Source organism: Lactuca virosa, chromosome 1 (genome assembly GCF_052849685.1).
Source record: "Lactuca virosa cultivar CGN04683 chromosome 1, Lactuca_virosa_CGN04683_v6, whole genome shotgun sequence".
In the NCBI taxonomy this organism is placed as follows: domain Eukaryota; kingdom Viridiplantae; phylum Streptophyta; class Magnoliopsida; order Asterales; family Asteraceae; genus Lactuca; species Lactuca virosa.
In genome coordinates this window covers 159429063-159501151 of record NC_136426.1, presented here as the reverse complement: position 1 = coordinate 159501151, position 72089 = coordinate 159429063, and positions in this window count along the sequence as shown.

The window sequence follows — 72089 nt, the reverse complement described above, 5'->3', positions numbered from 1 at the left end:
CACAAACTCATATACAACCCCTAAAGCCCCGGTATCAAGTCTCGAACCCTAAGCAAGCCTCGAAGCCCCGGGATTCCCGAGAAGTTCAACTCTCTCCTGTCGAAACTCTGCCCGATTTGAGCCGGTTTCTCGACAAATAAACTCCTTTTCGTGAAACGAAACTCTGTCCGATTCACCACCTATCAAGTGAGTACATACCCCCGTATTTTCATAATTTCTACTGTTTTAAGGGGGGAATACAAACATAACACAAGAACTTTGTGTTATAAAATCATGATTTCAAATCATGATAAAACGACATTAAATCATTAAAAATACTCAAAACATTAAACTCTTTTATCATCTTATATTTTTCCCCAAAATTCATGTATATATATATATATATATATATATATATATATATATATATATATATATGTATATAACTAAGATTTAAAAGGCTTAGGACTGATAACTCATTCCAGGTCCTATTCCTTGTTTGGATGTGGGCTTATAGTAACGGTTATTTGTCCGAGTGTCGTTTAAATTTTACTTACATATAAAATTGTATATGTATATAAATATAATAGTTATTTCATCAGTTTAACTACCTTTGTAACATGCTGAGCAAGGGATTACATGCAAACATGGTTAAATACACATTCAGAAAGTACATATAAATTATAATAGGTATAATTTATACATAGAACAATAATTCATGATTCAAGTATACTAGAATACACAGTCTTACAAGAAACAAGGGTTTTGATACATAACAAATCAAGGGTTTACACTTATCAAATACATGTTAGAAATTCTAATTCAAGAACATACTGTCAATCATTTATTTCAGAATGATTGGGTTTTGATTCAAGAACATACTGTCAATCATTTATTTCAGAATGATTGGGTTTTCATAACTAATATACATGTAACGTTTATATGCTTTTTATGAGACACTCTATTCAGGTTGTTTAATTCACTTTAGACAACATAGGAAAAGTCCTGACATTATAACCAGAATCTCCAGCCGGGGATCGAAACAAGTGTGTGTAGATCTATATCGGGATTGACAACCCCGCACTCAGGCTGCTAGCTACAGTCAGGGTTACAGGCCGATGAGTGGCAATTGTTATCACCAGTTTTAACGCCCACAAAGCGTTTGTTTCAGGCCATCAGTCATAGTATGGTTATAATAACTCATTAAAAAGATATTAACAATACGTTAGTGTATAAACAACTAAACGAAAGAACACCTTCAAAGTACCAGTTTACAGAATACAAAATACAATGGTTCAATACTGTTTTCAATAACAGCTGGTGGAGCCAGGCACACTTTCAGTTACAAGTTTTCATAAAGGAATACAAATACAAAACATTGATACAAAGAGAACGGTTTTATGGGAATAAAACTACTTTTCATATACAACAGAAAATATAGGATTTTTTGGAACAAATTACATATAAAAGATACAGAGACATCCTTTAAACATAAACACTTATGCACTCACTCAACTTTATGTTGATACTCTCTTTTCAAATTACTTGTATTCTCAGGGAAATAATACACATGTACTCCCCGAGCTTTTTGAGAAGATGGAGCTATGTTGAGTCATATCTTCTTGTGTATAACTATATTTTGGTTCAATATACAATGATTGAACACGTGTAAATACTTATACCTTTTAAATACAATGGTTGTTTGTACTTTGATTACTATGATGCATGTGTTGTGATACTACAATTAAAGTCCTCCACCCCCAGACATTTCCGCCGTCTGGTTTGGGGGTGTGACATGTCTTGACTCAAATCGAGGGCTTGAAGGATTTTTACAAGAAAATAGTTTTTTAAAATCTAAGTCAAAGAATTTTAAGAAAGAACGAGGTGTGTGATGCGTGCGACCGACCGAGCTCAAGTAAGTTTTCCCCAAGATACCCATACTTGTTACGTTATGTTATATGATATGATCATGAGGACTGCATGCTAGATTAGGGCTAAGGATCTAGGAAGATGCCTTGTATGCCTGTTATATGATTCTGATAACTGCATGCTAGAATAGAACTGAGGACCTAGGAAGGATGCCTTATATGCCGGTTGTATGAGCTTGTTGAGCTGTATGCTAGGGCTGTTAGTTAACAGTATGAAAGCCTAATTAGGTTATGTTTGATTTGGTCACTCGATGCCCGAATGCTGCTTGCTGTGTGCTATAACGGTTCTGGCTAGCTTTAACTAACTAGTAGGCGAATATGTAACAGTAGTCACAAGCTAGTTAGGGAAAGGTGGTAGGGACTCCTAGTGCAACTGATGGCAGAGAGTAGGTCGGAGGGTGTCATAGGAAAGCCTAGGATGAGATTAGTTGGGAAGTTGTATTAGTAGATAGGGACTTGGTGAAGTCAAGGCAGTTCTTGAGGAATGTACGGATAGATGTGGAAGGTAGTATGGGCCCATACTACTGGAAGCAGAGGAACCGTACTCGAATCAAGGAAGGCTGAGATAGAACCAGGAAACTTGGAGAGTGTGTGAGATCTCTCGAGAGTATGTATGACCCTGACATCATTGTGCTTGTTTTTAGTATGGAGATTACGCGACATGGAGCAGGATCTGGGTCAGGATCAGGGTCAGGCTCGGGTGCAGGATCCGAGCAGGTTGATGAAGGGCTATGCGAGTTCATCGCGTCTGAGATCACGAGAGGTATCCTTGAGGCGACCCCCGTCATTTTCGGGTAGATCAAGGAGGGGATTATTGAGCTGATGAAGGATCGCCTCCGGATAGTCAGGAGTGATTTGGCGTCTAGCCAGTCGAGTACGCGTACACTGTCCTTCAAGGACTTCCAAGGGAGGAGTGCACTGGACGTGCACGGGGTGAAGGACCCCATTGCTGGCAGGATATGGATCGCAAACATTGAGTCTGTGATGAACCAAAGAATCGAGTAATGAATTAATCAGAGTATGAATTCAAGTATGAATGTGAGATTTGAACACAGAATGTAAATATGATCTGTTATGCTCTATTACGCTTTCGAATTCTTTACAGAGTAAAAGAGACAAGTCTGTAAAAGTTCTTATCTACCTCTAGTAAATAACCCTATATATAGGGAACTGAAAGCGTACAAAAAATATACTAAGGCTTTGACACTAACGCTTCGAACCTAAGCGCCTTAGTAAAATACATTACAAAATATTCGAAGAGAACAAAACATACTTCGACTAATGACAACTATTCGACCCTTACAATCTCCCCCTTTGTAATAATAGTCGAAGACTTCAATTTGTAAGAAGTGTGATAGAATACAGCTACACCCTTCGAATCTCTGTATACCAAGAGATAATCTTTTTCAACTCTTTCTTATCTCCTTCATTATTCTTCTTGCAATGATTCATACGAACAATCAAGTTTGTATATTGAGATGTAGAATATCTCTCGACTTCACTTGCTTGAAATAAAAACCGTTTAGACTTTCCAGCTTTGTCTTTTCCTGCGAAGACCAAACCAAAAGGCTTCAGGCAAATTTCACCATCAACATACTTCTTCAAATCCGCCTGAGTCTTCGTAGGAGCCATCAGTGCTTTTATTTCCATTCCCTTGGCAGTAGCTAACTCCACATCTGTTAGTGCCAAGCACTCATAATATTTTTCTATAAAAATCTTGATGTGAGCAACTCTAAGCTTGAATTCATCTGGTTCTGTGTTTTGAAGGAATGAAAAGGATTTATCTTTCAAAAGTAATGCAACTTGTATAAGATCATACAAGTTCATTAATGGAAAATCTGCAACAATGAATTCGCAAATTTTTCCATCTGCCCTGGCAACCACGTATTTAAAATTTTGGACTGTGTTTCCGAAAACTACGTCCCTTTTCATACTTATCACCTTCTTGATTTTGATTAAAGACCACACTTCTTCAGGGGCTTTACCAAGAACAGCATGAAAACGAATTTTCATGTGTGTATCTTCATCTTTCTCTTTAAAATTCCCTTCAGTCTTGAACTGAGGCATGATAAACATCATTTCGTTTATCGGGAAATCCAACTGGCTTGCATCAGTATTTGTAACCAAATAGCTTTGTTTTGGTTTCTTTTCAAACGAATACATGTGATTGAATGCAACCTTGGCCTCGATTGTATCGTAGTTATAGTGTTTCGTTGGATCTCCTTTATTCATTCCCTTCGGATCATTAGCACGCTGAGCCATTATGCTTTGAACTATTCTGAGCTTTTCTATTTCGGCTTCAGCTTCAGCCTTCTTTTCTTCTTTTGACTTTTCCACAAGAATTGATTTTCCTTTATCTTTCATGGCTCGATTATCAATTGTTTCTTTTGGAATCGAACCACTTCCACCAGTCTCCGAAGATTTACCAATTACAATCCCTTTCGAAAAAGTTTTTGTAATGGGTAATGTTGTTACAACTGTTGAAGTCACCATTACTGGCTTTGTTGTTGGGATTTTTGAAGAAAAGACTTTTCCCACAACTTTCACATCCTCACCACTAGCCTTCGACTCTGTAGTTTTTCTTTCTCCCACTTGCACCCCTGTGAAAACAGGCGGGGCATTTGTTGTTGGAAGAAGGCTAGATATGCGAAAGAGAGGGGCAAGTTGCTTGTTGAGAATGGCTTCGAATTTTACAAACTTCTGAGATAAGAATTCAGGAGTAATCAATGAAGAAGACATTGGCCTATTAGAAATCTCCTTTAACTCCTTGAGCAACTTAAGCACCTCCTCAAAGCTTGCATTTTCGAATGTTGAAAGTTGAGTAATTTGAGGACTCAAATTTTCATACAACTTAACAAATCGAGTGACGGCGTCACAAATGATGTCAACCTTTTGATGCAATGACGCATAGTCATGTTGAACAGTTGCTATTGATGGGTTTTCAGAGCATTCTAACACTCCTATGGTGTACATGCAACCCTAGAAACCTTGGATCTATGTTTGACTAAGATACATGCAAATAATTATTTTTCCAAGGTTCTTATCCTAACTAGCATGGCATGGGGTACTTGAATCAAATAAAGCTAGTAGAATTACTTACCTTGTAGTTGTAGTTGATTGCTTGGAGTTTGAGAGCCTAGCACCAATAGTGTGGATGCCTCAAATGGAAGTCACAAAACACCACAAACTTGGATACTTGAGAGAATAGTCACAACCTTTCTTGAAATCGGCCCTCTTAGTTTTCTCACATCAACTAGTGCAATTTCAAGAACCAAGGCCTCCTTTATATAGTGTGGTGGATTATGGTTACATCCATGTAAACCCTAATACCCATGTCTTTTCATTTCCATGAGATCCATGGGTTAAAGCTCCATGGAGTATCCACGGACTTTCCATGCAAGCCTAGCCCATTCCAAATAAGCATTAGCCCACACTATATAAATATAAGAGCACATATTTAATTAGTCATACTTTTGATCTCTAAATTAATTCTAAATTAATTATAGATCAACACTAATTAAATAATATGATTTTATATTAATATATTAGAACTTATAATATATTAATAAATCATAACTTATACTATTCTCAAAAGATTATCCGTAAATTGTTCGGGTGAAGTGCAACTTAAATGGACCATGCCGGGTCGGGTCAAGTACATACCAAATATAGTTATGGACTTAGACACTATATCCAACAGTCTCCCACTTGGATAAGTCTAATAACTATAGTTGCAAGTATGACTTCAGGAACCGATCAACAATCATAGCTCTTTAAACTCTGTTGAACTATGAAGCGCCATTTTAGATAAGTGATAATATAATCCTCTGTTCTAGATATCAGCCGGACAAATACATGGAACATGGTCTTGCTTATTGTCCAGCATTTGTTTCCCGATTTCCGATTTGTTTGACATAGAACTTAACTGAACACATCATCGAGGGGCCTAGATATCGCTTCTAATACTAGAAGAAACAGATAAACTTCGACTCATATGTTTGCTCTACTACTTGTTGAACTACACACAAAATCACGGTTTATAACATCGAGTTACCAATGCATTTTCGTGCAATCAATGCATAACCAACTCATCGGCAACAAATCATATCTCTAGGTTTGAAGACTTATATGATATTACCGTCTCACGATCACTCGAGATAAATTCCATGAAGTGATACAAGTGAGCGTGGGTTGAATCCAATACTCAGAACTTATGAGCACTCATGAGTGATGTAGCCCCGCTTTGTCTAACATCTTAGACCTCTACAAGCCAACCCATGACAGTCATGATTCATATCTACTTCCAACATATGACCGACTGTGGAGAGTTTGAATAATATGATATAAACCATAACATAATTATTTTGGAAGTCAAAACATGCAAAAAGAAATAATAGTAAACGATTGACAAGAGATAGCAACACTTTACTCATAAATAACAGCTTTTATTTATCATCAAATGTCAATTACATTTTACAAATTTCAAGATTATCTAACTTCTAAAACTAATATCATCCTTCAGCCCTATGCTCCGAGCATGCTGGAGATGCTTAGCCCGAGTCAGTCCCTTCATGAGGGGATCTGCTGGGTTCTCATCCGATGATACCCTCTTTGCCACGAGTATTCCTTCTTCTATTCGATGTCTGATGAAGTGATATTTTATGTCAATGTGCTGGATCTCCCATGATCTCTTGGTTCCTTGGCTAAGGCAACCGCACTACTGCTGTCACAGAAAATCTCCATTGGCTCCTTTATAGCTGGTACAACTCCAAGGTCTCCGATGAAGTTCTTTAGCCATATAGCCTCCTTTGCTGCTTCGCTTGCTGCTATATACTCTGATTCACAAGTGGAATAAGCCACTGTCTCCTGCTTGGAACTTTTCCTAGTAATTGCCCCTCCGTTTAGAGTAAAGACCCAGCCCGACTGAGAGCGGAAAATATCCCTGTCAGTCTGAAAGTTAGCATCACTGTACCCTACAACTCTCAAGTCCTCACTGCCACCGAGGGTAAGGACCCAGTCCTTAGTCCTCCGTAGGTACTTGAGGATATTCTTTACCGCAGTCCAATGTGCCTTGCCAGGGTTCCCCTGATACCTGCTAACCATGCTCAAAGCAAAGGATACATCAGGTTGAGTGCACGTCATAGCATACATGATCGATCCTACAGCTGAAGCATAAGGTATTCGACTCATTTCTGCTATCTCAGCCTCAGTACTAGGGCTTTGTGTCTTACTCAATCTGGCGTTACTCTGGATGGGTAACACTCCTTTCTTGGAGTTATGCATGTTGAACCTTTTCAACACTTTGTCCACATAGGTGCTTTGACTAAGTCCAATTAGTCTTTTACTCCTGTTTCTCAAAATCCTTATCCCTAGGATATAGGCAGCTTCTCCAAGGTCCTTCATAGCGAAACACTTCCCAAGCCAGGACTTTACTTCCTGCAGGGTTGGGATGTCATTTCCTATGAGTAGTATGTCATCCACATACAGTACCAAAAAGCTGACTATACTCCCACTAGCCTTGATATAGACACAAGATTCATCTTCACTCCTTGAAAAGCCAAATTCTTTGACTTTCTCATCAAAGCAAAGATTCCATCTGCGAGGTGCTCGAGCTTACACACTCTACTGGGGTACTCTGTACTGACAAAACCCTCTGGCTGAACCATGTAAACATCTTCAGCCAACTTTCCATTAAGGAAAGCGGTTTTGACATCCATTTGCCATATTTCATAATCATGAAATGCAGCAATGGCTAACAGAACCCTAATAGACTTAATCTTGGCCACTGGTGAAAAGGTCTCATCATAATCAACTCCCGGAGTTTGAGAATAACCCTTTGCAACCAGTCGTACCTTATAAGTGTGTACATTACGATCCATGTCGGTCTTCTTCTTGAAGATCCATTTGCACCCAACTATCTTACGATCAGGTACATTGTCAACCAAGTTCCAAACTTGATTGTCATACATGGACTGTATCTCGCTATCCATAGCCTCTTTCCATTTAGCAGCCTCAGGGCCTGCCATGGCTTCCGTGTAGCTGTTAGGCTCATCCAGATTTACCAGTGTGTTGTCACTGATAAGTGTCTCACCTTCTGCAATAATATGAAAACCATAATAATGCTCAGGTGCATTCCTAACTCTGGTGGAACGCCTCAGAGGTATAGATTCTTCAGTCGGCTCAACAGGAGTTTCCTCCTCAGGTTGAGGGCTAGGGTTTGAGGTTCCTTCACCACTTGACTCTTGAATTTCCTCAAGGTCAATTTGCCTCCCACTGTCTCCTTGGCTCATGAATTCTCACTCTCGAAAGAATCCTCTTATTGCTACAAAGACCACATTATCACTGGGTCTGTAGAAGATGTAACCAAAGGATTTCTGTGGGTAGCCGATGAAAATACACCTTTCGCTTCGGGGTTCGCGCTTATCGTGAGTCTCGCGTCTCACGAAAGCCTCGCAACCCCAAATCTTGATGTGGTCTAGATTGGGAACTTTTCCAGTCCACACCTCGTGAGGTGTTTTGGCAACCTTCTTTGTAGGGACTAGATTAAGGATATGGGCGGCAGTCTCTAAGGCATACCCCCAAAATGAGATTGGTAGCGAAGCTCGACTCATCATGGAACGAACCATGTCCAACAAGGTCCGATTGCGCCTCTCAGCTACACCATTCAACTGTGGTGTCCTAGGAGGTGTCAATCGTGAGACAATCCCACATTCCTTAAGATAGTCAAGGAACTCAGTACTAAGATACTCACCACCACGATCGGATCGAAGCATCTTAATGTTCCTGCCCAACTGATTCTCCACTTCTTGCTTAAACTCTTTGAATTTCTCAAAGGTTTCTGACTTATGCTTGATTAGGTAGACATATCCATATCTACTAAAATCATCAGTAAAAGTCACATAGAACCGATTAGCATCTCTTGTGGCAGTTCTGAAGGGTCCACACACATCCGTGTGTATGAGGTCCAACAAACCTTCACCCTTAGCACAAGTGCCAGTAAAAGGTGACTTTGTCATTTTACCAAGCAAACAAGATTCACAACTATCATCTGACTTTAGGTCAAATGACTCCAAGACTCCATCCTTTTGGAGTTGGCCTATGCGTTTCTTGCTTACATGTCCAAGACGACAATGCCATAAGGATGCTTTATCTAAGCTAGTGGAAGAGTTAATACACAATACATTATTTCCTAGATTATCTACAACAGATACAGTTTCATACACGCCATCACAAGGTAATGCTTTAAAATAAAGAACATTATTAAAGAAAGCATCAATACTACCATTATTATTATCAAAATAAAAGGTAAAACCTTGTTTATACAATGCATGAAAGGAAATAACATTTCTTGCCATTTCTGGCGAATAATAACATTTATTCAAATCTAATGTAAACCCACTATTTAGCACTAAGGAATTAACTCCTATCTTGGTGACAGGTGAAGCTTTCCTGTTTCCCATGATCAAGTTTATCTTTCCCTGCTCCACATTCTCACTTCTTTTTAGTCCCTGCAAATCACAACATATGTGAATACCACAACCTGTATCAAGGACCCAAGACTTAGAATGAGGTGAGTTATTAGACAATATAGTGTATATACCCGCATGGTTGGGTTTTACTTTCCCATCCTTCAAATCTTGCTGGTACTGTGGGCAGTTTCGCTTCCAGTGCGACTTTTCATGGCAATAGAAGCATTCAGCCTCATTAGGGTTAGCAGAAGGAGTGACAAAACCTTTATTGGTTTTGCTTGAAGAGGAGCCTTCAAGGGTCTTACCCTTGGTACCCTTATAAGGCTTCTTTCTCTTCTTCCCTTTGCCATGCCCGATTGCCAAGACATTGGCCGCAGTTGAAGTAGGAGTAGGAGTAGTAACAACCGACTTACCCTTTAGACCACTTTCGGCGGTCTTCAAGAGTCCTTGAAGTTTGCTGAGGGTGACTTCTTCCTTGTTCATATGATATGTCATGCGGAATTGATCATAACACGATGGCAAGGAGTGCAAAATGATCTCTATTGCTAACTCCTCAGGGAAGTTCACATTCAGCTTCAGTAAACGGTCCACATACCTTTGCATTTTCTGCATGTGGCCCGTGATGGGTTCACCATCCTTCATTCGGGTTGTTATCATGGAGGAGATTATTTCATATCGCTCTTGACGAGCACTTTGATGGTAGCGGTCCATCAAGTCCTGGTGCATCTGAAAAGGATAATAGTCCTCATAGGACTTTTGGAGCTCTGCTGTCATGGTGGCCATCATGATGCATGCCATTTTTGTAGCATCTCTTTCATGTACCTCATATTCAGCAAGCTCTTCAGGAGTAGCAGTTGGCTCGGGTACCTTCAGCTCCTTGTCGAGAACATATTCTTTGTTCTCATACCGAGTGACCATCCTGATGTTTCTGATCCAATCTGTAAAGTTGGACCCATCAAAGATGACTCTCCCACAAAGATTCATGAGAGAGAATGAGCTAGTAGGGTTTGAGCCAGAAGCATTGTTATTGGAAGACATCTGAAAAGAAGAGGGAATGGATTAGATTAGATATAGAGATAGTCCTTAACAAAACACCCAAATGTAATATTAAGGCTAGGACCCAACACTATATTTTATAACTTAGAAGAGGGATGCCGTAATCTAAGCTATAAGATATTTGAAGGTAGGTGAATGACGATTCACCAATTTCCACCATGAAAAACGAAATATTTAATTAGGTTTTAATTGGTTTAGAAACTCCTAGATTCTTTCGGATTCATTGAACTTTCTTCAATGGCATGTTTCAATCTCGAGTGTGCCCTTCAAGTTTTGTGACTGGGATGCCGAGGATCACAAAACAAGGTGTGAAGTAACCATGCAAATTACTTGGTACCCTTAATGTATTACCCCTGAATTGATGTGCCGGTAAACCACACACGCTCCATCGATACTATGATAAACATTAAGTCACCCTTTACCTACATTGTTAAGTTCAAGTTAGTGTGCCGGTTAACCACACACGCTCCACTAACGACTTAAACAAAGTGTAAAGTGTAATTTCATGGATTAGCACCTTATTCACATTTTCCTAAAATAACTAAGATTGGGAATTCAATAAAGTTTAGTTACTTTAGTATTATTATTATACTTTTAATGAGAATTTATAAGTCCTTGTCCTACCCGTTCGGCTAACGACCCTCCACCGATCAAGGAAGCGGTGGGTGAGAGTGGACACCCATTAAGTTGCCATTTTATAGGCCATGGACTTTCCATGCAAGCCTAGCCCATTCCAAATAAGCATTAGCCCACACTATATAAATACAAGAGCCCATATTTAATTAGTCATACTTTTGATCTCTAAATTAATTCTAAATTAATTATAGATCAACACTAATTAAATAATATGATTTTATATTAATATATTAGAACTTATAATATATTAATAAATCATAACTTATACTATTCTCAAAAGATTATCCATAAATTGTTCGGGTGAAGTGCAACCCAAATGGACCGTGCCGGGTCGGGTCAAGTACATACCAAATATAGTTATGGACTTAGACACTATATCCAACAACTATTTCTCTTTTCATATCTTCACGAAGTTCGTGAATTTGCAAGTTGACATCCTCTCTAACTTTCTTCACATCTTGAATAAACAGAACATGTCTTTCCTTGTCAACATTCTTCAACTCTCTCAGGTCACCAGTAAACTTCGAACTCTGAGAATTAATCCGAATTTCATTGTTTTGATCATTATGATCAATCTTCTCCAAGAGTCGAAATTCAGAATCTTTAAGCATCCCCGATACTTGACTGATGATTCTGGATTCAAATACCTTCAGCAATGATTCAACTTCAAGACTTGAAACAGACGAACCAACCCCTAGATCTGCTTGGGATTGAATGACAGAATTCAACTTTTGATTTAAAATCTTGAACTGCTTCATGGTCATCAGCATGTGATCTGGAAACTGTTCTTCGTCTTCATGAAATTCCAATTCATCAAACATTCCTCCAAACCCCTCATTATCAGTTTCTGTCTCCATAAAAACAGTTTCTTGAATAGGAGAAGTTGGTTTGGGTGTGTCAGTGGACTGAGAAGAAAAAAAAGAAGTGAAGGGTTGATTGATAATGTGTTCGAATGTAGGTGAATCTGTTGTTGAAGTAGGAAGAGCAAAAGTAGATGGACCTGTAGCTTCATTCTTCGAACCTCCTTCACCCATATTGACATGTGCATCCGTATCAGATACGTGTGCAGGGATGCCTGAAGTTCGAACCTCCTCAGGAACTGATTTGGCAATCGAATCTTCGGGTGGTTTGACAACAGTCTGCTCAGGAGTAGAAGTTTCTGTGATAATATTAAACTCTAGAGTTTATGGAATTCTTTCACCTTCATCCTCAGTTGACTCAGTAGACATCACAAGTTTGCGAGTCTTCTTCTTCTTATTCGACAAACATTTTGCCATATCTTCAACCCTTCGTTTCTTTGACACAGGAGAAACATGTGTTGGCACTTCCCTAATTAAAACGCCTTGATGACTGATTTGAGGCTTTCGAATCATTTGTTGTGTGGGAGACTTGCGTTTATGGGAAGACTTCATTTTAATTCTTCGAAACATTCTAGTCTTCGAAGGAATGATAACATTTGCTTGTGTTTCCTCAAGAATGGACTCAACCACTTGAGTCTCAGCAACAGATAATTCAACCGTTTCAGCCTTCTTCTTGGGAGATTTCGAAGATTTTGACTCAATTTCAATCTTCTTCGTCTTCTTGGATTTCGTATCTTCTCTATCCAATAATACACCAGTTTCAATTGTAGTATCGATAGTCTGCAAATATGCCACCAAAACAGAGTTCAAAGGATCAACTCTTTTAAGCATTGCATCGGGAATACGAGCCACTGATGGAAAAATATCAGCATTGTCTGTAACATCCTTCGGATAGTGGTATGGTTGAAAAACTGCTCTTTCTTCATCATCGGGTACTAAAACACCTTCCTTATTGTAGAAATGTTGCAAGATCAAGCTCCAATATCTTGCACACGAAATGCCATGAATAGCATTCGTATGTTCTACTCCTTTTTGAAACTCTTTCCATAACTGAGTAGAATAGTCCACTTGAATATCATAATATATGCCAGCAACCATGGCATAAACTTCCATCCTTCCTTTATCAAGACCAGTGGATCGCCCAGTCAGACATCTTAGAAAAAATCCAAATAAGAAATTCCATATTCTTGGAAGTCCACATTTCTTAAAATCACTAATCTTGGACAATGGTGGCTGATATCCCATCTCATTGAACATGTGAACGATTTGTGGAAAAGTACATGAAACATATGGAGGCAAATTCGGAATATGAGGCAAATTCGGAATATCAAGAATTTGACAGAATAGTTTCTTGGTTAGCCTGACCTTTTTATCGTTCACCAGATGAAACGTAATCGTATCGGATGCTTTGTTGTATGTTGCAGTCGATCCTGCTTGAGAAAGCCAGGACAATGGAACAGAGAAAGAGTTGAACATTGCTTTAGCCAAAACCGAGTTCTTCAAAGCAACTATGAGCATCTTTAATTCTTCCGGATACTGAGAAACTTCACCCTCCAAGTAGTAGTTTGTTGCTTGAATCTTCATTAATGGTAATGAAGAGGCATCTTCAGTTGTATGAGAATCAACATGAGCAGAAGTCGCCATTGTTAGGGTTTGAAGAAGATGATGAATAGAAAATTTTGGGAAATTTGCTTTTTGATCGTGTAAACGGACAATGAACCCTTGAATCCCCTTTTATATGTAACCCTGAAATTTGAATTTGAAGCAGGATGTGTATCTAATGAAATCCGACGTGGCATCTTGAAAGTCGGACCATTACTGCTGAAAAGTAGCCATGCGTCAAAAAGTAGTTGTCACATCACCTTGAAAACCGGAAAGAATACCATACGTCATTTAAAAACAGCCTGTCTTGTGATCACCAATAGTATTGTAACCGTCAGAACCGTTCGAATGGAAGCAAGGCTCTTTCACTTTTGGGATGAAAAGCGAAGTCATACGCCAGAAGTTCAAAATCATCAGCCTCAGTTGGTATTACTCAGAACCTCAAGGATTTCGTGAGTGCTGTGTTTGAAAGAATAGAGACGTGAAACAAATATAAGAAAAATATGGGATATTGTGATGTCAAATCATTGACACAAAAGCAGATTAAATGTCGGGCAAAGATTACTTCATTAATCATTAAGAGAAATGATCAATAGCTTGTGTGGGTTCCCGTGAATTACAATCGAATACTTGTTGATAAGTATCGAAGGGCTTCTTTTATAATGTTTCGTAGGTAGTTTAAAAATTTTCGTTACATGTCATCCTAAACATAAGGTGAGAAATTGTAACAGAAATTACTTGTTTGACCAGTGTAGTCAGTGACAAGTTTGCTTTGAAAATTTTTGATATGACTAGGATATTTGAATGAAACTCACACGGAAATCATATTCAAGAAAAAAATTTATATGCTGGATCTTGTTGGGTAACAAACATCGTGGGTTTCGAATGTTTGATCAAGACCACTCATTCGAAATGAATATGATTTGGAGTTTCGAATTTTGGTACAGAAACAAAAGTTTCGTGAAAATCTGGAACTGAGTTCCCCGTCAATTCCTTAAAAGTTAATGATAATTGGGTTTCACTTTCATCACGGTCTCATGATGTCAGATCATTAACACAGACTTTTGATATATCTAAGTCTCGATGGGTTTGATCAGAGACCTCTCGGACATATGTCTTCGTGTGTGATCGTGAAAGAATTTAATAGATGAAAAAGATTGATGTAAGACACGAAAAGTACCTCTGTTATATTTGGACCAAACAGTAAACTCTTAACTCATTTTGAGAAGAGTAAGGTAGCTCAGAGACTAATGTGAATATATGCCTGATTGGGAAGAAATCTTCGTATGAATAATTTCATTAAGGCTTTCGTACACACACATTGAGTCATGGAGGCTTTGGTCAACATGCAGCAGCATGCTTCTAGGGACAACCTAACTAGTGCGAAAGATGAAAATTTTATCAATTCATACGAAAAATGTACCTTACCCTAGTACTGCAAAGATAATCCCTTTTTGTACCGTCATGATAATCTGCAACAAAATAATAAAAAGAAGTAAGAATTAAAATATTTTTGTTGTTTTGAATTTTTCGAAAATAAAGACAAAATAAACGAAAATCTTTTTGTATTTTTGGAAATTTTCGAAAATTAAATGACAAAACAAAAGAAAATCTTTTTGGATTTTTGAAATTTTCGAAAAGTAAATGACAAAAATAAAAGAAAATCTTTTTGGATTTTTGATTTTTCGAAAATAAAGACAAAACAAACGAAAATCTTTTTGTATTTTGGAAATTTTCGAAAATTAAATAACAAAACAAAAGAAAATCTTTTTGGATTTTTGAATTTTCGAAAAATAAAAAAAATATACTGTACTTGTTGCAAACACATGAAATTTTGTCATTCCTTTATTATTGACAAATGTACGAATTCGAAGGGGTCGAAGCGTTGATTATGAACAGTAACCTCTGAATGCTGAATGACTTTGCTTTATCTTTTATTCAGCGCCTCTGATTCATTCCTTGTCAACCATCATTCTCCTTTTTCGCATGGAACAGAATTTCCATCGATCATTCCAAGCCCTTCTATTATTCTCACAAGGGATTTTTCATCTAAAGGTTTCGTGAATATATCAGCTAACTGATCAGTTGTTTTCACGAAATGTACTTCAATATTTCCATCCTCCACGTGATCTTTAATGAAATGATAACGAAGAGCTATATGTTTAGTCTTCGAATGCTGCACAGGATTATGACAAATTCGTATTGCACTTTGAGAATCACAATATAATGGAATCTTTTCCATATTTATTGCATAATCACGCAATTGACTTTGGATCCATATTATTTGCAAAGTGCAAGCAGCAGCAGCCACATATTCTGCTTCAGCTGTTGAAATTGATACGCATGTTTCCTTTTTCGACTGCCAGCTCACCAATTTGCCATCAAGAAATTGACAGCCACCACTTGTGCTTTTTCGATCAAGATTACAACCACCCAAAGTCAGCATCCGAATATGCTTGTACAAAAAACCCAGTGTTCGAAGGATACCACAATCCTAACGAAATTGTTCCTTTAAGATAACGAAAGATATTCTTCACAGCAGTGAGATGTGGTTCTCGTGGATTAGACTGATACCTTGCAGAATTACACACAGAAAACATGATATCAGGTCTACTAGCTGTGAGATAAAGTAATGAACCAATCATGCTTCTATATAAAGTTATGTCAATAGCATGTTTATCTAACGACGGTGTTAGCTTGATGCCCATTGCCATTGGAACTCGTAACTTCGTGCTATTCGTCAGTCCAAAATTTTCCAGCAGATTCTTTGTATATTTTTCTTGATTGATAAAAATTCCTTCTCTGTTTTGACGAATATTCAAACCAAGAAAATTATTGATTTTTTCCATCATGCTCATTTCGAACTTATTGATTTTTCTTGATTGATAAAAATTCCTTCTCTGGGGGTTGTTCTACGTATACTGTTTCTTCAAGCTCTCCATTTAGAAATGCACACTTCACGTCCATTTGATAAACATCAAAGTCCTTGTGAGCTGCATAAGCCAGAAATATACGAACCGCCTCGAGTCTTGCGACAGGGGCAAAAGTTTCTTCATAGTCGATTCCTTCTTGTTGTGAATATCCTTTGACAACAAGTCTGGCTTTGTTTCGAACAATATTTCCATCTTTGTCGGTTTTATTTTTGTAAATCCATTTTAACCCGACAATCGAAACATTTTCAGGTTTAGGAATTAATCTCCAAACCTTGTTTCGTTCGAATTCAGACAATTCAGATTGCATTGCAACAACCCAATATGAGTGTTCCATTGCAATCTTAACTATTTTTGGTTCAATTTTAGAGATGAAAACATTGAACATGCAAAATTCTTGATGAGTATTCAATACCTCATTCTTTGCACGAATTTGAGCTCTTGTTAAAACTCCCTCTTGTAGATTCCCATTTACTTGATCCTTCGGATGATCTTTTGTCCATTTTTCCATTGGAGGATATGCTGGATCAAATTCCAAAGGTGCATCTTCGTATATATCATCGTGTTCTGAGCCTACAATTGAACAAGCATCATCAAAATCATTATTATCTTCAATATTTTCTGAATGCTCCCCCTCAACATCATCATTCATCCTTTCTTTCTCCCCCTCGAAAGAATGTTGTTCGTCATCTAATGAATTTGAATCCAAGTGCTCCCCCTCCACTGGATGGTGTTGCATACTTTTGCCAATTTCTGGAGAATTTGATGTTGATGAATCATTATGCTTTGATAGTTCAGAGATATGATTATCACTTGCATTGATTTCAGCATCAACAACATGATCTGAAATTCCAAAAATTAAATCATAATCAATATCTAATGGTTGTGAGGATTCAGATTCATGTTGTATGTTTTTCAGAATTGGATGATTTTCAAACTGAGTTGTTGTTTGTTTAATGTAGTAATCATCAAATGTAAGATTAAAAGTTTCTTCAACTTGTCGTGTTCTTTTATTCAACACACGATATGCAACTGAATTATGCGAATATCCCAAGAAAATCCCTTCATCTGCTTTTGCTTGAAATTTCATAAGATTATCCTTGAGATTCATAATGAAGCACCTGCATCCAAAAACATGGAAAAATTTGACGTTAGGTTTTCGATTGTTGAGAATTTCATATGGAGTAATATTAAATCGACGATGAATGAAGGATCTGTTTTGAGTAAAACATGCAGTTGAAACTGCTTCAGCCCAAAGGTATTGTGGAAGATTCGCATATGTCAACATAGTCCTTGCCGCTTCGCATAGAGACCTATTTCTTCGTTCAACAACACCATTTTGTTGTGGTGTGTATGGAGATGAGAAGTTATGCGAAATCCCTTTGTCTACCAAAAATGAATCAAGAACATTGTTCTTAAATTCAGTTCCATGATCACTCTTAATTTTTTGAACAATCTTCTTCAATGTCGTTTCCATTTTTTTGATAAAATCAATCATGATTTTTGCAACTTCGGATTTAAGCCTGAGAAAATAAACCCACGTAAATCTGGAAAAGTCATCGACAATAACTAAAATATACCGTTTCTTGTTGAGAGTTGAAACAGTCGAAGGACCACACAAATCAATATGTAAAAGCTCCATAGGTGCAACAATTTTCGAATCTATTGTTATTGGATGACCTTGTTTATGTTCCTTGCCAACTTCACAAGCTGCACATAAAGAATCATTGTCAAATTTAAGTACAGGTAAACCTCTTACCAAATCTTGTACCACAAGTTTATTGATGTTTCGAAAATTGAGATGAGAAAGTCTTCGATGCCAGAGCCAACTTAAGTCTGATGTTGCTTTCGAAAGAAGACATATAGCAGGTTTCCCTACTATCGGATTGATATCCAAAGTGAACATGTCACCCTTCCTTTTGCATTTCAGTAATACTTCTTTTGTTTTGACATTCGAAATTACACTCCCTTCTTCGTTAAAAAGAACTTGATTGCCAGTGCCCATAACAAGTTGAGAAACACTTATCAAGTTATGTTGAAGACCTTCAACATATGCAACACGATTCACTGTGAATTGTCCATTTGTGATCTTCCCATATCCTTTGACTTGGCATTTTTTATTGTTCCCAAACTTCACTACTCCAGCATTTTTGAGACTTCGAAAATCTCGTAAATTCTCCTTCTTCCCAGTCATGTGACGAGAGCAACCACTATCGATGTACCATTTGTTATCATATTTCTCGTCACATAGTACCTACAATCAATTGAAAATTTTAGGTACCCAAGGCTTTTTGGGTCCTTGGAAATTAGATTTCAATTTTGAATGTAATGAAGAACTTTTAACCCAATCACAAACTTTGGTTTTGAGACTATCAATTATGTTTACTTCTTCATTTAAAGGAACCGAAACATAAGTGTTTGATGGTTTCGAATGTTCACTGACATTACCCTTCGAATTCTGAGTTTGTGAATGAACATTCTTTGCTTTTATTACTGGTTTCCAAGCTTTGACTGAAATGTTCGAATCCTTAGAAGATGAACTTCCATTTGATGAAGTATTCACATATTTTTCATATGCATCGTGAATTTGCTGCTTTGAATATTTATTTGACTGATACATCTTTCCTTTGCCTTCAAGCCAATGATCAATGTTCTTCCTTGAAGTCATTCCTTTTTCTCGTGAAGTTTTCATTGTTTCTTTCTTCGTCTGATTAGGAAAATTTGGCTTTTGAGGAACAAAATCAACTTTTGATTTTGTTATAAAAGATTGACTATAAGACGTATCAACTGTTGATTTAAAATGTTGACGTTGAAAAAATTTTTGATTTGAATTTGATGTGTTTGAAAATTTTGGTTTAGAAACATTCGAAAACTTTGTTTGATTATTCACTTCAGACCTTGAATGTGTTGTTTGAGAGAAAAGTTGTCTTTTGGTTGACAAAGAGGGATTTTTAGCTTTGAAAACATTTTTGGGTGATTGTGATTCAGACATCTTTTGAGACTCAACATTCTGCCAAAATATTTTCTTTCTTGCTTGTGTTTTTGAAACGTTGTTTTCCTTCGAAAATTTGTCAATTTGGTCTTTAAATTCCTTAGAGTTTAGTTTGACAACCTTTTCATTTTCCTTTACAACTTGTTTTGAAAATTCTTTTTCAATTTTTGTTTTTTCAACCCATTGTCTTTGTGGCTTTTGACGTTGAAATACATATGAATTCTTTGTTAAGTTGTTTTCAACTCTGCTTTGATTTGCGAAAAAACCTTCGTCAGTTGTTTTTGAATTATCCTCTTCAACCAACTTCTTTAATTTTGGTTTGATATTTTCAACATTACTAGTAGTTACGAAAACTTGATTTGGAAAAATGACATCATCTGTGCATTTGAAATTTGGATAAACCACTGTATTCGTTTCAAGATAATGTTCACCTTTTTCATTAATTATTTTTTCAAACTTTTGTGTATCACCATACACTTGATCAACCACCATTCGAGGAGTTTCTTCTCCTTTTGTAAATTTCTTTTCCTTCGAAATTTTCTCTTCATCTTCATCATCACTATCATCAGTTTGGCTGTCTTTGGGATCCACGAAGTTCATATCACTAACTTTTGAAGTTGAGGGTATATCAGTTTCATTTTCAACCATCAAATCCTTAACTTTTTCTTTCCCTTTAGATGTTAAAGCAACATTAACAACAGACAACTGAGAACAATCAACATCTTCTAGTTCACTAATTTCACTAATATTGTCAGAATTATCTTCAATATCAGCAAAATTAGATTGAGAATCAGATGTTGAATTCTCAGTCTTTTTCAAAATTTGAATTTGTTCAGATTTAGTCAAAGTATCATTCACGATGTTAACTAATTCTTTCGCATCAAGACATTCATCAATTTTGACAATTCCATATTTATATCTATCATCAGGAACTTTGTCAAAATCAGTTATTATCTGCTCACAATCATACGAAATATTATCTACCTTAGCTCTTTCGAATGCTAGAAAAGGTAGTAATTTTCTATGTTGCTCTTTACTTATGTCACTTGAATGATGTAAATCAGTTAATTTGCCATATAGTCTTTTCGCAGAATTACAGTAAATTTTTCTTTGTGCTAGTAAAAGTTTAACTTCACTCGTTAAAGAATCTCTATCACACATAATGTTTGTTATTTGTAATTCCATACATTCAATTTTGCTTATTTTCGAATCTAATCTCTTTTTGGTCTCTAACAACTCCATGGACAATTTGTTGGCCTCATTACTAGCAGACACAACAATTGAATCAAAATAAGTAACCGTCTCATCAAAAGATATTAGTTCAGAATCATAAGCATGAGTAGGAATATTAAAATATTCGAGAATTTTACGTACCTTTGTAGTCATTGGAGATTTGTCAGCATCTTTGGATACGAAGCATCGTCCCCTCACTTCGAATTCCTCATCCTCTGAGTGTTCCTCCATTTTCGCATACAATGCCCCATGTGTCGGATTCCTCATTTTCTCATCGTCTGATCCAGATGACCAGATTTGATACGTTCCATCTTCATCCTCATCCTCACCATTTGCAACCAATGACAAATTCTTTGCTTTAGCACGAACCACCTCCAGCTTCTCTGCATAGTATGCCTCATCCTTGACTTTATTCTTCCTCTCATCCTTCTTTCGAAGCATACAGTCATTTGCAAGATGATTCGCACTGTTGCAATAATGACAATCTATTCCTGCATCACCTTTCAACTTCTTCTCACTCTTTCCTTCAACTATCTTCGAATCTTGCTTCTCCACTTTCTTTTTCTCCTCAACAACATTTTTACTCACAGAATTTCCCTTCACCTCAACAAGCTTAGTCTTCGAATTGAACGGCTTTTTGAAAAATTTCTTGACACGATTATTCGAGTAAAATGCTATTGCTTCATCATCCAAATTCATGATGAATCCTTCTTCTTCCTCAGAATCTGTGACACCCAAATTTTTGCAAAAATTTTAAACTTTTAAAACGCATCTTAAATTAAATTAAAACAACTGAAATAGTCATAACATCATCCATCAACTTAATAATCATATAAAATAAGTGCGGAAGTAATAATAATAATAAGGTCCCAACAAAAATAACTAGTAGCGATGTCCCGGTGCTCCATGTCAAGCCTTAGCCTCTTTAATCTTAACACCTGAAAAGTTATAAGGGAAACCGTAAGCACAAAGCTTAGTGAATTCAAACACAGACATTGTACTAACATTCATATTTACTAACCCTAATCCATTTTCCATTTATAATTATATGATAAGGGCAAAGAACGAATCAATGCCTATAATACAAGAAGGACTTGTAGGTTTGAACCGCACCGGGAAGATCCCGTATCATTTGGCCCTAATCACCGCACCTCATGATGAGTATTACGTTGGTGATATTACCTACCCACCGCACCGGTAAATCTGTATCCTTTGGTGGTGTCCCCATATCCATAATTAGTTACATACAGTGCACATGTACGAATTAAAACAATGGTTATATAGCATGTCTTTATAATAAATTCAAATAATCACACACGAGCTAACTAGAAAACGCAAACATCAATACAACGGTGTGAGAGAACTCACCTTGAGTGAGTAGTAAGGATACCTAACAATCAAATAATGCTACCAAGCTTGAGCAAACTTCAAAACCTCACCTAAGAAGGACTAAAGGTTAGAAAGGAGAAGTAATGAAGCTATGAGTTGAGAAAAGAGTAATCACAGCAAGGTCTCTAAAACAGACCTGCTGTTCAAAACGGATTTACTCCAAAATCTAAAACAGAAACATAGCTTTAACTAAATTTTATAGGAAACTATGATTGCTCAGGATTCCACAACTATAAAGAACTCATTCTAACTCCAAAAGATGAATTAAATATGAATTTTACAAAATGGTGTATCACTTCTGTCTCCAACAATACAGTCAAGTGATGTTGGCCAATTCTACCCAACTTGTGAGTAGAATTCGTCCAAACCAAAATTAAGAGAAGTAAAGGACATACAAATGAAAGTGTCAGAGTTGGAATTTAATGAAAAACATCTCTCAAACGCCAGATATAAAATTCACATTGTGGACAATCACAGCACTAGCAAAAGCTAGTGACTGCCCACTGATCTGGAGTGTGGATCCATTTTAACCAATTTATAATTGGAAATAACACCCCATCTGCTCCCGATCTTAAATTTATAATATAAGAAACATATAGAAACTTGGAATCAGTCTGGATCCTTTTTCAAGCCTTAGAAATGATGAAAACAAAATGACATATCAGAACAGACCCGGATCAGACCTAACAGCAAAGATGCCATTCTTTCCCATAGATAAAGTCCTTATCAGTGAGGTTGGCCTGCTTAAGAAAGTTAGCCAACTCAATTTGTAAACTTTTGGAACTGGTTTGGAGTCCATTTGAGTTCTAGAGCTCAAGATATGAATTTTACAAAATGACTATAGATCTGATGGAAAACAGAATCGTAGGCACCCGTGATTCCTTTTTGGCTTATCCATCCTTCTCCCTTTGAAACACATTTTAAGATGTGTTCATCATCCCAACTTTAGTCCCCATGATCATGGTGGTACTAAAAAGGGTTAGGTATCATTAGGATTTCATTTTGCCACAAGATTGTAATAATAATCAACATGAAAATGAACATAAAGCACATAAAATCACCATTCTCCCTTTTAGGGTTTCCACGATCTTTTGCCACATGTAATCCCCTAGATCCATCATCCACCATATATAGGGTGAAGATAGGATCTTGAGATGATGTATAACATACAATTACAAATCAAATAGGAAGGAGAAGAAGTGAAGATGAAATCATAAAACTAGAACAAGGTTATGAATCAAGTTGTAAGAAATGATAAGGAGGTTCATACCAATACGAATCAAGGCTGGAAATGAACAAGAATTAAGCTCCAAACAACAGCCCCTTGGCTGCTCTTGATCCCAAAGAGAGAGAGGACGATTTGAGAGAGAGATGGAGGGTTTAGAGTGTTTTTCTTGTGTGTGTTCCAAATGACTCAATTAACACATTAAGTACTATTTACTAGATGGACTTGCAAATAGGCCCATAGCCCATGGACTTCAATAAAAGGAGTTTACAAGATGATCAAAAGAGTCCAATAACATAAGAAATCAGACATTGGTTAAATAAATTAACCCAAGGTTATAAGGATAATTAAATTAAAATAACCAAACGTACCGAGAAAAACCGGGGCGTTACAGAATCACCATTCTCAGCTTCTCTTTCCGAAATTTTTGACACAAGAGCTAATGGACCTCCCAAATTCAACTTCGATTCCTCAGTAATTTCATTTACTTCAACTTCGTCTGTTTTCAACTGATTGTACAAATAATTGAGAGTTGATGTATCAAAACTTTGCTGATTCTTTACCATCATACTCACACTCCTCCACTCTTTTCGAAGCCCCATTACAAAGATGAGATTGAATTCCATTGAAGTGCTGGTAATTCCATAGCGATTGCATCGATAGATTAGCTCATTCAGACGATCATAGTAAACTTCAATTGTTTCTCCTTCTTTTTGTTTGAAGTCTTTCAGCTCAACCAAACATTGTTTAACTGAATTGATTTTTGTCTTCTCACTTCCTTGAAGTTTATCTTTCAAATTGTTCCAGATTTCCTTTGCAGTTGTACAACTCCTAATGTAATTGTACACAACTGGAGGTAAAGCACCTCGTAATTCCCTCATACACCTTTTTTCCAATTTCTTCAGACGATCACCTTGATTATCAACACCAGAACTTGTGGAAGAAGATCCGATTGGTTGAACATTCACTAGAACATTAATATTTCCAGTGATACATGTCCATAATTCTTCATCAAGACCATTCAGATAATCCTGCATCCGATCAGCCCACTGATCATAGTATTCAGGGATTAGCATTGGAATTTTGGTTGATGAACCTAGCAGATGAGAAAACGACGTCATTGAATTGAGATTGAAACTCGCTATTGTTGTACGGAAGAAGATTTTCAGAAGTTTGAAAAGATTTCAGAATTTGAAAACAAACTAGATGAATCAAATTGAATTGATGAGAATAACACTCGATTCAACAATTTAAATGCAGAATCGAATAACAGACTAAGATCTAGACAATTTTTCACTTTCAAAAAGTACGGAAACTTTTGAATCAAAAATTGATTCAAAAACTTTTTGAACAGCGTGAAAATCAGATCAGAGATATGATTCCTGCTCTGATACCAATTGATGAACCAAAGAATCAAGTAATGAATTAATCAGAGTATGAATTCAAGTATGAATGTGATATTTGAACACAAAATGTAAATATGATATGTTATGCTCTATTACGCTTTCGAATTCTTTACAGAGTAAAAGAGACAAGTCTGTAAAAGTTCTTATCTACCTCTAGTAAATAACCCTATATATAGGGAACTGAAAGCGTACAAAACATATACTAAGGCTTTGACACTAACGCTTCGAACATAAGCGCCTTACTAAAATACATTACAAAATATTCGAAGAGAACAAAACATACTTCGACTAATTACAACTATTTGACCCTTACAGTCTGCACAGTTGACGAGCTTCTGCCCGGAGGGGTCGAAGGTCCGCTTTGTTGCAGGTTGTTTGAGGGACAGAGCTAGGGATTGGTGGGATTCAGTCGGTGACTCGCTGGGAGCCCCAACCATTGAGGCTATGACTTGGTCAGACTTTGTGACCAGGTTCATGGCTGAGTTTGTGCCAGCTGTGGAGCTTCAACAGCCGGCGAGGGAGTTTCTTGACATGAGACAGACGACCGAGACAGTGGCAGAGATCACTGCCAAGTTTAGGGAGAGGGACTTGTTGGTACCTCAGTATGCGGGGGATGAGGAGATGCGGAAGACCCGCTACCATGATATGTTGAGGGCTGATATCCGGGAGCATGTCAGCTATTCAGCTTGCCCGACCCTGGAGTACATGATTGCCAGGGCGCGGGAGAGGGAGATTGGTTTTGAGAACCTCAAGAAGAGGAAGGCAGAGACTGAGCATGTTATGGGGGTTTCGGGGAAGAAACCCAAGGGATCCGACATTAGGTCGAAGGGCTAGTCGGGCTAGAGCCGCTGCAGGAAATGCGACAAGTCGCACGAGGGAGCTTGCAGAGCGGGATCGTCAGGCTGCTACAAGTGCGGCAAGATGGGGCACTTTGGCAGGGATTGTACTGCCCCCGCTCCCACAGTTCAGACATCAGACCTGATTTGCTTCCATTACAATCAGAGGGGCCATAAAAAGGCTAATTGCCCTAGATTGACAGCAGCAGTAGCTGCGCCAATGGTGGTGCCGACTCCAGCGACTGCATGAGTTACAAATGGCCAGAAGGTCAAGGCGGTGTGGAGCCGAGCATTTCAGCTGACAGCCGAGAAGACATGCGCTGCACCCGATGTGGTGACGGGTATGATTTCTTCTCTCTAATCTTTTATGATATGTCACTATGATTTTGATATGTTATATATATGTGCTCTGTTTAGGATCGTTCCATGTGAACGGTATTCCAGTTCAGGTGTTGTTTGATTTGGGTGCTACCCGATCGTTTGTCTCTCTTTCGGTTAGCAAGAGGTTTCCTGAGTCCTCGGGCACGTTGGATTGCCCTCTAGAGGTCGAGATTGTGGACAATCGGTCAGTACGAGCATCGGAGGTTTTCAGAGATTGTGTTTTGAGATTGTTCGAGGAGCGCTACCTGGTAGACTTGGTTCCATTACGTTGCAGGGGAACAAGGTTATTATAGGCATGGATTGGCTAAGCCCCAACGGGGTGGTGATCGACCGCGCACAGCAGTTGGTGCGGATCAGGACCCCAAGTGGGGGAGAGCTGGTGATTCAGGGCGAGAGGCCACAACGAGGACCAGCCTTATGTTCAACAGTGAGGGCTAGGCGCTACCTCCAGCATGGTTGTGCTGGATATGTTGCCTACGTTATGGATACACGGGAGGCGGGTAAGGCGACGGTGAGCGATGTGCCGGTGGTACGAGAGTTCGCGGATGTATTCCCTGAGGAGCTGCCTGGGATACCTCCGGAGACGCAGGTAGAGTTCAGGATCGACCTAGTCCCCGTTGCGGCTCTGATAGCCAAGACACTGTATCGGTTGGCTCCTCCTGAGACACAGGAGTTATCTACACAGCTGCAGGAGCTGTTCGACAAGGGATTCATTAGGCCGAGTAGTTCGCCCTGGGGAGCCCCGATTTTATTTGTGAAAAAGGTGGACGGGTCGTATCGGATTTGTATAGATTACCGGGAGCTGAATAAGGTAACGGTGAAGAACCGTTACCCACTCCCGAGGATTGATGATCTCTTTGACCAACTTCAGGGAGCATCTTGGTTCTCCAAGATTGATTTGCATTCGGGTTATCATCAGATGAGGGTCAGAGAGGAGGATGTGTAGAAGACTGCTTTTCGGACGCGATATGGTCACTATGAGTTCGTGGTCATGCCTTTTGGGCTCACCAATGCTCTTTCCGTGTTCATGGATCTCATGAACCGCGTGTGTAGGCCTATGTTGGATAGGTCTGTGATTGTTTTCATTGACGATATCTTGGTTTATTTCCAAGACGCAGGAGCAGCATGAGGAGCACTTGCGGGAGGTTTTGGATACTTTGAAGAGGGAGAGCTTGTATGCTAAGTTCTCCAAGTGCGAGTTCTGGTTGCGCGAGGTGCAGTTTCTTTGGCACCTTGTCAACCAGAACGGGATTTCAGTTTACCCGGTCAAGGTAGAGGTCGTGATGAGGTGGGAGGTTCCGAGGTCTCCATCTGAGATTCAAAGCTTTCTGGGACTGGCAGGCTATTATCGGAGATTCATTCAGGACTTCTCCAAGATCGTCGTGCCCCTGACCCGGTTGACGAGAAAAGTCGTGGTCTTTCGTTGGGGGCCTGAGCAGTAGGCCGCATTTGAGACGTTGAGACTGAGATTGTACGAGGCGCCAATCGTAGCCCTGCCGGAGGGCATGGATGATTTTGTAGTGTATTGTTATGCGTCCGTCTCGGGTTTGGGCGTGGTATTGATGCAGAGAGGGCATGTTATCGCTTACGCTTCAAGGCAGTCGAAGCCTCACGAGGCGAACTATCCAACGCATGATTTGGAGCTGGGGGTTGTTGTTCTCGCCCTCAAGATTTGGCGTCATTACCTCTATGGGGTTCGTTGTACCATTTACACGAACCACAAGAGCCTAAGGTATCTCATAGATCAGCCAAATCTGAATATGAGGCAGCGTTGGTGGCTTGATGTGGTAAAGAACTATGATTGTGAGATCCTCTACCACCCGGGGAAGGCCAATGTCGTGGCTGACGCGCTTAGCCGCAAGGCAGCGCCGATCAGGGATATCTGTATCAGGATTACAGTTGTGACTCCGTTGTTGGATCAGATTCGGGAGGCCCAGCAGGACGCCATAAAGGAGGAACATCGGAAGAGCGAGCGTATTGTCGGGTAGGTTTCCTCCTTCGACTATGACAGTCGTGGATTGTTGAATCTTCACCGTAGGGTGTGGGTCCCATATCATGGAGGTGTGCGCTAGGTATTGATGGAGGAGACGCACTAATCCAGGTTTTCTATCTATCCCGGGGCAACGAAGATGTACAGGGATCTTCGTCGTGATTATTGGTGGCCTTGTATGAAGAGGGATGTAGCTTGGTTTGTGGAGAGATGCCTGACCTGCAGGAAGGTCAAGGCTGAGCAACCGAGGCCTCACGGAAAGGTCCAACCACTGGACATCCCGTTGTGGAAATGGGATGATATTACTATGGATTTCATCACTAAACTTCATAGGACTGCACAGGGAGTGGATTCGATTTGGGTCATCGTGGATCTGTTGACCAAGAGTGCACATTTCATACTGATCCAGGAGAGTATCTCAGCCGAGAAATTGACTGATGTCTACATTCGAGAGGTAGTAGCTCGGCACGGAGTGCCAGTCTCAGTGATTTCGGATCGAGACGTGCGGTTTAATTCCAGGTTCTGGAAGAAGTTTCAACACGAGCTGGGCACTCGTCTGCATTTTAGCACTGCCTTTCACCTGCAGACGGATGGCCAGAGTGAGCGGACCATCCAGACTCTGGAGGATATGCTGGGGGCGTGTGTTTTAGACTTCAGAGGTAGTTGAGATACTTACCTTCCTCTGGCGGAGTTCTCCTATAATAACAGCTATCATACGAGTATCGACAGTCCTCCTTTCGAGATGTTGTATGGGAGGAAGAGCAGGACCCTGATATGTTGGGGTAAGGTTAGTCAGAGGGTCATTGGGAGTACCGAAGTGGTACTCAAGACTACAGAGAGGATCCAGCAGGTTCGGAGCAGGCTTCAGACTGCTCAGAGTCGGTAGAAGAGTTATGCCTACAGGCATCGATCGGACCTGGAGTTCCAGGTCGGGGATATGGTACTCCTGAAAGTGTCGCCTTGGAAGGGCGTCATTCGATTCAGGAAGCGGGGCAAGCTGGGCCCCAAGTATATTGGACCCTTCAGGGTTGTAGCCCGGGTGGGCAAGGTTGCATATAAGATGGATCTGCCAGCCGAACTCAGTCAGATTCATAGCACTTTTCACGTCTCCTAGTTGTGGAAATGTCTGGTGGACGATTCGGCAGTGGTGCCTTTAGAGGATATTCAGGTTGATGGCAGCCTGAACTACATCGAGCGGCCAGTGACGATCCTTGACAGAAAGTCGAAGGATCTGAGGAACAAGAGAGTGGAGCTGGTAAAGGTGCAGTACCCCGAGCTTTTACAGGACCCAATAGCAGACTTCGAGGAAGAAGTCTAAAATAAGTGGGGGAGATTTGTAACACTTGATTCCTGGTATGCATTTAATTCAAGTAATTCGTATATTTTTCTCTGGGACTCGACGAGTTGGGGGCCCAACTCGTCGAGTAGACTCATGATCCGTGGGAAGTTTAAGTGATCTACTCAACGATTCGGGAGACCGACTCGGCGAGTAGATGTTGTTTGAGTGAAACCCTAAATTTGAGGGTTTGCACCGTATTTAAACAACTTATCTCTCCCCATCTCAGCCTCCACCGTCCCTTATACTTCTAGAAGACATTAGCCTGAAACCCTAGCCTTGTTTGACTCTTCTAAGGCCATTTTTATGCATTTTGGTGGATTGTGAAGCTTGGGAAGAGGAAAGATGCTTGGGAGTTCAAGTTGAAGCTAGAACATCCAGAGATTGTGTTCCATTTCCAGCTCATTTAAGGTAAAAAGGTTCTATCTTGATCTTCCATCTGTTTAATCACCTTTAGGGCTTGGATTTTGGTATATTTAGGGCATTGTAAGCCATTTTTGGGTTGTGGAGTGTAATATGGAGTTATGGCTTCAGATCTTGGTCTTTGGAGGGGTCTCATGGCATAAAGGTGCCAACTCTATGGCCATGAGAGCCCCATGCATCTTGTAGGTCTTATTTTTGGTCCTTTTGAGCTAAAAAACCCATGCATGGATGTAAAGTTCGTGACTTTACGTGTTATATCGACCCTAGGAGGTCAGATCTACCCTTTAGATGAAATGAGCTTAGCAAAAATCGAGTTTATGGACATGGACCTTAGTGTACTCGGCGAGTTGTTATTGGGACTCGGCGATTCGGGTAGTGGTTCCCCAACCTTTGCTGTTTTGGGGGTCTGGGTGAGTCTAGAGAAGGATTCAACAAAGTTGGACGAGATTATAGACCTGGAAATCATGGGACTCGACGAGTGTATGAACAAACTCGGTGAGTCCAAGGCAATCTCCCAAACCATGAAGATGGACTCGACGAGTTGTTCATACAACTTGGCGAGTCATAGACTGAACACATTCTTATGAGGGAGATGAACTCGATGAGTTCAAGGGGAACTCGGCGAGTCGGTTGAAGATGGTCCCGATATTATGGTTGAAGGAGGACTCGTCGAGTTGTTGCTAGACTCGACAAGTGGAGTCGGGAGTTGGACCATTTTGGAGGAATAGGGACTCGACGAGTGGGTAGACCAACTCGGCGAGTCAAGTCAACTGGAGGTTGACTTTGACCAAAGTTGACTTTGACCAGGATTTGGGTTGACCCTTATGGGGGTTGTGAGTACGAATTGATGACTTAATAGAGTTGTCGTGTAGGGATTGAGGAGTCGAGGAATGTCGATTTCCACGCCGCGGACAGTTCAGACACTACGCGACATTGAGGTGAGTTACCTTCCAGTAGAAGTGGGTCTAAGGCACCAATGCCGACCCACTAGTAGTTGATTACAGTTGAGATGGTTGTCTTTGTAATAATTGTCTGGTTTGCTATTACTTGATGTGTTCTATGTGCCAGTGTATTATGTGGTATGTGATAGTGGTAGTAGGAGGGGAATAGTCCCCCGATCGGTTGTTAGGACCGAAGGGTAGGTCGGACACCCCAGATATGTCTGACAACATGCTTACGATATGTTATTATGTGATAGTAGTAGGGGTGAAATAGTCCCCATGACCAGGTGAGATAGACCAGAAGGTAGGCAGGCACCCCAGAATGGCCTGACATGGGTAGTCAGCACCCTAGAATGGCTTGACACGGGTAGTCAGCACCCCAGAAAGGCTTGACATGGGTAGGTCGGGCACCCCAGAATTGCCTGGCAGCATATATGATTGTATGGTATGTGGTATGATGGGGAACTCACTAAGCTTTGTGCTTACAGTTTCAGTTTTGGTTTCAGGTACCTCTCGGCGGCGTAGCAGCGCATCACACACACATGATTTCCGCAATGAGTTTTATGGGATTGTACTATGAGTTATACTACTGTTCGATGTTTTGATTTTGAGACATGTTCATGATGGTTTATGGATTGGTATGATATTGACATTGTTTTCAGTAAACGATTTTATAAATTAGTTAATTACAAACGAAATTTTTGGACTCGAAATTTGGGATGTTACAAAAACCATCTTTTTCACTAATTTTGGAACGACATTTCATATTACGGAGTAAAATTTCATATTTTGAAAAAACAAAAGACTCCGTAATTTCAAGAACAAGTCTAAAATCCGAAGAACAATTCCAAAATTTTGAGAAAAGAATTAGTTTTTTACTTAAATTTAATAAAAGTTTAAGTAAATATATACTAAATGTGAACTACATATTATGTTATTGCATAAAATCAGACATTTTATTGAAAAAAACTGATATTAAACACTTAGAAATGGATATTTCAAACATAAATGAGGATATTATTTCAAAACAATTGTAAAAATTCGAAAATAATTACGGAATTTGAGAATCAAATCCGGAATGGAGCATTTCAGAATGGAACATTCTTTGAATAAAATTGAAAAGTAATACGGAATGTAAATAGTAGTCTGGATTGAGACGTTTAGTAGAAAATGGTCATTTTTCAAAAACTGAAAAAATGGTTATTTTCTTTGAGAACTAATTTATAAAGGTTATTTTCCCTAATTTCCCAAGATTAAAAGTCAATTAGTTTAAAGTTCAAAAAATAATTGCGGAATTTGAGAATCAAATCCGAAATGGAGCATTTCAGAATGGAACATTCTTTGAATAAAATTGAAAAGTAATACGGAATGTAAATAGTAGTCTGGAATGAGGCGTTTAGCAGAAAATGGTCATTTTTAAAAAACTGAAAAAATGGTAATTTTCTTTGAGAACTAATCTATCAAGGTTATTTTCCATAATTTTCCAAGATTAAAAGTCAATTAGTTTAAAGAAACAAAGAAAGATTAAAAGCCCGTTTGATAGTTACTGTCCCGTAAAGTGTTGTATGGGAAAGTTTATTGACCGAGAAATAAACTTTGTTGTTTGAATGTTCGTCCGATTGACTGTGCTAACTGGTGAAAAATGACAATCATACCCTGTTGTTTTATACTATGGATGAAGTTGTTGAATAATTATACAAACATAAAATTTTTCATACAAAATCAAAATTATACAAAATATATATTAAAATCAGAGTTTATGAGTGAAACTTTATATATGAAATGGTCCTTCGAAATTCTATGCTTGAAAATCAGAAGAAAAAAATAAGATGAAACGGATGAAGGTTCACGTCTCCTACTCTCCAATCAAAGGAACAATTCAGAAAAAATTAGATTAGATGGTTACCTATGGGGCGGTTACGACTGGTGGCTGCAGCCACGCTCCGACAAGGGGGGGAGGCTTGCCAGCAACAAAGTAGCGAGCTTAGTGCGGAGGCGATGATGTATGATGAAGAGCGCCTATGAGAAGAAAGAAAGAGGTGAGGTTTGGGGCATAATTGTATTTCCGAGCCATTCAGCTAGAAAGATATGGTTTTAGGGCTTTGTGGGAAAAACAAATCTTATCAAGAAAGACCACTTTTTTGTGCAAATCAAACAATCTTTCCAGCCCATTCAACCAGAAAGATATGTTAGACCTGTAAAGATGTCTATCAAATGAGACCTAAAAGTTTAAACTACTTGACGAGTTTGGGGTTTAAACACGTGGATTTAGGTCGGTCTCTATTCGAGTTTAAAATCATTGGCTGATTTTTATGTACAAATCTAACCCAAACTGATTTTTTTTTGGTTTTGAAAAATCAAAAACCAAAATCCAAGGTTGGAGTTCAGTTTCAGTTTAATCGGTTTTTCGGTTCATGATTTCGGTTTCGGTTTTCCTCAACCTAAAGGTGAAAATGTTAAACGCCAAAGTGACATTAGTTTTGAAAACAACCTAATGTTTGGCAAAAATCTCAAGAAATTCATGATTATACTTCTTGGGTTGTACCAATACCTAAAAGCAGTCGACTTGAAGGTCTAAGCCGCAGTTGCGAAAGTGATGAGGCTGATGACTAGGTAAAAGTAAGTGCTTTTTTGGACGTGATCACACAATCGCAATTAATTGTTCCAAATTGAATGGTAACTTTGACTATTGGAGATCAAGACATTACGACAAGAGACACTATGAAGGATTAGGAACAATTATGACATTTTCTTATTAGCAATGGAAATCTGATTTTATGATTCTAGAGTGGATTTGTATGAGAAATGACAAAGATTTGTTGATAAGGAGAATAGATTATTGCTTAAATTATGTAAAGTATCATCTAGTACCAATATCAGAAAAGGATTACTTGCTACTGATTTTCATTTTGGGATATAGTTTTGCTACCATAAACAATAAAAGGGCATGTTATAAAAATAGCTGGTAGCTGACAGTTGTAGTTTTTATTTGTATAAAAGTGTTTGACATAAATAGTTGATTTTTTTTAAATATATATTTACATAAATAACATGTGCAAAAGCTAAAATTGTAGCATAATGGTAGAAATTAACTTTTTCTAACTATAATTATGAATATTTAGATATCTTACATAATTATATGTCAATAGTCAGTTACAAAAATTAAAAGTCGTGATTAAAACTATAATAAAACCATCTATTAGTAATTTCCGATTATACCCCTTCTATATAAGATGAGGTGTAGGAAGGTTCATTCCTTGGGCAACAAGGAGTCTTAAGAAGTTACTTAGGGCTCAAGGAAATCTAGTTTGCATAGGGATCAAGCAAGTCATTTATATGGAAAGTTGTAATCAAGTAGGATTCTATTTGGCCATATATATATATATATATATATATATATATATATATATATATATATATATGCTTATGATCAAGTAGGATCATATCGATTTTAGAGAAGAGCAAGAGATGAGAGATTGTAATCCAGTTTTAAGTTATTTTTCTAAGTTACAATAAGAGTTTATTCCTTTCAATTGGTATCAGAGCTAGAAGGAGAAAACCGATCCACCGAGCATGACATGTCTAGTTGATCCAGACATGTCTGGAACAAAGGAGAATTCATCATTCTCGTTCCACGTTCTAATGCTCACTGTGACTGACTACACTGTCTGGGCAATCCGTATGAAAGTAATCTTCAATGTTCACTAAGTTTGGGACGTTGTTGATCCAGGAATGATGTATGCCAAGAGAAACAATGTAGCAATTGCATTTTTTTCCAAGCAATCCCCAAAGACTTAATCTTGCAAGTTGGCATCATGAGTACGAAAAAGTAGATATGAGAAGCCATCAAAATTTGCCACCGTGGAGTAGACAGGGTAAGAGAAGCTTGTTTACAAACCCTAATAAAAAAATTTGATAACTTGAAGATGAAGAAATCAAGTAAAATTGATGAGTTTGCTATTCAGTTATCTAACATCTCATCATAGTCTACTTCTCTTGGCGAAATAATATCAGAAATTAAACTTGTTAAGAAATTTCTTACAAGTTTACCAGGAAGGTTTATCCATATTGTTGCTTCAATCGAGCAAGTCCTAGATATAAAGACGGTTAGATTTAAAGACGTGGTTGGACTCTTGAAAGCTTACGAAGAATGCATTCGGGAAAGTGAGCCAATAAACAAACAAAACAAATTCTTGTTCAACAAAACAGAGACTTCTTCTCGAGGTGGAGAATTGAGTCGTGGTGGTCGAGGAGGTCGTGGTGGGGGACGTAGAGGACGTAAATGTCATCATAATAATTCCTATAAACGAAAATAGAACTACAACCTCAAATAATGCAAATTCAGAAAAATCAAAAGGAAAGAATAAGGATCACTCCAATGTATAATGTTATAGGTGTGACAAGTTTGGTCACTTTGCATCACAATGTTCGGAAAGAAAAACCAAGAAAGAAGAAGCACATGTATCTATCTGAAGTTGAAGATCATTATCCACATATTTTTATTGTTCAAACCCTCTACGAGACAGTTTTCTTGAATGAAGAAGGTGCCATAACAAGAAGATTCGTGAATCAAGAAAACAACAACGACACTTGGTACTTAGACAACGGTGCAAATAATCATATAACAAGTAATCTATCTTTCTTTACCAAACTTAATGAAAGAATTAGAGGTAGAGTAAAATTTGGTGATGACTCTTTTGTCGATATACAAAGGAAAGGTTCTATTTTGTTTGAGGGTGAAGTGGGAAACCATAAATTATTAACTGTTATATATTATATTCCGAAACTTAGAACTAATATTATCTGTTTAGGATAAGCAACCGAAATTGGGTGTGACGTGTCAATGAAAGGTGATTATCTACACATTTATGAAAGCCGAAATATCCTTCTATCTAAAGTAAAACATTCCATGAATCATCTCTATAAAAGAAAAATCAAAGTTGGAAAGCCAATTTGCTTACACACACATCTTTGTGAGCAATCGTGGCTATGGCATGCTAGAGTAGGGGATACCAACATTGATAATATTTCAACTATGTAAGAAAAGGAACTTGTCAAAGGACTACCCTCCATCATCGAATCAAATAAAATTTCTGAGTCATGTTTAGTTGGAAAATGAAGACGAAGTAGTTTTTCAAAAAAGGCTTCATATCGAGTCGAGAATGTCCTAGAACTCGTGCATGTAGATTTATGTGGGTCGATATCACCATCAACTATTGATAGAAATAGGTATATCTTTGTTCCTATTGATGATTAATCAAGGTTTATGTGGAGTTATCTTATGAAAGAAAAAAGCGAGGCCATATTTTATTTCAAGAAATTCAAGACATTAGTTGAAAAAGAATACGGAAAATCTGTTAAGGTTTTTGATATAGACAGAGGAGGAGAGTTCAATTCATAGGAATTCAACAAGCTTTGTGAAGATGAATGTATTATATGACAACTCACGACTCCATACACACCATAACAAAACAGGGTGGTAGAGAGAAGAAATCATACACTCCTCGAGATGACACGGAGCTTGCTAAAAGCCAAAAATGTTGCAAATTTTCTTTGGGGAGAGGCAATTCGACATGCAACCTATATTATAAGTAGGTTACCAACAAAAGATCTAAAGTGTAACATCATGTTTATTAAATAAAAAAATAGACAAATTAATAAATGAATAGTAGCCCTAAAACCCATAATATTTAGCAGGGTGTTGGTTTCAGTGAGCTAAATGATATAATTTGGGTCGAGGGTTAAAGTGTACTTTCGGGATTCATTTTGTAAAGATTTTTAGAAGTCAGGGGGTGTTTGGTAAGTATTGGACTTATTATGAAAGGATTTTGAAGACTGAGGGCTGTTGGGTAAATTACGGACTTGATTTGAAAGGGATTTCAGAAGTCAGGGTATAAATGGTAAATTATGGACTTTGTTTGAAAAGATTCTTATGGGGAGGGACCAAACATGTAAAATGTGCATATGTTGAAGAGGAACACGGGTTAAACCCGTCACCCTCATGTAACCTCCATATATATATATACACACACACACATATATATATATATATATATATATATATATATATATATATATATATATATATATATATATAACCTTATGTAAACCCTAACCCTAAACCTAATTTATCTTCCAGCCACCAACCTTGTATCTCTATCATCCAGCTACCGCTACACTACCTCCCCTTGCTGTTCCGATAAACCAAGGCCACGACGGGCCATTGTCGCCGACGAAGCTGACCTCACACGCTGCTGTACCAACGATATCGGAGGCTGACGGTATCCCCTCTGTGGATGACATCACGTTATATTAGAAATCGGAAGGGCGGAGCCGCCCGCCGTTGCTGTCATTGTGGCTCACCGTCGCCATCGTCGCCTTTTGACTAATCGTTTTGTCAAGGTTCTCCGACCACCGCCTGCTACCTCGATGGCGGTTGTGTTCGGTGTGTGTGTCAGTGGATTCACGAAGGTTTGTGTGATGTTGTTCTTAGTTCGGATGTGTGTGTATGTTTTCTGTTGGCCAAAATTCATGAGAAACCACCATGGCCGCCAACCAAGCTGGTTGCCGCCATATTATCTTCTTTCGCTGCCACCGGCCACTGTGAAGAGGTGGCTGTGTGCATGATTTGGTGGATGTATGAACGTATTTCATATGCTTAATGTTGTATGGATATTTGCTTGGCCAGGAAACCAAAGAAAACTCAACACCATCACCTTCTGCCGCCATTAGCCGCTGCTGTTGCCGCCATCTCAGGCCACTTCCGTCGCCATACGCCACCAGGTGGGTGGTTGTGTCATATTCTGGGAAAAGATATGTCGTGTGTACCGTTGCTTGACCGGACTTCACGAGAAAAAAAGCTATCGCCACCACCGTAAGGTGGTTCCTGTCACCTCCAACCACCGCCTGCCGCCACAAGGGTAACTGAGTGTGTGTGTGTGTGTGTTATTTTATGTGTGTGTACATTTGAATATTGTTTTATAATTGTATTTAGTGGCCAGAATAATCAAGGAAAATCATAACCACCACCGTGAGTTGGTGGCCGCCACCGCGAGCCGCCGTTGACCACCACTACCCGAGGTGGTAGTAGGTGGTGCCCGACTTAATTAACATTTAATTAAAATAAAAGCTTAACAAATGAACTAATTGGGAGTGATGGGTTTGGAAACCCTAATTAGGGTTTAGAAAACACTAATTTTAGATATGTTAATTTGGAATTATCGGGACCCGTACGTTTGGACCACTGGATTGGAATTATGAATTAATCCTAACCATATTGTATGTTTGACCTAGTAGGGTGATGGACTTAATGGATTAAGTCCTTAAAGGGTTAAGTAGGAACACTTAACCCTAATCGTCATTTTATGTGAAAACCCTAATTTTGTTGGGCCTTGAGTTTGGCCTTTTATTGGGCTATTGATGGGCCATCCAAGAACAAGTATAGAGACTAGAATATTTGGATGGGCTTTAGGATAAGGCCCATTGGAAAGGCTTGGGCCCAATTTGGAAAATTGGGCCATAGATGGGCCATAAATGGGCCTTGATGATTATGAGATGCTTGGCCATTGGAATGCCAAATGTTTGGACTGGAATAAATGGTTGGGCCTTAGGGTAAGACCATGTAGAGGTGTGAGCCTAATTTGGAAAATTGGGCCATATGTTGGGCTTTGGGTCATTGTTTGACTTTTAGGCCTTTGAATTGGGCATTGGGTTTGAATCAAGCTAAGTTGGGGGTGAAGTAGTATTTTAACCCAAGCATGGACGTATGGTTATGTGTTGGAACCCAATTATTAATTGGGTGTTATTTTGATGTTGAAAGTTCGAGAATCTATCATTTAGCAGCTAGAGTATTGTCTGCGGGACTTCAGCGGTGTGAGATGAGTTACCTTCAAGTAGAAGTGGGTCGAAGGCACCAAGGTCGGCCCACTAGTAGTTGATTATAGTTGAGATGATTGTCTTTGTGATAATTGTCTGGTATGCACACTATCTGTTATGCGTTATGTGCCAGTATGCTATGATATTATGTGATAGTGGTAGGAGGGGTTAGATAGACCCCGTTATCGGTCGTAAGGACCGACAGGGTAGGTTAGGCACCCAGATATGTATTACAGTATGTTATGAGATGTTATTATGTGGTAGTGGTAGAGGGTGAAATAGTCCACGTAAGCAGTTGAAATAAACCAGAGGGTAGGTCGAGCACCAGATATGTCTGACAGTATTTTATGTTATGTTATTATGTGGTAGTGGTAGGGGATGAAATAGTCCCCTTAAACGGTTGAAATAAACCTGCGGGTAGGTCGGACACCTAGATATGCCTGGCAGGGTAGGTTGAGCACCCAGATATGCTTAGCAGGGTAGGCCGGGCACTCAGATATGCTGGGTAGTACGTTTGTTGTATAGTATGTGGTATGATGGGGAACTCACTAAGCTTTATGCTTACGGTTTACAGTTTTCGTTTCAGGTACTTCTTCTTCAAGAGGAAAGGAGCCGGCATGATCGCAGCGCATCACACTATGTTTTCCGCACATGAGATCTTTCGGATTATACTCTGATATTGTTTCATTATGACATGTTTTGATTATTGACATACTGGTTTTGATATGGGATGACACTATGGATGTTTTTATTCTTTTGGTTTTATAATAACTTAATTAAAACTAAAAATTTTGGTCTTGAATTTTAGGATGCTACAAGTTGGTATCAGAGCCCTGGTTTGATGGATTCGAACACACTCTCAGGTGTGTTTGGGCTCAAATATTGGGTTGAAAGATTTTTACAAGAAAATAATTCTAAAAAAATTAAAATAAAGGGTTTTGATAAAGAACAAGGAGTGTTATGCGTGCAATCAGCCGAGCTCAAGTAAGTTTTCCCCAAGATACCCATACATGTTATGTTATGTTTTGATATGAATTGAGAATATGTGAACTGCATGCTAGATTAGGGCTAAGGATCTAGGAAGGATGCCTGATATGCCTACTATATGTGCTTATTGAACTCCATGCTAGTACTGATTAGTCAGTGATAGGATGGCCTATTTAGGTTATGCTTGATTGTTTGAGCTCTTGCAATTGTCTGTTACTAAGGTTCATATAGTTGAATAGAATGGCTTCATTGGAGTATGTTGGTTAGTTTTTTTGTTATCTGAATGCTGCTTTCTTTGTTCTTTGTGGGATTCTTAGCAATGTGAGCTAGCTATTAAGTGAATATGCTAAGTCACATGTGGCACAGACTGGATAATCTCAGAGTAATGAACTTGGCCCTATTGCGCAGCTCTCGTTTGAGTCCAACCGTTCTAGGATTGAGTCTTTTACTCGAAGGATTATATGATCTCTGTTGCACGTGACTATATTCATGAGGTAGCTAGTTTACATTACTGGGAATCTTTTAGCAGCTGAGGACTGGGTGGGTTTGGAAACCTATGAAAGTGTAGGATATGCTTCAGTGGGTTAGTAGTGAGGAGAATTAGGTGCATCAGTTTGAGGAAGTGACTTGGAGGATTCCGGAGTATTGCTGAGGAAAGTATGGATATGTGTGGAAGGTAGTATTGGACCCGTACTACTGAAAGCACAGGATCCATACTCGAACTGGTGAGAGTCTTGGAGAATCCGAGAAGCTTGACGGAGGAGAATCCTTGATTATGTTTTGATCAGTGGTTTTGTGGTTTTTCAGTTTGGAGATGATCACTCAGGGAGGCGGTTCTGGTTCAGGATTAGGTCTCGACTCAGGTGGTGAGCCAGTCGGGGGAAGGACTGCCAAAATTTTGCGTTCGTGTTGGATTGAGGAGATGGAAGGTGTATTCCGCACCAGTCCCTAACCCATAGGAGCCAAGGTTTGGTTCGCCTTGGATCTCCTGTATCGGGGGGCAAGGAGCTGTTGGGAATTGATTGCACAATCTATTACACTTTCTGAATTGGAGAATATGTCTTGGGAGGAGTTTGTCACCCGGTTTGGGGCAGAGGATGTTCCAGCTGTTGCAGTTCAGTCGTTGGCAAGTGAGCTAGTGAGCGTGACATGGTGTCAGACCCTGAAGGATATGACTTCCAAAGTTCGAGGATGCAAGATCGATTTGGAGCACCTTGGGAACAGAGGGTCGTGCCAGGTACGTACAGTAGAGGGCCCCGGGAAGAGACCCAAGACTTCTGATCATCGGGTAAAAGGCCAGCAGGGTCAGAGTTAGTGCAGCACGTGCGGGAAAGTGCACAAGGGAGTTTGTCATTCCAGGGGTTTAGGTTGCTATAAGTGTGGCGGGGTGGGTCATGTCAGCAAAGATTGTTCTCATGGGGTAAGCCCGTTATGTTTTCAATGCGATTAGATGGGCCATAAGAAGGCCAACTATCTGAGGAGGAGGGCAGGAGCCCCAGCAGATAGGAGTCAGGCCCTGCAGTGTCTGACAGGAGAAGTCAGGACTCCAGCTGGTAATTTGCGGGTATGTATCTTTGACTTCTTTCAGTTTTATCTGCACACTGTTGTGGGAATTTTGTTGTGGTTCGGTATACTGTTGCAGGTTGAGTAAGTGTATCCATGGTTTATTTCATTGCTCCCGTTGGGGTATATCTTCAAATATTGTCATATGCCATTTGCATACCTTGAATCACTAGTGGTTAGTGTAAGGTAGTTTCATTTTTGCTGGTTCGAGGTGTTCAATGTTCTCTCGATTCATAGTACAGATCGGTTAGGGGCATTATCGGAATGTCTGCGGTCAGGGTCAGCAGGATGGTTATTCAGCATCGTCAGGAATCGGTGGTTAGTAGTTGATCTTGGAGTGACTGTTGGAAGCACCAACGGAAGTGGCTTGTTGCTGAAATATTGGTTGGAGCTTCTGTCGTTGAGCTTCACGATTTGAGTGCGGTATCATTTCAATCATCAGGGGCTGTCGGTTATGTTGGGATTTAGGAAGTGTCATTTGGTCTTTAGAAGTTGTGTGGTCTTTTGGGGTTCAACTAGTGATGGAGCACTAGCATTGGTAAGCGCTGGTTACCATCGGATCGACTGTTAGAAAGTAAAAAGGGATTGGGAATCCTTCAATCTTATGTGATATGAGGATGTAGTCGAATCTAAGTGGGGGAGAATCGATCAGGTACTTAGGAGCAGAAATAGGAATGAATCTAGGATGAGTTCGCATCCCCGTCAGGGAGGAAGGCGGTCGAGTGGCCATCTAGGTTGAGGATTATGAGTTGGGAGTTCAAAAAACATTCCAACATTTGGTTCACGCTTTTCCTTGGCATCGGATAGTAGGTTTTGGGGACCAGGTTAGAGTTCCAGTTACGACTCAAGTTTAGATGAGTGTTAGGTCAAGTGCTTGTTCGAACCAGGATGGTATAATTGAATTGGTGGTAGGACCAAGGTTGGAAGATAGTGCTCGAGTGTTGTAAGTATGTGGGTGTAGCTGTAGCATTCACGAAGTTAGAAAATAGTGTTAGAGTGTTGTAAGTCTGCGGGTGTAACCGTAGCATTCACAAGGTTGATAGATAGTGTTAGAGTGTTGTAAGTCTGCGGATGTGGCCGTAGCATTCACATGGTTGGAAGATAGTGCTTGAGTGTTGTAAGTCTGCAGGTGTAGTCGTAATATTCACAAGGTTGGCAGATAGTGCTAGAGTGTTGTAAGACTGTAGGTGTAGCCGTAGCATTCACTGTGTTGGTAGATAGCATGGGAGTGTTATTAGATCGCGTAAGGAACAATAGTACCCACTAGTTCGGGTGCATTAGTGAGGGTGTGGCAAATCCACGGATTGGTTTACGAATTTCCCTAGATGAATTAAACCTGGTTGAGCCAGTGATAAGACCGTAGGAACAACACTGAAGTCATGGGATGAAGGAAACAATGGACTGTATAAGGTCGTTTGTGATACAAAGCTACCTTTTATTCATGTAGCAATCACTTTTAGCCTTGGATTTAGTGACGTCAGAACTCTACGTATGGACCGATCAGTTAGATCAAAAGGTCGTTAGAGTCACAGTGGCAAGATAATTGTTGGCAACTATTGGCAGACGAGGAATTTGTTCGGAAGTCGTGTGGGGCGATTGTGTTGGAGTCTCTTGGATCTGCAACCAGACCAGAACCTGGCATTCCAGATGACTGGCCAACGAATTAAGACCATGGAGGTCTCGGTGGATTGTGGAGAGCAGCCAGGAAGCATCATACTGTTTAGGGCAGTATTAGTCATTTGCGTTTTCGTATGGATGGAGTAATTAATTGCTTGGGTTATGCTAAGTCACTCACAGCGGGATTAAATAATCTCAGAGTAATAAATTTGACCCCATTGTGCAGCTCTCATCTGAGTCTAACCGTTGCAGGGATGGATCTTCTACTCGAAGGATTATCTGAGCCTTGGCCAAGTATAAGTGATTTGCAGGGATAATTAGGTCTGTGATTCTGTTTTCCAGTGGGAACGTCCAGTTGTCAGAAGTCGAGTAGTCGGTTGGGAGATAAGTGGACTGGGTTCAACAGTATTGATTCTATACGAGCGGTATGTTAGGGAGTTAGACCATCTCAAGACTTCAGATTTCATATTGAGTATTGTGATCATAATGCAAGGAATTTGTTCATATTCGGGTTTTAGAATCCTATGAGGGCTGGCTTTGAATACCTTGGGAAGGCTGGGGTTATGCTCGGGATTATGGACATGTCACTTGAGTGGTTTGGCGTGACCAGAATGGTAAGGAATGATTTCGAGGATGAAATCTAATTTAAGTGGGGGAGAGTTGTAACATCCTGTTTATTAAATAAGCAAAAAGACAAATTAATGAATGAATAGTAGCCCTAAAACCCAGAATATTTAGCGAGGTGTTGGTTTCGGGGAGCCAATTGATATAATTTGGGTTTTCGGGTGTTAAAGTGTAATTCTGGGATTTATTTTGTAAAGATTTTTAGAATTCATGGAGTGTTTCGTAAGTATTGGACTTATTATGAAATGATTTTGAAGACTGAGGGCTATTGGGTAAATTGCGGACTTGATTTGAAAGGGATTTCAAAAGTCAGGGTATAAATGGTAAATTATGGACTTTGTTTTGAAAAGATTCTTATGGGAGGGAGCAAATGTGTAAAATATGCATATGTTGAAGAGGAACACGGGTTAAACCCGTCACCCTCATGTAACTATATATATATATATATATATATATATATATATATATATATATATATATATATATATATATATATATATATATATATATATAACCTTAGGTAAACCCTAACCCTAAACCTAATTTATCTTCCAGCCGCCAACCTTGTATCTCCATCGTCAAGCGCCGCCACCCTACCTCCCCTTGCTGTTCCGATCAACCAAGGCCACAACGGGCCATTGTCGCCGACGAAGATGGAAACCCAAAGCTGACCTCGCACGGTGCTGTACCGGTGATATCGAACGCTGACGGTAAAACCCTCTCTGGATGACGTCGCGTTATATTAGAAGTCGGAAGGGCGGAGCCGTCCGCCACTGCTGTCGTTGTGGCTCGCTGTCACCGTCACTGTGTTGCGACTAGTCGTTCTGTCAAGGTTCTCCCACCGCCGCCTGCTGCCTTAATGGCGGTTGTGTTCGGTGTGTGTCTTAGTGGATTCACGAAGGTTTGTGTGTTGTTGTTGTTAGTTGGGATGTGTGTGTATGTTTTCTGTTGGCCGGAATTCATGAGAAACCACCATGGCCGCCAACCATGGTGGCTACCACCATATCATCTTCTTCTGCCGCCACCAGCCACCGTGAGGAGGTGGCTATGTGTGTGATTTGGTGGGTGTATGAACATATTTTATAAGCTTAATGTTGTATGGATCTTTTATTGGCCAGGAAACCGAATAAAATTCATCACCACCCTCTTCTGCCGCACTTAGCCGTTGCTGTTGCCGCCATCTCAGGCCACTGTCGTCGCCATACGTCACCAGATGGTTGGTTGTGTCATATTCCAGGAAAAGATGTGTCATGTGTATCGTTGCTTGGCCGGACTTCACGAGAAAAAAAGCCATCACCACCATCGTGAGGTGGTGCCTGTCACCTCCAACCACCGCTTGCCGCCACAAGGGCGTCTGAGTGTGTGTGTCTGTGTGTGTGTGTTATTTTATGTGTGTGTATATTTGCATATTGTTGTATAATTGTATTTAGTGGCCGGAATAATCAAGGAAATTCATAACCACCACCGTGAGTTGGTGGCCGACGCTGCGAGCCGCCGTTGACCACCACTACCCGAGGTGATAATAGGTGGTGCCCAACTTAATTAACAATTAATTAACCTAAAATCTTAACAAATGGACTAATTAGGAGTAACGGGGTTGGAAACCCTAATAAGGGTTTAGAAAACCCTAATTTTAGATATGTTAATTTGGAATTGTCGGGACCCGCATGTTTGGCCCACTTGATTAGAATTATGAATTAGTCCTGACCACATTGGATGTTTGACTTAGTGGGTTGATGGAATTAATGTTGGAGATAGTGTCTAAGTCCATAACTATATTTGGTATGTACTTGACCCGACCCGGCATGGTCCATTTGGGTTGCACTTCACCCGAACAATTTACGAATAATCTTTTGAGAATAGTATAAGTTATGATTTATTAATATATTATAAGTTCTAATATATTAAAATAAAATCATATTATTTAATTAGTGTTGATCTATAATTAATTTAGAGATCAAAAGTATGACTAATTAAATATGGGCTCTTGTATTTATATAGTGTGGGCTAATGCTTATTTGGAATGGGCTAGGCTTGCATGGAAAGTCCATGGATACTCCATGGAGCTTTAACCCATGGATCTCATGGAAATGAAAAGACATGGGTATTAGGTTTTACATGAATGTAACCCTAATCCACCACACTATATAAAGGAGGCTTTGGTTCTTGAAATTGCACTAGTTGATGTGTGTAAACTAAGAGGGCCGATTTCAAGAAGTTTGTGACTATTCTCTCAAGTTTCCAAGTTTGTGGTGATTTGTGACTTCCATTTGAGGCATCCACATTATTGGTGCTAGGCTCTCAAACTCCAAGCAATCAACTACTACTACAAGGTAAGTAATTCTACTAGTTTTATATGATTCAAGTACCCCATGCCATGCTAGTTAGGATAAGAACCTTGGAAAAATAATTATTTGCATGTATCTTAGTCAAACATAGATCGAAGGTTTCTAGGGTTGCATGTACACCATAGGAGTGTTAGAATGCTCAAAACCCATCAGTGGTATCAGAGCCTGGTTTGTTTATTTGATACTTGATGCAAAAAAAAAAAAAAAAACTTGAAAATCGAAGTTGTGTTCAAAAGCTCGTATCAAAATTTCAAGTTTTGTATATGTGCTTACGATTCTTGAAATTTTTGATATGAACATTCATAAACATATGAGTTTAGAAGATCATAGAAATTATGTGCTAATAATTGATTAGATTAATTCTTGATATTTATGTGTTTTAATGGAGTCCATAACTAGTTCTTAAGTTATGGATAACCAAAAGTCACATTTATAAATAACCATTAAATGAACACATAGGTTACAAAAATGAAGAGTCTTCATTTTTAATAACCATTAACTCATAAGTTATGAGAAATGAAAAGTTTTGAAAGTTTACAAAACTTGCCCTCAAGTTTTGGAACATGTAAAGTCATATTAAAAACTTTAGTTCCAACCCCTAGAATTTTAAAAGTTAAAATTCAACCCTTATACTTTATAATATTATAAGTTTAATAATATTTATATATGTATAAGATCAAGTCGTCTTACCGCTAGTACGCCTCATTCACGAAGCCGGTCTACAAGGGGGGTATAAGGTTGTTGCCTATAAAATGACAACTTAATGGGTGTCCACTCTCGCCCACCGCTTCCTTGATCGGTGGAGGGTCGTTAGCCGAACGGGTAGGACAAGGACTTATAAATTGTCATTAAAAGTATAATGATAATACTAAAGTAACTAAACTTTATTGAATTCCCAATCTTAGTTATTTTAGGAAAATGTGAATAAGGTGCTAATCCATGAAATTACACTTTACACTTTGTTTAAGTCGTTAGTGGAGCGTGTGTGGTTAACCGGCACACTAACTTGAACTTAACAAGGTAGGTAAAGGGTGACTTAATGTTTATCATAGTATCGATGGAGCGTGTGTGGTTAACCGGCACATCGACTGAGGGGTAATACATTAAGGGTACCAAGTAATTTGCATGGTTACTTCACACCTTGTTTTGTGATCCTCGGCATCCCAGTCACAAAACTTGAAGGGCACACTCGAGATTGAAACATGCCATTGAAGAAAGTTCAATGAATCTCAAAGAATCTTGGAGTTTCTAAACCAATTAAAACCTAATTAAATATTTAGTTTTTCATGGTGGAAATTGGTGAATCGTCATTCACCTACCTTCAAATATCTTATAGCTTAGATTACGACATCCCTCTTCTAAGTTATAAAATATTGTGTTGGGTCCTAGCCTTAATATTACATTTGGGTGTTTTGTTAAGGACTATCTCTATATCTAATCTAATCTATTCCCTCTTCTTTTCAGATGTCTTCCAATAACAATGCTTCTGGCTCAAACCCTACTAGCTCCTTCTCTATCATGAATCTTTGTGGGAGAGTCATCTTTGATGGGTCCAACTTTACAGATTGGATCAGAAACATTAGGATGGTCACTCGGTATGAGAACAAAGAATATGTTCTCGACAAGGAGCTGAAGGTACCCGAGCCAACTGCTACTCCTGAAGAGCTTGCTGAATATGAGGTACATGAAAGAGATGCTACAAAAGTGGCATGCATCATGATGGCCACCATGACAGCCGAGCTCCAAAAGTCCTATGAGGACTATTATCCTTTTCACATGCACCAGGACTTGATGGACCGCTACCATCAAAGTGCTCGTCAAGAGCGATATGAAATAATCTCCTCCATGATAACAACCCGAATGAAGGATGGTGAACCCATCACAGGCCATATGCAGAAAATGCAAAGGTATGTGGACCATTTACTGAAGCTGAATGTGAACTTCCCTGAGGAGTTAGCAATAGACATCATTTTGCACTCCTTGCCATCGTGTTATGATCAATTCCGCATGACATATCACATGAACAAGGAAGATGTCACCCTCAGCAAACTTCAAGGACTCTTGAAGACCGCCGAAAGTGGTCTAAAGGGTAAGTCGGTTGTTACTACTCCTACTCCTACTCCTACTCCAACTGCGGCCAATGTCTTGGCAATCGAGCATGGCAAAGGGAAGAAGAGAAAGAACCCTTCTAAGGGTACCAAGGGTAAGACCCTTGAAGGCTCCTCTTCAAGCAAAACCAAGAAAGGTTTTGTCACTCCTTCTACTAACCCTAATGAGGCTGAATGCTTCTATTGCCATGAAAAGTCGCACTGGAAGCGAAACTGCCCAAAGTACCAGCAAGATTTGAAGGATGGGAAAGTAAAACCCAACCATGTAGGTATTTACACTATATTGTCTAATAACTCACCTCATTCTAAGTCTTGAGTCCTTGATACAGGTTGTGGTATTCACATATGTTGTGATTTGCAGGGACTAAAAAGAAGTGAGAATGTGGAGCAGGGAAAGATAAACTTGATCATGGGAAACAGGTAAGCTTCACCTGTCACCAAGATAGGAGTTTATTCCTTAGTGCTAAATAGTGGGTTTACATTAGATTTGAATAAATGTTATTATTCGCCACAAATGGAAAGAAATGTTATTTCCTTTCATGCATTGTATAAACAAGGTTTTACCTTTTATTTTGATAATAATAATGGTAGTATTGATGCTTTCTTTAATAATGTTCTTTATTTTAAAGCATTACCTTGTGATGGCGTGTATGAAACTGTATCTGTTGTAGATAATCTAGGAAATAATGTATTGTGTATTAACTCTTCCACTAGCTTAGATAAAGCATCCTTATGGCATTGTCGTCTTGGACATGTAAGCAAGAAACGCATAGGCCAACTCCAAAAGGATGGAGTCTTGGAGTCATTTGACCTAAAGTCAGATGATAGTTGTGAATCTTGTTTGCTTGGTAAAATGACAAAGTCACCTTTTACTAGCACTTATGCTAGGGGTGAAGGTTTGTTGGACCTCATACACACGGATGTGTGTGGACCCTTCAGAATCGCCACAAGAGATGCTAATCGGTTCTATGTGAGTTTTACTGATGATTTTAGTAGATATGGATATGTCTACCTAATCAAGCATAAGTCAGAAACCTTTAAGAAATTCAAAGAGTTTAAGCAAGAAGTGGAGAATTAGTTGGGCAGGAACATTAAGATGCTTCGATCCGATCGTGGTGGTGAGTATCTTAGTACTGAGTTCCTTGACCATCTTAAGGAATGTGGGATTGTCTCAGAATTGACACCTCCTAGGACACCACAGTTGAATGGTGTAGGTGAGAGGCGCAATCGGACCTTGTTGGACATGGTTCGTTCCATGATGAGTCGAGCTTCGCTACCAATCTCATTTTGGGGGTATGCCTTAGAGACTGCCGCCCATATCCTTAATCTAGTCCCTACAAAGAAGGTTGCCAAAACACCTCACGAGTTGTGGACTGGAAAAGTTCCCAATCTAGACCACATCAAGATTTGGGGTTGCGAGGCTTTCGTGAGATGCGAGACTCACGATAAGCTCGAACCCCAAAGCGAAAGGTGTATTTTCATCGGCTACCCACAGAAATCCTTTGGTTACATCTTCTACAGACCCAGTGATAATGTGGTCTTTGTAGCAAGAAGAGGATTCTTTCGAGAGAGAGAATTCATGAGCCAAGGAGACAGTGGGAGGCAAATTGACCTTGAGGAAATTCAAGAGTCAAGTGGTGAAAGAACCTCAAACCCTAGCCCTCAACCTGAGGAGGAAACTCCTGTTGAGCCGACTGAAGAATCTATACCTCTGAGTCGTTCCACCAGAGTTAGGAATGCACCTGAGCATTATTATGGTTTTCATATTACTGCAGAAGGTGAGACACTTATCAGTGATAACACACTGGTAAATCTGGATGAGCCTAACAGCTACACGGAAGCCATGGCAGGCCCTGAGGCTGCTAAATGGAAAGAGGCTATGGATAGCGAGATACAGTCCATGTATGATAATCAAGTTTGGAACTTGGTTGACAATGTACCTGATCGTAAGATAGTTGGGTGCAAATGGATCTTCAAGAAGAAGACCTACATGGATGGTAATGTACACACTTATAAGGCACGACTGGTTGCAAAGGGTTATTCTCAAACTCCGGGAGTTGATTATGATGAGACCGTTTCACCAGTGGCCAAGATTAAGTCTATTAGGGTTCTGTTAGCCATTGCTGCATTTCATGATTATGAAATATGGCAAATGGATGTCAAAACCACTTTCCTTAATGGAAAGTTGGCTGAAGATGTTTACATGGTTCAGCCAGAGGGTTTTGTCAGTACAGAGTACCCCAGTAGAGTGTGTAAGCTCGAGAAATCCATTTATGGATTAAAACAGGCACCTCGCAGATGGAATCTTTGCTTTGATGAGAAAGTCAAAGAATTTGGCTTTTCAAGGAGTGAAGATGAATCTTGTGTCTATATCAAGGCTAGTGGGAGTATAGTCAGCTTTTTGGTACTGTATGTGGATGACATACTAATCATAGGAAATGACATCCCAACCCTGCAGGAAGTAAAGTCCTGGCTTGGGAAGTGTTTCGCTATGAAGGACCTTGGAGAAGCTGCCTATATCCTAGGGATAAGGATTTTGAGAAACAGGAGTGAAAGACTAATTGGACTTAGTCAAAGCACCTATGTGGTCAAAGTGTTGAAAAGGTTCAACATGCATAACTCCAAGAAATGAAAGTTACCCATCCAGAGTAACGCCAGATTGAGTAAGACATAAAGCCCTAGTACTGAGGCTGAGATAGCAGAAATGAGTCGAATACCTTATGCTTCAGCTGTAGGATCGATCATGTATGCTATGACGTGTACTCGACCTGATGTAGCCTTTGCTTTGAGCATGGTTAGCAGGTATCAGGGGAACCTTGGCAAGGCACACTGGACCGCGGTAAAGAATATCCTCAAGTACCTACGGAGGACTAAGGACTGGGTCCTTACCCTCGGTGGCAGTGAGGACTTGAGAGTTGTAGGGTACAGTGATGCTAGCTTTCAGACTGACAGGGATAATTTCCGCTCTCAGTCGGGCTGGGTCTTTACTCTAAACGGAGGAGCAATTACTTGGAAAAGTTCCAAGCAGGAGACAGTGGCTGATTCCACTTGTAAATCAGAGTATATAGCAGCAAGCGAGGCAGCAACGGAGGCTATATGGCTAAAGAACTTCATCGGAGACCTTGGAGTTGTACCAGCTATAAAGGAGCCAATGGAGATTTTCTGTGACAGCAATAATGCGGTTGCCTTAGCCAAGGAACCAAGAGATCATGTGAGATCCAGACATATTGACATAAAATATCACTTCATCAGACATCGAATAGAAGAAGGAATACTCGTGGCAAAGAGGGTATCATCGGATGAGAACCCAGCAGATCCCCTCACGAAGGGACTGACTCGGGCTAAGCATCTCCAGCATGCTCGGAGCATAGGGCTGAAGGATGATATTAGTTTTAGAAGTTAGATAATCTTGAAATTTGTAAAATGTAATTGACTTTTGATGATAAATAAAAGCTGTTATTTATGAGTAAAGTGTTGCTATCTCTTGTCAATCGTTTACTATTATTTCTTTTTGCATGTTTTGACTTCCAGAATAATTATGTTATGGTTTATATCATATTATTCAAACTCTCCACAGTCGGTCATATGTTGGAAGTAGATATGGATCAAGACTGTCATGGGTTGGCTTGTAGAGGTCTAAGATGTTAGACAAAGCGGGGCTACAACACTCATGAGTGCTCATAAGTTCTGAGTATTGGATTCAACCCACGCTCACTTGTATCACTTCATGGAATTTATCTCGAGTGATCGTGAGACGGTAATATCATATAAGTCTTCAAACCTAGAGATATGATTTGTTGCCTATGAGTTGGTTATGCATTGATTGCACGAAAACGCATTGGTAACTCGATGTTATAAACCGTTCTTTTGTGCGTAATTCAAGAAGTAGTAGAGCAAACATATGAGTCGAAGTTTATCTGTTCCTTCTAGAATTAGAAGCGATATCTGGGCCCCTCGATGATTTTGTTTTGACCTATGTACCGGGCCCAGTCAGAACTAAATTGATGTGTTCAGTTAAGTTCTATGTCAAACAAATCGGAAATCGCGAAACAAATGATGGACAATAAGCAAGACCATGTTCCATGTATTTGTCCGGCTGATATCTAGAACAGAGGATTATATGATCACTTATCTAAAATGGTGCTTCATAGTTCAACAGAGTTTTAAGAGCTACGATTGCTGATCGGTTCCTGAAGTCATATTTTCAACTATAGTTATTAGACTTATCCAAGTGGGAGACTGTTGGAGATAATGTCTAGGTCCATAACTATATTTGGTATGTACTTGACCCGACCCGGCATGGTCCATTTGGGTTGCACTTCACCCGAAAAATTTACGGATAATCTTTTGAGAATAGTATAAGTTATGATTTATTAATATATTATAAGTTCTAATATATTAATATAAAATCATATTATTTAATTAGTGTTGATCTATAATTAATTTAGAGATCAAAAGTATGACTAATTAAATATGGGCTCTTGTATTTATATAGTGTGGGCTAATGCTTATTTGGAATGGGCTAGGCTTGCATGGAAAGTCCATGGATACTCCATGGAGCTTTAACCCATGGATCTCATGGAAATGAAAAGACATGGGTATTAGGGTTTACATGGATGTAACCCTAATCCACCACACTATATAAAGGAGGCTTTGGTTCTTGAAATTGCACTAGTTGATGTGTGTAAACTAAGAGGGCCGATTTCAAGAAGTTTGTGACTATTCTCTCAAGTTTCCAAGTTTGTGGTGATTTGTGACTTCCATTTGAGGCATCCACATTATTGGTGCTAGGCTCTCAAACTCCAAGCAATCAACTACTACTACAAGGTAAGTAATTCTACTAGTTTTATTTGATTCAAGTACCCCATGCCATGCTAGTTAAGATAAGAACCTTGGAAAAATAATTATTCGCATGTATGTTAGTCAAACATAGATCCAAGGTTTCTAGCGTTGCATGTACACCATAGGAGTGTTAGAATGCTCAAAACCCATCAATTAATGGATTAAGTCCTTAATGGGTTAAGTAGGAACACTTAACCATACTCGTCATTTTATGTGAAAACCCTAATTTTGTTTGGCCTTGAGTTGGGCCTTTTTGTTGGGCTTTGGTTATTGGGCTATTGATGGGCCATCCAAGAATAAGTATATGGACTAGAATATTTGGATGGGCTTTAGGATAAGGCCCATTGGAAAGGCTTAGGCCTAATTTGGAAAATTGGGCCATAGATAGGCCATAACTGGGCCTTGATGATTAAGAGATGTAGGACCATTGGAATGCCAAATGGTTGGACTGGAATAAATGGTTGGGCCTGAGGGTAAGAACATGTAGAGGTTTGGGCCCAATTTGGAAAATTGGGCCATATATTTGGCTTTAGGTCATTGTTTGACTTTTGGGCTTTTGGATTGGGCCTTGGGCTTGAATCAAGCTAAGTTGGGGGTAAAGTAGTATTTTACCCCAAACATGGACTTATTGTTATGTGTTGGAACCCATATTATTTTGGTGCTATTTTGATGTTGACAGTTCGGGAATCTGTCATCCAACAGCTAGAATGTTGTCCGCGGGACTTCAGTAGTGTGAAGTGAGTTACCTTCCAGTAAAAGTGGGTCGAAAGCACCAAGGCCAGCCCACTAGTAGTTGATTATAGTTGAGATGATTGTCTTTGTGATAATTGTCTAGTATTCTACTATCTGTTAAGCGTTATGTGCCAGTATGCTATGATATTATGTGATAGTGGTAGGAGGGGTGAGATAGACCCCGTTATCGATCGTAAGGACTAACAGGGTAGGTCAGGCACCCAGATATGCCTATTAGTATGTTATACGATGTTATTATGTGGTAGTGGTAGGGGTGAAATAGTCCCCGTAACCGGTTCAAATAAACCGGAGGGTAGGTCGGGCACCCAGATATGCTTGACAGTATGTTATGCTATGTTATTATATGGTAGTGGTAGGGGGTGAAATAGTCATCGTAACCGGTTGAAATAAACCGGAGGGTAGGTCGGGCACCTAGATATTCCTGGCAAGGTAGGTCGAGCACCCATATATGCTTCACATGGTAGGTCGGGCACCCACATATGCCTGATAGGGGTAGGTCGGGCACTCCGGTATGCCTGACATTGGTAGGTTGAGCACCCAGATATGCTCAGCAGGGTAGGTCGGGCACCTAGATATGTCGGGCATTATGTTTTTTGTATAGTATGTGGTATGATGGGGGAACTCACTAAGCTTCGTGCTTACGGTTTTCAGTTTTGGTTTCAGGTATTTCTTCTTCAAAAGGAAAGGAGCAGGCATGATCGCAGTGCATCACACTATGTTTTCCACACATGAGATCTTTGGGATTATACTCTGATAATTTTTCATTATGACATGTTTTGATTATTGACATACTGGTTTTGATATGGGATGACACTATGGATGTTTTTATTCTTTTGGTTTTATAATAACTTAATTAAAAATGAAATTTTTGGTCTTGAATTTTTGGATGTTACATCAAGAATTTGACTCCATATGAGAAATTCTATCACCTCAAGCCTAATATCGAACACTTAAGAATTTTTGGGTCACTAGCTTAAGTTAAAATCACAACTCCTCACCAAAAGAAGTTAGATGATCGATCCAAAATATGGAGTATTTTAGGTCCGAACCCGCTGAAGTCAGTAGTTTAGTATTTTTTTAATCTTCAATTTAACTTTTGGGACTCTATAAATAGAGCTTCCCTCTTCATGTATTACCACCCAACACCACTTCCTGAACTTGTATTGAAATACAAAGATCATTCATCTCTATCTCTATTATCTTTTGATAAACCGAGTCCCTCTTCACTTTAAGTTGATCGCACTTACTAACTTGTGTTTGCATGCAAACCTCGTTATGAATCAACTTTGTGTCTACTTGATATAACTTGTCGCTATTTATTTCTTTTATATTTCCGTAATCTAACTCTTCTAACTTATTATTGTTAAGCTAACAAGATCCTTCAATATTAACTTATTATTTTGCACTATTTTATCTTGTGACTAACCTTTGTTCAAGTTTTTCTCTCAACAATTGGTATTAGAGCCATAGTGGTTGATTTTTAAAGTAAACTCTGATTTTAGAAAGCCTTCTATACCACTAAAGCTCATTCTTAAAAAAAACAAAAAAAAATCAAGGAAATATGGCACAAGCTTTTTCAATTAACATTTCCAACAATGTTGGAGGTTCGAACAGAGCTCCTATACTTGTTGCAAATGAATACCACCTTTGGTCTCAAAGAATGGAAAGGTATCTTAAGAGGCTCGGTAGAGATGTATGGAGATCTATGGAAGAAGGACCCCATGTCCCTATTCTCACTCTTGTTCAAGCAGATGGTACTCAAGCACGACTAGGTGCAGGTCAGGAAGCCATGAACCGATGAACAAATGATGATTTTGACAAGATGGAGAAAGATTCCATAGCCTTCTATGAAATTTCATGTGGTGTTGCTCCAACCAATTTCGACATCATCATCAGCTGCAAATCTGCCAAAGATATGTGGGATGTACTCAAGAATCTATACCAGGGGTCAGAACAAGCTCAAGACAATAAACTTACAACAACACTCAACGAATTCACCAATTTTAAAGCCTTACCTGGTGAAAGTCATGATGATTTATTCAAATGGTTAAACCTTATCATAACAAAATTGTCGAATGGTGGCACAGTCCGAAGTAATCATGAAACAAACCTGCAATTCCTCCAAGCACTGGACAAAGGCAAATATGATAGTTCAAGGAGACAGAAAGATCCATACTCTCTGACTGTTTAAACTTTATGGTGAACTCCAATCACAAGAATCAACCATGTTAAAAGACTGTGTTGATCTGGGAGGACCACTTACTTTGATGGCTCAAACTCCACAGTTCAAAACTCCTTAGTACCCATATACTGCATAATCATCATACCAACACTCATATGACAACCTACCAAGTCATATGAAGTTGATGCAGAACTTGATGATGAAGAAGAGTTTCATAATGCCATTGCCCTGGTCATCCAACAGTTCAATAGACTCCTACCACCATCCTTTCGTAAAAAACAACAGTTCACCAAACCACCTTTCAATCACAACTTCAACCCGCAGAGTAACCATCCAAGATATCCCAAAAATCGTCATCATCCTTCACAACCGCAAAATACTTCTTCAAAAGAGCTATCACAGATTAACAAACCTTCAGACTCCGGTACCTCTACCGAAGACAAAGATGGAGTCATTGTTTGCCACAAATGTCATAAAAAAAATCACTTTGCGAAAGACTATAAAGCAAACATGGTGATAGACAAGGCATTCTACCTCAAAATAGATCAAGAAATGGAGGAAAGGGAAAAGGCAAGAACTTATGTTGCTCAAGTAAGAAGGGATTATCAAGTATGGTCTTCGGGTGATGAAGATGAAGAAATGGAAAACAACAAGAAGAAAGGGAAAATTTGCATGGTAGCAACTAGTGAGGAAGACAGATCAACAAATCTGCAAAAGAACTACTGCTACATGGCAAAAAATGGAACTCTCAGCATCGTTGAATAGGTAAAAATTATGATTCAGTCTAATGATTATAGCATTCATGATTGTGAACCTTATTTAGAAATACTTAAGGACACTTGTGTTGCCGTCCTTACAGACTACAACAAAGCGTTAGATGAAAAGAACATAGCAACCCAATAGCTTTATCATGTGAGAGGAAGAATAGAAGACAAAAAGTTTAAGATATTTATGTTAGAAAAAGATTTGTTGTTAGAAAAGGATGCTAGAATGTTAAGTGAAACTGAATTAGATATTGCTTTGAATCAATGGGATCTTGTCCGAAAAGAGATTGTACGTTTAAATCTTTTAATTGAAAAACTGTTTGATGAAAGTGAAGCTATTAAGAATCTAGTTAACAATGGGACCATAGACAACACTTATAAATGGGGATGGTCCAATGGATACTCAACCGACGAGACCTCTTATCCCCGATTCAATGACAAACATCCATATGTCCCACCAGATTGAACTTTTCATTATCCAATAACTGACAACAGATATCCAGAGGACATTTAATGTCACTTCAGGTAACTCAGATAATTCCATACCCATTATTGGAATAGTTTGTCCCGGTTCTCAATCCAATTCAGATGTAGATGAAGAAATTGTTTTGGAAGGACCTGAATTAGTTGTAAATGGTCCATCCTTGTCTTCCAAAACATGTCCCAATCAAAAGTCAACTTTGACTTACTCTGCGGTAGTCCAATCTTCTCTACCACATTCCCCAGTTCAATGCACAACCACTCTTCAACCCATCTTGCATGAATTGCCAATTAATAATTTTGAATTTGGCCAATGTTCCCAAAATCATGAACTTTCTAGTTCCGGTGACTCAAGTCCAAGATATTTACCTCAAACAAAGAATTCCAAAAAACCTCAATTGAATGTCACTGATGTGGTCTTACAAAAAGTACAAGAAAAATTGGCTTTACAAAGTAGATCAGAATCCGACGTGAAAAGCGGGAAGTTGATTTCAAGAACAAAACTTTCAAAAATCAAGTCAAAGTTTCAAAAAAAATGAATTTCGAAAAACCCTTCTGTAGAATCATAAAAAGTGACCCTCTTCAACTTCAGCTACCGCAACCTCTTCAGCTACCGCAGCCATCCAGCTCCCGCAGTCAAGCTCCTTCATCAGCAACCGAATCCGGAGTCTACCTACCGCAGTCACTTAACTAGATTACTTTACTTGTCTTTATTATGATACTCTCTATTGTCCAGTATGCCTTGCATGGCTACTCTTAGAGATGTAATCTAGTGTACTTCTTGAGTCTCTATAAATAGAGCTCATTCTCTTGTATCTAGGATGGATAACTTACGCATCTATCTATTCTGAATACACTTCTCAAGTTATTCTTTCTATCTCTCTATCTTACTACGCACCACTTCTTACTCTCAAATATTACTAGAATACAACTGATTATAACCTCTCTTCTGAGCAAGTCTTTTGTGACTTAATCACTAAGTTTGATCTTCCTTATTAACTCGGTTTGAATGCATTCCTTGTTATGAATCAACTTATGTGTATACTTGATATAACAATTGTTGTCATTTCTATTTCTTTACTTTCTGCAACTAACTCTCTAGCTATCTAATTCTAACTTATTAATATTATTGTTGAGCTTTTAGATCCTTCGAGATTAACTATTCCGCAATACACTTGTTCTAACGTTTGTTCAAGTGTGTGTCTAAGTTTTTCTCTCAACACCTTCTCTGTTAAAACTTTTGAAAAACATATTGTAGTCGATGGATCAAGCGAAAAGGAACTAATAGTGACAAAATATTTTCAAAACAATTTTGCAAAACATCAAAAAGAGGTCAAGTCACTTTCACAAAATACCTCAATAAACCAAAATTTCAAAGTTATTTTGCCAACTCCAAATCTTTCAAAATCACATCAGTCAGTCACAAAGTCAAAACCGAAGTCTAGGTCACGTGACAAACCTTTTTCAAATCTAAAAAATACTCAAGAAAAACACACCTAAAGGACCAGTCAAAAGACAAAAGTTGCACCCTCCAGACCTTTGTCAAATTATGGTTTCTGGATAAATAAGAAAAATCTTACTTTTGGCTTTTATCCACTAAAAGAGTCATGTCCAATATCAACATGCAACATTCCAAAAAGGACAAAACATTCTGGACTTGGATTAAGAACTGAAAAGAAATCCGTTCAAAAAACCCACGTGCATGCATTTGGCAAGTCTCACGTTACCCAGGGCTCCAAACTTGTTTGGGTTCCCGAACTAACCCTATGATTTTGCAGGCAATGTGCAAGGAGGAACAAGAGGAAGAATGGCTAATCGATACTGCCTGCTCCTTGCAAATGACTGGAAGGTTGGAATACCTTCGAGATTTTAGGCCAATCAGCAACGGTGGACACATCACTTTTGGTAACAACGCAAACGAAATCATCAGGGGTTATGGAGTATTTGAAACATCCCAAAAATACAGGCCAAAAATTTCATTTTTAAATCATTAATAAAACCACAAATATCATCATCATATAAAAAGCATAAATAGTGTATCTCAAAATATCATAACAACTGTCAACATATATCAGAGTATAAACAACCTAGGCTAAACAAATGGTGTGTGCACTACAATCATCCCGAGCTCCTCTTTTGAAAACCGAAGTACCTGAAACCAAAACTGAAAACTGTAAGCACGAAGCTTAGTGAGTCTCCCCAAACTACCACATACCATACACATAACATGCAAATAGGAGATACGGGCCCCGCCCACACCCTGCTATCTAGGAGATTCGGGCCCCGCCCACAATCCGTTGTCTAGGAGATTCGGGCCCCGCCCACACTCCGTTATCTAGGAGATTCGGGCCCTGCCCACACTCCAGTGTCTAGGATATTTGGGCCCCACCCACACTCCGCTGCTAACATGCGCACAAGTATCACACAGACAACAAGTATATCTACTCCTATCAAGCAGTCACATATCTATACTCAAATAATACTACGAGATTCGGGCCCCGCCCACACTCGAATAATAATGAGATACAGGCCCCGCCCACACTCACATACATAAACAACCAAATACCAGTATCACACAGACAACAAGTATAGCAATCCAACAATCTAACTAATGTCTATACTCTGGTAATAATGAGATACGTCCCCCGCCCACACTCCGTGTTCCTATCAAGAACATATAAACTACACGGGCCGACATTGGTGCCTTAGACCCGTTCCTACTGGAAGAGGACTCACCTCACACTGCTGAAGTCCCGTGGACAAAACCCTAGCTGCTGGATGGAAGATTCCCGAATCTGTCAACGTCAAAATAACACCCAATTCATAATTAGGTCTCAACACATATCCATAAGTCCATGCTAGGGGTAAAAGACTACTTTACCCCTAACTTAGCTAGATTCAAGCCCAAGGCCCAATCCAAATGCCCAAAAGACTAATAATGAACCAAAGCCCAAAATATGGCCCAATTTTCCAAATTGGGCCCAAACCCCTATATGTTCTTACCTTATGGCCTGACCATTTATTATGGTCCAAACACTTGGCAATCCAATGGGCCAATATCTCATAATCATCAAGGCCCAGTTATGGCCCATCTATGGCCTAATTTTTCCCAATTAGGCCCAAGCCTGTGTAATGGGCCTTATCCTAAAGCCGAATCCAAATATTCTAGTACATATACTTGTTCTTGGATGCCCCATCAATTGTCCAAACATCTAGGCCCAAAAGGAAAGGCCCAACTCAAACCCAACACTATTAGGGTTTTCATATGAAATGAGAATTAGGGTTAAGTGTTTCTTACTTAAACCATTAAGGACTTAATCCATTAAGTCCATCACTCTACTAGATAAGTCATATGGTGTGATTGGGTGTAATTCATACTTCAATTCCAATGGCCCATAATGCGGGTCCCAGTAGGTCCAAACCAACAAACCCAAAATTAGGGTTTTCTAAACCCTTATTAGGTTTTCTAACCCAATCATGAGCTAGCCCAGTCCAAGATTAAGTGTTTAGGTCCATTAGGGTTCCACTAGGCCGGGCACCACCCACTGTCACCTCGGGCAGTGGTGATCGGCGGCGGCTCATGGCGGCAGGCGGCGGTAGCCAGCATTTCCAATGGTGGTGGTGGTCGGTCCTACCCAAAACTTGCATATACAACCTCACACCCACCAAGTACACACTCTGACACACAATAACATACACAGCCACCCTTCACAGTAGCTGGTGGCGGCAGAAAACGGTGGCAGCCACCACCTTGTGGTGGTGGCGGTGGGTTTTGGGCCAGCTATCTCGCATACAATCCTCAAATAGCGAGAACAACCTGCATACTCGATTGTACTCATATTCAGCCACCTCTCGGGTGGCTGTCGTCACCAGAATAGGCAGAAACGGTGGCCAAAAGGTCACCGACGGCAGCAGGGACGTCCTACGACGTCCAACCAATAGAAACGAAGAAGAAGAAATAATGATGGTGGCTAGAAGTCTTACCGAAGGCTTCCTTTTTGCACACTACTCGCATAACGAAACATACAGTATGCTTCACTGGTCTATGCGGTTCTCCGGTTGCACATAGCGTCTCCGACAGCAAGTTGCGGTGTGTGGCGCTTCCATGGCAAGGTAGCTGCTTGGTGGCCTCGTCTGATCAGAAACGAACGAGAAAGAGGGGTGGCGGTTGAAAGGTCATGAACGGCGGCTAACATAAGGGTAGGGTTAGGGTTGCATTATGTGGACGGGAGGCAAGGATGGTACCAGGTCTAATCCCGTGTCCATCCAAACTTTAATTCATTTTTCCAATATTAGTCCTTCCCCACAATATTGATTTCAATTTAAATCCAAAACTTACACTTTATCCCCTGCTTCCATAAAATCTTTTCAACTTTAATCCAATATTTACCATTCAACCCCTCCCTTCAAGATTTTATTTCAATTTCAATCCAGAATTTACCAAACCACCCTCAACCTCCAAAATTCTTTACAAACTAATCCAAGAATTACATTTTAACCCCCAAACTCTCAATTATAACTTTTTAAGCCCTAAAACTAACTCCTTGCTACACTATTATGCATTTAGGGCTACTATTCATATTAATTTTATCTATTTATTTATTTAAGAAACGGGGTGTTACAGTATTGACTACGAGAAGCTTCTCTATACAACGAGTTGCTTATGTAGAAGGTTTAAATCACACTTTATCCCCTGCTACATCAGCACGAATGGCAGAAATACCTGCTCGATCAAATCTAAAGTTGAAGGGACAATGTATCCATTGGATGTCTCTTTGATCATTGGCAAACCGCAGTTGTCTTTTCTGTCTAAAGCAATGTCTGAAGTAAGTTGGTTATGGCACCGCAAACTCGCTCACCTCAATTTCAGATATATCAACAACTTGGTAACTGAAGAGTTAGTCCGTGGACTACCAATTTTGAAGTACAACAATGATACGTTATGCCCAACATGTGAATGTGGAAAACAAAAAAAGGGTAGCCATCCTCCTATAGTTAATTCTTCAATCGTCGAACCATTAGAACTACTTCGCATTGATCTTTGCGGTCCATCTACCACAGCCAGTCTTCAGCACAAGAAATATATTCTAGTTATAGTTGATGACTTTACTCGCTTCACTTGGGTCTTCTTTTTTAGACTCAAATCAGACACACCATAGATCATGATCAACTTCATCAAGGAAATAGAGCTTCAAATCAAACTACCAGTCATACGGATAAGTAGTGATAATGGCACTGAATTTACAAATCAACTCTTGAATAGCTTCTTAGTTTCCAGGGGCATCAGTCACAAATTCTCGGCACCCTATACACCACAACAAAACAGAGTAGTAGAGAGAAGAAATAGAACTCTGATTGAAGCAGCTAGATCGTTGTTGAATTTTGCCAATCTACTCACTAATTTTGGGCAAAAGCAGTGGCAACTGCATGCTTTGTTCAAAATCGAGGCATCATTTGTAAACGCCTCAACAAGACTCCCTATGAAGGTCTCAACAATCGAAAACCCAACTTTCGATTCTTTCACATTTTTGGTTGGGGATGTTTAGTGATCAATAACAAGGATCATCTTAAAAAGTTTGCACCAAAGTCAGATGAAGGCATTTTTCTGGATTACTTAACCAAAAAAGTTGCAAACAGGGTTCACATACGCCGTACAAGGTTAATAGTCGAAAGCTTTGATGTCAAATTTGATAACTATTACGTCTGCAGCACTGCTCCTTCCACCAAAACAAAGTACATTTTGGAAAGTGATATCCCCATTTCCTCAGGTCGATTGAACATAGTAGAAGTTAACTATGATGACCTATTCGATCCCGCAGAGACGACACATCTCTCAGAAATCTTGGTGTCTCCGGTGGCACAACAACAACATGTCGTAGTATCTGGACCTATCTTGTCGGAAGCAAAATCATTCAATACTTCCACCTCGTCGGTTGAGTGGGAAAGACCATTTCCTATGGAAGTAACAACCGCAGAGGTTACAGTACTTGAAGATACTGCTCCAGTGCCTACTTGCAGACCAACCAATCAATCAACCATTTCTGAAGACTCTGAAGAAGAAGTTGAAAACATTGATATAAGAAGTGATCCAAGGATTGTTCATCACTCATCAGTCCAGGGGAACCAACGTCACTTGTCTAGGTGAAACTTTCTTCGGTTCAGGGGGGGAACTCCCATTTACGGCTCAGGGGGAACTTCCATTACCTACCACATACCTCATTCCAACAAACCAAGACTCATCTGCTGGCTGTTCTCAAATCGAGGGTGAACTACCTTCTCCAACCGCAGAGTCCTCAGACGTAGATGATATTCCTCAACCGCAGCGCGCAGACCATCAACAGTCACGACTAGACGTTTGGACAAGGGATCACCCACTGGGTCAAATCATCGGTAACCCATCCTCTAGTATTCAAACTCGTTCCTCTACTGATTTAAATAACCATTGTCATTATGCATCATTGATGTCATCTGTCAAGCCCATAACCATAAAAGAAGCCCTCATGAAGCCTGACTGGATCATTGCAATGCAAGAGGAACTTGCTGAATTTGGAAGAAACAAAGTTTGGAAATTGGTACTGAAGCCAAAAGGTCACACAATCATCGGCACAAGATGGGTGTTTAAGTACAAGCTAGATGAATCAGGTGCAGTGGTAAGAAACAAAGCACAATTAGTCGCCAAGGTGTATAGTCAACTCGAGGGTGTTGACTACGATGAAACATATGCCCCTGTAGCAAGAATGGAAGCCACACATATCTTCTTAGTGTATGCTGCTCACAAAAACATCAAGGTTCATCAAATGGATGTAAAAAGTGCTTTTCTGAGTGGAGAACTGAAATAGGAAGTGTACCTACAACAAACTCTTGGCTTTGAAAGCTTAGAATTTCCAAATCACTGTTACAAGCTGGAGAAAGCAGTATACAGTCTAAAGCAGGCACCTAGAGTGTGGTATGAGACTCTCTCTGAGTTTCTTGTCAGCTCAGGATACAAAAGAGGTGTGATTGATCTCATTTTATTTAGACGAGAGATTAACAATCACTTGATGCTTGTTCAAATATATGTGGATGATATCATATTCGGATCAACGGATCAGGGTATGGCGGATAAATTTGCAAGGCTCATGAGAAGCAAATTTCAAATGAGCAGGAATAGAGAGATCAATTTCTTTCTAGGACTTCAAGTTAAACAGGTCCCTAAAGGGATATTCATTCATCAAGAAAAGTATACCACTGAACTGTTGAAGAAATTTTCGATAGAAAATTGCTCCTCGGCGAAGGTCCCGATGGCCTTTGGGTATAAAATCTCAGCTGACCCTACCGGAGAGCAAGTTGATCTCAAAACACACTGAGGAATGATTGGATCGTTGATGTACCTCACCGCCAGCCAAATGGATATTGTGTTTGCTACGGGTTTATGTGCTCGGTACCAAACAAACTCTAAAGTATCTCACTTGACCACAGTCAAGCAGATCCTCTGATACCTAAAGGGAACTAAAGTAATGGGCCTATGGTACCCTGCGAGTAATGATTTCAGTCTTCAAGCTTTGACAGATGCAGATCATGCCGCGTGCAGACCCGATCGTAAGAGTACTTCGGGTGGATCTCAGTTCTTAAGAGGAAGATTAGTTAGCTGGTCTTCAAGGAAACAAAACTATGTTTCTTTGTCTACCACAGAGGCGAAATATGTGGCCACAGCCAACTGTTGTTCACAAGTTCTTTGGATGAAGACTCAACTTATGGACTATGGTTACAGAATGCTGCGGGTACCCATTTATTGTGATTCTGAGAGTGTAATAGTGATTTCCCATAAACATATTCATCATTCAAAGACAAAACACATAGAACTTCGGTATCACTTCATCAAAGACCACATCCTCAAAGGTAACATCGAACCAATTTTTGTGCCCACTCATGAAGAAATAGCTGACGTTTATACCAAGGCACTCAACTCCACAAAGTTAAATGGATTTTTGGAAATGCTAGGAATGATGAATCCAGACCCGCAGTTCTTCGTGAAAGGATAAGTACCGCATACCATTTCAGGTCTCCGGGGGTCAATAGACTGCTTCTTTTCTTTTCAAAACAAAACTCTTGAAGAAATTTACTCACTACGGTTCCTATCTAGAACAACTTATTAGTATATTCTTCATATTTGATTCTCAGTAGACTTTGTATACTAAAAACACATATGATCTATATACTCTTCTGGTCCCTTTATTTCTTTTATTCATAACCTTCATGATCTAGTTTGTTTTCATCTTTTACGTGAATCCCTACGCATTCACTAAACCCGCAGTCATTAACTCTGAAATGATTTAAATTTCGATGTATGCTACTTAATGAACTTTAAAAACAAAAAAAAAACATTCTTCAAAACATCCATTTTGTCCCACATAACTTTTTCCCGTCATCCATAAAACATTGCTCAGTCAGGTCTACTTTTGGATAAAAATCAAATAAATCGATTTTCTATAAAAGAAATCTTTTTTGAAATATCATTTTTTCATCCAGTCATGTCACACAACCTTTGGGGTCTAATCCGTTCCACTTTCCCATTTTCACAACGGATAAAAACACGTCACACCCCACGTTTAACCAGCGTGCTATGATGGACCTGCAACACATTTAATGCCCCACCTTTTTCGGAATATAAATTTTCTTTTGATTTATTTAAATTCAGCTAATAATAGTAAAAACCCAAGGGTTTTTAACTTTAATAACTGTAATTTAATTAATATCAATTACTTTTGAAATCCGGAGGTATAAAAACCCCCCATTTCTTCCCAAGATAGCTTTTATGCTATCTGAACTCTCTCGATGAACTCACTCATGTTCTTGCTAAAAACCTTTTTCCCAGAAAGTTCTCAAACTCTTTTCTGTAACAATGGCGAAGTCAGGAATCTCGAAGAAGCAATCCAACGCTTCAGGCTCAGTTCGTCCCACAGGGTCTGATTCCACTATCCAAGACCTGACATCTTCGATTGCAACAAGCAATTATAGATGGATCTTTGAAGATCATCAATCTTACAACGAATCCATTAAACTGATGATCAAGTTCCTTCCAACACACCCTTTGTGTGGCGCATTCGATTCATTCACTAAAGCAGTTCCATTGGCAGTTCTCTTCAAATGTGCTTTCTCAGCATTCAGACCTAGCCATAATTCTCATGAAGTTCATCTGAATCTAGTCAATGATTCTTTGGTGGTTCTGAGCAAAGATAAGTTCCTGTCTGCACTCAATCTCAGGATCCTTCCTTCAACAAAGTTCTATACTCCAAGTTCAACAGATGTGTTATCTACTCTCTATCAGATGGGATATCAGGCAAAGCTCAAAGGCGTAGGAGAGTTCAAGAAAAGCAAGTTGCCTGCGGTTTGGCAAATTTTATTCCATTTTTTGATCAGGAGTCTCTCAGGCATGACAGGAGGGACTGGTAATATGGGCAAACAACTCCTTGACATTGTATGGAGTATCTTCACAGGAAACGTTGTTGATTACGGGTAAATCATCTGGGATGATTTTCTTCAATACATCTCCAAAAACGCACCAAAAGATGGCATGACAGAATCGACCTTTGCAAGGTTCTGGTCACTCTACCTAGTTCATCTCCTTAAAGATGCAAATCTTAGCATGGGTTCCGACACCAACCTATTCTCATCTCATGATCTCAAGAGGTACAACCCTACCAAACATAAAACTATTTTGGGTCCCATCCATAGATTACCCATGTATATTTTGGAGTCCATTGGACTCACTACCATAGAGGTAGCTGACCATATAATGGCTACGAGTGATATTGCCCCATATCACTCTTCCCCGCCAAGACCCAGTCAGGTCACCACAGTCCAGGACCCACAACCAAAACCTTCAAAAGCCAGTCATTCTACCGCAACACATGACTTGCCCCCAAAATCAAAAAGGGTTAAATCCCTTGTTGTCTCAAGAAAAAAGCCTATGAACATTTTTAAAAATGGAGTTGTTCCCTCAAAGAAAAGAAAGGCTAAAACCATAGAGCCTACACCTATAGTCCCACTTTCTCCTTCCCAAGCTCATGACATTCCTGTTAATGTCATCGATGAACAACAAGATGAGCACATAGAATCCCAAGATGTCTTTAGGAGAAATAAATTAAAGATTATCCACAGTTCTAGCAAAATGCGATCCAGGGCACATGCATGAATCTCTTAAAAGACACCCGCAACCATTTGAGTTACTGCAGGCTCACCCAAAAGAGCCTGAAATCACCACTTAGATACAAAAAGTGTATATGTTTCATATCATGATGGAGACTGACCCCAATTGGAACCCAAGTGGATCCAACTGTTACTAGTCGCCCTGAAGTCTCCAGGGCATCACGGTTGCAATTCTTTAAACCAGAGGAGTTGCACTCCATTTCCCTGTGAGTCGCACATACGCTAGATACACATGTTGCATCGTAGGGCACTTCTTTCTCAGTCCTTGCTAGAACAGAGTAGAGGCCAAACTTGACTTTAGGTCAAGGAGACCAAGGAAGCTATGGAAACCCTATACCGCCGACATTACAGTCAATCAGTTTAGGAATGGTGAGCACAAACGTGCAGGGATCCATGAACCTGAGGGACACCTCGGTGCGCCAAGGACTTGATGGTTATGCTTTCGATGACTCTTGAACTCGATATCGTCCAACAACAAAGTCGGGGTTACATAAATTTGAAGCCATTAAAAGAGCATTGAAAGCAAGAAAGGCACAACAGGTACAATAACATAAAAAAGAAGAGGCTCTCCAAGTTGTAGCTAAGTACAAGGCTACAATATTCAATAATGACAAAACTATTCACGATATTTTGGCAATTCAGCAATAGATGTATTCAATTGAGCTTACTGTTCAACAAGCTCAAAACATGGAGAATGTGGTTGGCCCTTCTGATCCTTCTCAAAATGATGAAGCTCACGACTCAAATGATGAAGGTACCGCAATCGAAATTAGTTCAGCACCCATGTTCGGTCATGATGATGACAACCTCGACGATATCCAACAGCCTCTTCCCTCAAACGATTCTATCATGGTAATTGACAATGAAGAATCAAGTGGATCTCAACATTCCACTTGGAAGCCTAATCCCAAGAAGAAAAACAAGATAGCAGTTTCATGGAAGGAATTCATTAATCATCAAAGCAAAGTAGATTAAATCTTGGCAACCGTCACGACCAAAGAACTGCAGAGCACTGATGTTTCAACACCAAGGTCGCTCATCGAAAGAGTTAAAAGATTAGAGACAAGGGAAAGGTTGGTCACAGAGTGGATGATTCTAAGAGTGGAAATGGGTATTAGGGAACTTGATAATCGGAGAACCGCAGACCACAAGGATTTTATGTCCAAAGCTGAAGCCTTCATCTCAGAAATAAAGAAGTTGAAAGATGATCTCCAACAGACACTACACACTCAAGAAAGCAATTCCAAGAAGCTTATTGAGGAAACCTACACTTCGTATGAATCAGGGTATGCAGTCCTCCAACACACCATCAAAACTCTAAGGAGATCACTCACCGTAAATCAGAGCACCACAAACCAAAGTGTTAACGAAATTCTCCGCCTCACCAAGGAGATTTATCAACTTCTCTTCAAGTCACAAACCCCCAACAAGCAAGATGTCCGTGATCAAATGAAAAATGAGTTCAATGATACCTTTGAGAAAATCGAAGGTTTGAAACAGTGGTTTGAGGAACAGCTGAATCCTGCTTCCTAAAGGGGGGAAGTGAAGGGTTTTAAGCATAAGAACAATCCTATGTGCTCATACAAACCCTAATGCTTGGATCTAGGTTTCTCTATTGAACATGCATTGAATCCAAGACTTGCAAACCCTAATCTAGCATACATAATATCAAAATAACAAATAACATCAGATCTAGATGTTTACCTCTTCAATAGTAGCTTGAATCTTCTTTTCTTGAGCTTAGAATCACAATTGTAATTCCTCTAATGGATCACAAACACCACACAAGCAAGAAGGCAATTATGAGAGAGGAGAGATGATGCTAAAATCGGCCCTAGGGTTTCTCTTGGAAGCAAGTGGCCGAAAATTGGAGCCTTGGGGTCTTATTTATAGTGCAGGCTGCTAGGGTTTCAGTCTAAACCCTAATGGATACCTTAGCCACCAAGTAGCCCAAGGAACCTTCTGGAATAAGGCCCTTGGACGAAAATATGATGATCCTTCATCATAATTTCGTTCCCCCCTAGTCTATTAGGTTTCCCAGCCCAAAACTCAACTATCACACATTTGACAGTTTATGCCCCTTTTATTTAATTAATCTCTTTTAGTCACCAAATTAATTCCTAATTAATTTATGACTAATACTAATTAAATAAATATGATTTCTCCTTTAATATATTATTCTTATAATATATTAATAAACCATAATATCCTCTCTCTCATATCAAATTACCTTGTCAAGTTGCTTTGGTGAAGGCAACCCAAAAGGACCATGCATAACCGGGTCAAGTACATACCAAATATAGTTACGGGCTTAGACACTAATCCAACAGTCTCCCACTTGGATAAGTCTAGTAACTATATCTCACATACGACTTCAGGATCTGGTTAGCAATCGTAGCTCTTATTCGCTTCTGTCAACTCTGATCAAAATCATGTCCTTCAGATAAGGGATCGTATAATCCTCTGTTCTAGATATCATGTTGACAATACTTATTATCCAGCATTTTGTTTCTCGATCTCTGATTTATTCGACATAGAATTTAGTTGAACACATCAACTTCATTCTGACCGGGCCCGACACATAAGTCAAACTAAATCATCGAGTGGCCAAGATATCGCTTTTATTCTCTTAGAATAAAAGGTACAGAAAAACTTCGACTTATATGCTTTTATCATTTACTAGCTAAGTCACACACAATAATGCGTTTTATGACATCAAGTTACTGATGCGGTTTCGCATTATCAATGCATGATCAACTAGAAAACAACAACCATATCTCTAGGTTTAAAGATTATATGATATTATCATCTTGCGATCACTTATGGTAACTTTCATGAAGTGATACTAGCAAGTGCGGGTTTATTCCAATGCTCAAAACAAATTTCATAAGCACTCATAAACTTCGTAGCAAACCATTGCTATGTCTAAAACCTTTCGGACAATCTACAAACAAATTTATGACAATCTTCTTTCATATCTACTTCCAACATATGAGCGATTGTGGACTGTTCGAACAATCTTATTATTCAGGAAGTCAAAACATGCAAAATTGGAAATAACAGATAAATAATCAACAGAAGATAGTAACTTTCTTATAAATAACACACCTTTATTTAATCATCAAAATGTTGAATACAAAATTATCCATTACAAATTTCCTACCTATCTAATCTAAATTAATATCGTCCTTTAGTCCAACGCTCCTAGCGTGCTTCAAATGCTTAACCCTACTCAGTCCCTTCGTAAGGGGATCTGCTGGGTTATCTTCTGACGATACCCTCTTCACAACGAGGAGTCCCTCTTCTACCCGATGTCTAATAAAATGGTATTTCATGTCGATATGTCGAGATCTGCCATAATCTATTTGTTCATTGGTCAAGGCAACCGCTCCTTCATTATCACAGAAAATTTCCATGGGCTCCTTTATGGATGGCACAACTCCAAGGTCTCCAATGAAGTTCTTCAACCATATAGCCTCCTTTGACGCCTCTTTTGCCGCAGTGTACTCTGATTCGCACGTTGAATCAGCCACGGTCTCTTGCTTGGAACTTTTCCAAGTCACTGCTCCTCCATTCAGGGTAAAGACCCAGCCTGACTGCGATCGATAATTATCCCGATCCGTCTGAAAACTAGCGTCACTGTACCCTCGCACCCTTAAGTCATCACTCCCACCGAGGACTAGAAACCATTCCTTGGTCCTTCGTAGGTACTTAAGAATATTCTTGACAGCAATCCAATGTGCCCTACCAGGATTCCCTTGATATCTGCTGACCATGCTCAAAGCGAAGGCCACATCAGGGCGAGTACAGGTCATAGCATACATAATTGAGCCAACTGCGGAAGCGTAAGGTACTCGGCTCATATCAGCTATCTCTGCCTCTGTACTCGGGCTCTGAGTCTTACTCAGTTTGGTATTGCATTGAATTGGCAACTCCCCTTTCTTGGAATTTTCCATACTAAAACATTTTAGTACCTTTTCCAAATATGTATCCTGACTGAGTCATATCAGTCTCTTACTTCTGTCTCTCACTATCCTTATTCCCAGAATATACGAAGCCTCTCCGAGGTCCTTCATAGCGAAACACTTCCCAAGCCAGGACTTGACCTCCTGCAAGGTTGGAATGTCGTTTCCTATGAGCAGTATGTCATCGACATACAATACGAGGAAGCTCACTATACTCCCACTGGCCTTGACATACACACATGACTCATCTTCGCTTCGCAGAAATCCAAACTCTTTGACCTTCTCGTCAAAACAAAGATTACATCTGCGAGATGCTTGCTTTAATCCATAAATGGATTTTTCAAGCTTGCACACCCTATTAGGATGCTTCGCATTGACAAAACCCTCTGGCTGATTCATGTAAACATCCTCAGCCAACTTCCTATTTAGGAAAGCGGTTTTTACGTCCATCTGCCAAATTTAATAATCATGAAACGCAGCTATTGCTAGCATTACCCTAATAGACTTTATTTTAGCAACTGGTGAGAAGGTCTCATCATAGTCAACTCCAGGAGTTTGAGTAAAGCCCTTCGCGTCCAATCGCGCTTTATAAGTGTGCACTTTCCCATCCATGTCTGTGTTCTTCTTGAAGATCCACTTGCACCCGACTGTCTTACGACCTGGTACATTATCAACCAAATTCAAAACTTGGTTGTCATACATGGACTGAATCTCGCTGTCCATTGCCTCTTTCCATTTAGCAGACTCTGGGCCTGCCATGGCTTCTTTATAGCTATTAGGTTCGTCCAGATTCATTAGTGTACTATCACTAATAAACGTATCCCCGACAGTAGTAATATGGAAACCATAAAACTGGGGTGGAACACTAACTCTATTCGAACGTCTAAGAGGTAAGGACTGGTCAATTGGTTTAACAGGAGTTTCCTCCTTAGGTTGCATGCCAGTGTCAGAGGTTCCTTCATCTCGTGACTCTTGAAGCTCTTCAAGGTCAATCTGACTCCCACTGTCTCCTTGACTTATGAGTTCTCTTTCTCTGAAAACCCCTCTCCTAGCAACAAAGACAACATTGTCACTTGGTCTATAGAAGAGATAGCCAAAAGACTTCTGTGGATAGACAATGAAATAACACTTCTCACTACGAGGTTCTAGCTTGTCGTGAGTCTCTCGTCTTACGAAAGCTT